The sequence below is a fragment of the Amblyraja radiata genome, chromosome 14 (assembly GCF_010909765.2).
Source record: "Amblyraja radiata isolate CabotCenter1 chromosome 14, sAmbRad1.1.pri, whole genome shotgun sequence".
NCBI lineage: Eukaryota > Metazoa > Chordata > Chondrichthyes > Rajiformes > Rajidae > Amblyraja > Amblyraja radiata.
This window is the reverse complement of record NC_045969.1, coordinates 3,745,692-3,817,780: the sequence shown is the minus strand read 5'-3', so window position 1 is coordinate 3,817,780 and position 72,089 is coordinate 3,745,692. Positions and strand designations below refer to the sequence as shown.

The following is a 72,089-nucleotide window of genomic DNA, read 5'->3' as shown; positions in this document are numbered from 1 at the left end:
AATACAACACCCGTGAGGTGGGACGCGACGTGAGGGATGGAAGAAGATGGGCGTCCGAGTATGGGATTTTTCAGATCAGCAGCAAATGGTGGTGTGATGATGGAGTGACTCCTGGTGCCGTCAATGGCTGTGGCAGGAGATGTACCGGTGAGTACATCAAGAAAATGTTATGCTCTTGTCAGGAATTGGCAAGTATGATGTTGTGGGAATTACAGAGACATGGCAGCAAGAGGGCCAGGGCTGGCAACTGAATATTCAAGGGTATACCTCCTATCGAAAAGACAGACAGGTGGCCAGAGGGGGTGGGGTTGCTCTGTTGACGAGGAATGAAATTCAGTCCCTTCCAAGGGGTGACATTGAAACAATAGACAATAGATAATCGGTGCAGGAGTAGGCCATTCGGCCCTTCGAGCTAGCATCGCCATTCAATGTGATCATCCCCAATCATTATCCTGCCTTCTCCCCATATCCCCTGACTCCACTATCTTTAAGTGCCCTATTTAGCTCTCTCTTGAAAGTATCCAGCGAACCAGCCTCCACCGCCCTCTGAGGTGGAGAATTCCACAGACTCACAATTCTCTGTGAAAAAATGTGTTTCCTCATCTCCGTTCTAAATGGCTTACCCTTTATTCTTAAACTGTGGCCCCTGGTTCTTGACTCCCCCTACATCGGGGACATGTTTCCTGCCTCTAGCGTGTCCAAACCCTTAATAATCTTATATGTTTCAATAAGATCCCCTCTCATCCATCTAAATTCCTGAGTATACAAGCCCAGCTCATAACAACCGTAGCATTACCTTTACGACATGCCAATTTTAACTCTTGATTCAACTTACACCCTATTTCCAGGCTACTGTTTTGCGGCTTATAGTTAAGGCAGAATTTGCAATCATTCCAATTCTCCTGTGCTACTTTATGGGACTCGTAGGTATTCGGGGCTCTCGTGGACATTTTTCAACATTTTTCAACATGTTGAAAAATCTTCACGAGTCTTCCCGAGTTTCCCGAGTACCTGCCGTTAGCGTTACGAGCCGCTAAGAGACGTCCCGAGCTCCGACGTACCCGCAACGTACATTCTACGTGCTTACCATGATTTTTTTTTTTTTAAACTCGGAAGAGCTCTTGAATTACCTCGTACAGTGGGACAGTCCCTTCAGTCTTTAAGTTCATAAATTCGCAAGTGATAGGAGCAGAATTAGGCCATTCGACCCATCAAGTCTACTCCGCCATTCAATCGTGGCTGATCTATCTTTCCCTCTCAACCCCATTCTCCTGCCTTCTCCCCATAACCCCTGACACCCGTACTAATCAAGAAACTGACAACCTCCACTTTAAAAGTATCTACTGATTTGGCCTCTACAGCCTTCTGTGCCAATGAATTCCAAAGATTCACCATCCTCTGACTAAATAAATTCCTCCTCATCTCCTTCCTAAAGGAGCGTCCTTTTATTCTGAGGCTGTGACCTCTGGGCCAAGACTCTCCCAGCAGTGGAAACATCCTCTCCACATCCACTCTATCCTGGCCTTTCACTATTATGTTCTATGTTCAATGTCTGTTTAATGCAATGTACATTTTTTATTTCTCACTACAGAATTCCTGGGGGATGACTTGGAACCTGACATTGAGTGTGCAGCCAAGATAGTGAGCGAACGAGGAATGGAGGCCTGGTGTGTACATCCTCGCTCTGGTTTATAATGGTCATGCCAACATATATTGTTTACAGAATACTATGTTTACTGTCTGTCCCGGGCCTCCTCCATTGTCAGCGTGAGGCCCAGCACAAATTGGAGGAACAGTACCTCATATTTCGCTTGGGTAGTCTACACCCCAGTGGTATGAACATTGATTTCTCTAACTTCAGATAGACCTGCTTTCCCTCCCTCTCCATCCCCTTCCCAGTTCTTCCACCAGTCTTACTGTCCCCGATTCATTCTATCTCTGTCCCGCCCCTCCACTGACATCAGTCTGAAGAAGGATCTCGACCCAAAACGTCACCCATTCCTTCTCTCCAGAGATGCTGCCTGCCCCGCTGAGTTACTCCAGCATTTTTCGTGTGCCATGTTTACATATCTGTGTACGAAGGAAATGCAGATGCTGGTTTAAACCGAAGATAGGCACGAAAAGCTGGAGTAACTCAGAGAGATATGCAGCACCTTTGGAGAAAAGGAACGGTTGACGTTTCGAGTTGAGACCCTTCGTCTGAGACCCTCTGACTCCACGATTGGTTCCCCTCTCTGATTCCTCCTGCTCTCCGACTCTAGGACCCCATTCCTTCTCTCCAGAGATGCTGCCTGTCCCGTTGAGTTACTCCAGCATGTTGTGTTCATCTTTGGTGTAAATCAGCATCTGCAGTTCTTGCCCACACATTTCGTCTGCTCCACTGCAAAATATGCTAAACCTATGTCTACTTTGAAGAAGTTCTCCTCCTCTCTCCGACGAAAGGTCTGCAACACCCTCTCTCTCTGCTCCCCCTCTCGGATTCCTCCCGCTCTCCATCATATGTTGATAGATTGGAACAGCTGGGCTTGTATGTTTCTATGTTTCTAATAAGTGGTAAGCCATTTAGAATGGAGATGGGGAAAATCTTTTTCACACAGAGAGTTGCGAGTCTGTGGAATTCTCTGCCTTAGAGGGCGGTGGAGGCTGGTTCTCTGGATGCTTTCAAGAGTTAGATAGAGCTCTTATGGATAGCGGAGTTAAGGGATATGGAGAGAAGGCAGGAACTGGTTATTGATTGCGTATGATCAGTCATGATCACCTTGTATGGCGCTGCTGGCTCGAAGGGCCGAATGGCCTACTCCTGCACCTGCCTATTGTCTACGAGGAAGAAGAGTCTCGACCCGAAACATCACCCATTCCTTCTCTCCAGAGATGCTGCCTGTCCCGCTGAGTTACTCCCACGTTTTGTGTCTATCTTATGTTTACTTGTTGTGCTGCTGCAATGTCAGAATTTCATTGTTCCGTTTCGGAACATATGACAATATGTTGGTAGTAAAGAAACCAAACGCAATACCAGCATTTATTTAGAGAAATAAATTGGGAAGAAGGTACAGGAGCCTGAAAACTGTAGTGTCCAGGTTCAGGGTCAGTTTCTTCCCTACAGCCATTAGGTTATTAAATACTACAGCCTCAAATAAGCACAAAAACCTGGCGTAACTCAGCGGGACAGGCAGCATCTCTGGAGAGATGGAATGGTGACATTTCAGATCGAGACCCTATTTCAGACAGGTTAGGGATAAGGGCAACAAGAGATTTCGATGGTGATGTGGAGAGATAAAGAACAATGAATGAAAGATATGAAAAAAATGTAACGATGATAAAGGCAACAGGCCATCGTAAACGGTTTGTTGGGTGAAAATGAGACTTGGGTGGGGGAGGGATAGAGAGAGAGGTAATGCCGGGGCTACCTGAAGTGGGATAAATCAATATTCATACCACTGGGCTGTAAGCTGCCCAAGCGAAATATGAGATGCTGTTCCTCCAATTTGCGTTTAGCCTCACTCAGACAATGGAGGAGGCCGAGGACAGAAAGGCCTGTGTAGGAATGGGAAGAAGAATTAAAGTGTCCAGCAACTGGGAGATCAGGTAGGTTCACGCGGGCTGAGCGAAGGTGTTCCACGAAACGATCGCCCAGTCTACGTTTGGTCTCGCCGATGTACAAGAGTCCACACCTTGAACAACGGATACAGTTGATGAGGTTGGAGGAGGTGCAAGTGAACCTCTGCCTGACCTGAAAGGACTGTTGGGGTCCCTGGACAGAGTCGAGGGAGGAGGTATAGCGAGGTATTGCTTCCTCTGTGGTTGCAGGGGAAGGTACCCGGGGAGGGGATGGTTTAGGTGGGAAGGGATGATTTAATCAGGCAGTTGTGGAGGGAACGGAGGATTATGTGTTGCATGCGACGGCTGATGAGGTGGAAGGTAAGGACCAGGGGGACTCTGTCTTTGTTGCGACTAGTGGGAGGGGGAGCAAGGGCAGGGCTGCGGGGTACCGAGGAGACACGAGTGAGGGCCTCATCAATGATGGAAGAGGGGAAACCCCGTTCTCTAAAGAATGAGGATATCTCGGATGTTCTAGTATGGAACACCTCATCTTGGGCGCAGAAGCGGCGTAGACGGAGGAATTGGGAGTAGGGGAGTCTTTGCAGGAAGCAGGGTGGGAAGAAGTGTAGTCGAGGTAGTTGTGGGAGTCAGTGGGTTTGTAATAGTCTATTTCTTATGTTGGAGACTGTGAGATCAAGAAAAAATAAGCTCTGAACTACATAGACTATTATTATTATTATTGCACTCTTATGTGTATGTATGCGTACGCGTGCGTGTGCGGGTGTATACACACACACTGAACTTTTTTTTCTCATTTATTATATTGTTTACAGTGTACTATGTTTACATATTCTGTTGTGCTGCAGCAAGTAAGAATTTCATTGTTCTATCTGGGACATAATGACAATAAAACACCCTTCACTCTTTCTTGACGTTCCTTTAGGAAGGAGATAGAAACATAGAAACATAGAAATTAGGTGCAGGAGTAGGCCATTCGGCCCTTCGAGGATGAGGAGGAATTTCTTTAGTCAGAGTGAATCTGTGGGATTCTTTGCCACAGAAGGCGGTGGAGGCCAAGTCAGTGGATGTTTTTAAGGCAGAGATAGATAGATTATTGATTAGTTCGGGTGTCAGGGGTTATGGGAGAAGGCAGGAGAACGGGGTTAGGAGGGAGAGATAGATCAGTCATGATTGAATGGCCGAGTAGACTTGATGGGCCGAATGACCTAATTTTACTATTCCTTAGAGGGAGGTGGAGGCCGGTTCTCTGCCTCAGAGGGCGGTGGAGGCCGGTTCGCTGGATACTTTCAAGAGAGAGCTAGATAGGGCTCTTGAAGATAGCAGAGTCAGGGGATATGGGGAGAAGGCAGGAACGAGGTACTGATTGGGGATGATCAGCCATGATCACATTGAATGGTGGTGCTGGTTCGATGGGCCGAATGGCCTACTCCTGCATCTATTGTCTATTGTTTTATGACCTTATAGAGTCATAAAGTCATAGAGTGTGGAAACAGGCCCTTCATCCCAACTTGCCCACACCGGCCAACATGTCCCATCTACACTAGTCCCACCTGCCTGCGTTTGGTCCATATCCCTCCAAACCTGTCCTATCCATGTACCTGTCTAACTGTTTCTTAAACGTTTAGATAGTCCCAGCCTCAACTACCTCCTCTGGCAGCTTGTTCCATAAACCCACCGCCCTTTGTGTGAAAAAGTTACTGCTCAGATTCCTATTAAATCTTTTCCCCTTCACCTTGAACCTATGTCCTCTGGTCCTCGATTCCCCTACTCTGGGCAAGAGCATCTGTGAGTCTGCCCGATCTATTCCTCTCATGACTTAGTGCACCTCCATAAGACCTTGATGTAGTCGGGATCGAACCCGGGTCTCTGGCTCCAGCTCCAGCTCCTGACTCTCGATGTATTCTCATACGTTGGATATTCTTTCTTTTTTTCAGGAGCTCCTGGGTGGAGAACTGCAAGGATAAATGGATTGGCTATTACACCTACTTTTGCTTCTGAGGCTGGAGGAAGTTCCTGCTGGTCAGAAGTGCTTGGTTGCAGATCCATTGTTGAACCCATGGCATTCTGCATCGGGCCCAGTAATTCTGTATGAAAGGGAAATTCCCTTGACCGCAATCCATTGAAATAAACTTCATTAAATGATGAACATCTGTGTCCATTTCTGTTCACATTGCCATGATCACATTGAATGGCGGTGCTGGCTCGAAGGGCTGAATGGTCTACTGCTGCACCACATGTCTATTGTTCTGATGTGAAGGATGAAATATTGACCATAGGAAGTGGAGGATATCGAGATAAAAACTTTCTAAACATTGCGAAGGGAATACAACAGGCATTATAGGCATTACAGGCATTTTACAACAGGCACGATAGGTCTGAATAAAAGTCTTGACCAGGAAACGTCACCCATTCCTTCTCTCCAGAGATGCTGCCTGCTCGTTGAGTTACTTACTCCAGCCTTCTGGGTCTATCTTCGGCTTAAACCAGCATCTGCAGTTCCTTCCCAGGCATTCTAGAGTGCAATAGATGCTGGTTCAAAACAAAGATTGACACAAAAAGCTGGAGTAACTCAACGGCGGCAGACAGCGTTTCTGGAGAAAAGGAGTGGGTGACATTTCGGGTCGAGACTCTTCTTCAGACATTATGGAGTCACAGAGTCGCACAGCATGGAAACACGCCCTTCGGTTCAACTTTCCCTCACCGACCAAGATGCCTCATCGACACTATTCCCACCTGCTTGCATTTGTTGCAAGACGGGCAGGAGGGCATGTTTCTGTGCTGGATGACTCCATGCCTTCCATTTCAAATATCTTCCATTATATCACCTGTCAAGGGGGCATGGTGGCGCAGCAGAAGTGTTGCTGCCTTACAGCGCCAGCGACTTCGGTTCGATCCTGACTGTGGGAGCTGTCTGCCCTGAGTTTGTACGTTCTCCCCGTTATCGAGTGGGTTTCCTCCGGGTGCTCCGGTTTCCTCCCACACTCCAAAGACTTGCAGGGTTGTAGGTTAATTGGCTTTGGTAAAAATTATAAATTGTCCCTGGTGTGTGCAGGATAGTGCCAGTGTACGGGGCGTGGTCTCGGTGGGCCGAAGGGTCTGTTTCTGCGCTGTATGTAACTCTAAACCAAACTCTAAACGCTCTGGCTGTGTTTCATTATATAATTACAAACTAGTTAGTAAGAGGCTGCATGCAACAACAATAAAAGATGGAGGGTTCAACGTACCAGGCTTTCAGTCCTTCCTGTGGCAATATAGTTCTTGCACAGTCTATGGACGCTTGCAGGTTATACAAATCTATGATAATAAACAAAAGGTTAGAATCGACATTCAACGCTCAGGTCGGCTTTAGTACAGAGTTGAAAAGATTCACCGTATTATGGTAAACTCCCCTATCTGACCACCCATCTTTTCTTGATCATCTTGCTTTTTAATCATCAAAGCTTCTATACCTTCTGTGGGCAAGTTGGGCCGAAGGGCATGTTTCCACACTGTATGACTCTAGGACTCAGTTAACTCATCTTTCATTCATTTGTCCTATTTTCCTTCTATATCTCTGTTTGGATTTCTCTAACATCAAATAACTCTTGCATCACCTCTCTCTCCATCCCACCCCCACCCAAAAACGTACCGAGGTCACGGTGGCGCAGCGGTAGAGTCGCTGCCTTACAGCAAATGCAGCGCCCAGGACCCGGGTTCGATCCCGACTACGGGTGCTGTCTGTACAGAGTTTGTTCGTACTCCCCGTGACTTGTGTGTGGGTTTTCTCCCAGATCTTCGGTTTCCTCCCACACTCCAAAGACATTGAGGTTTGTAGGCTAATTGGCTTGGTAAATGTAAAATTTGTCCCTAGTGGGTGTAGGATAGTGTTAATGGGCGGGGATTGCTGGGTCGGCGCGGACCCAATGGGCTGAAGGGCAGGTTTCCGCGCTGTATCTCTAAAACTAAAAACTAAAACTAAAAAAAGACCACTTCAACTCGTCTTGTTAAGTCTCACTATTGGTACTCATTCTCACCTCGTCCACAGCCAACAATGGCCTGTTTAGGCTGTGGTTCGAGGTGCTTTTTCGTTTAAATTCGTGACCCTAATCAAGTAACTACCTGAATTTTTAAAATATAGTGTAAAAATATTATAGAAATCATACCTGAAACTCGTCAAGAACAAAACCTGCACATTTTTTAAATATGATCAAAAAACTCAAATTTTCCGAATAGTAATTGTCCAATCAATGCACATTTGACATTGCATCGCACGCCACTTGACCAGTCATGCTCTTTGTTTCATGGTAGCTAGGCAGTGAGCACTCTGGGATCAAGGCTGACAAAAATGCTGGAGAAACACAGCAGGTGAGGCAGCATCTATGGAGCGAAAGAAATAGGCAACGTTTTGGGTCGAGCCCCTTCTTCAGACTGAAGAAGGGTCTCGACCCGAAATGTCACCTATTTCCTTCGCCCCATAGATGCTGCCTCACCCGCTGAGTTTCTCCAGCATTTATGTCTACCTATAATTTTCCAGCATCTGCAATTCCTTCTTAAACAACTGGGATCAAGGCTGCCTCCTCATTACATAGAAACATAGAAATTAGGTGCAGGACATCAAAACATTACTGAGGTTTCCAAGGAATAAAGGTAATGCTAACCTTGCTGATCATTTTGTTTTACAGCATGGCCGTCTGAAGGGAGAGGGGGTGCGATAGGTGCGGTCGCACCCCCCTTTTTTCCTCAAGAGTAAAAAAAAATCCAGAGTAAAAAAAAAATTGGGGTGCAATCAGTGTTTCCACTTTGAAGTAAATTCGGGATGGTTTGGGAGGGAGGAGGGGGGGAATATTTGCCGCCATCTGCGGGAGGCCGGTGGCGCAATAGGGACGCAAATTGGCGCCGTCTCCCCGCGCATGCGCAGTGGGTCCGGGCGGGATGAGGCCGCCGCCATTTTAACTACAGACATCGCCTCGACCTGAGCAAAGAAACATGCAGTCGTGGACCCTATTTTAAAACCAGGCAAAGAGGCATCTGTCCCTAGTTCATATCGCCCTATAGCGCTCACAGCAGTGCTCTGTAAAATTATGGAGAGGATGGTGACCAATAGACTAGTTTATTTTTTAGAAACCAGAGGACTATTTGTTGATGTACAGAATGGCTCTAGGAATGGAAGGTCTACAATGGAGTCTGTATCAGTTTTGGATCAGGATATTAAAAGGGCATTTAGAAGCAAGGAAACAGTAGTGAGTGTATTCCTTGATATTGAGAAGGCATATGATTCTTTGTGGAAGGAGGGATTAATGATTAAAATTTTTGACTTGGGAGTCAGGGGACGAATGTTCAACTGGATTAAGGATTTGTTATTGAATAGAACAATACAAGTAATGGTTGGTAGTGTCAGCTCAGAGACTGTAGAAATAGAGAATGGAACCCCGCAGGGAAGTGTTATCAGTCCAGTTTTATTTAATAAACGACATATTTTGTAAATTAGAGAGAGGATTTGGTCTGTCTTTGTTTGCAGATGACGGGGCCATCTGGAAAAGAGGTCGTAATGTAGAGTTTGTTTTAAAACAGATTCAAAGAGTGTTAATGTCTGTAGAGGAATGGGGGGACACATGGGGCTTTAAAATCTCTGCCTCTAAGACTAAATATATGGTATTTGGTTTTAAAAGAAAGTTACCTAAGTTAGGGCTGTATATGTATGGGTCTCTATTGGAGAAGGTAAAGGTTTTTAAGTTTTTGGGTGTTTGGTTTGAAGAGCGTATGACTTGGGCTGTGCATGTAGGTAAAATTGTGTTGAAGTGTGGAAAAGTTCTGAATGTTATGAGAAGTCTGGTTGGGTGTGAGTGGGGGGCCAACAGGGAGACAATGCTGCTAATTTATCAGGCCATGATCAGATCTTCTCTTGACTATGGGTGTTTTGTGTATGGGTCTGCGTTTAAAACTGTTCTGGCTAGGCTAGATGTGTTACAGGCAAAGGCTTTGAGGCTTTGCTGTGGAGCCTTCAGGACTTCCCCAGTCCCTGCCCTGATTGTTGAAATGGGAGAAATGCCCTTATGGTTAAGGCGCATTAAGCTAGGGTTACATTACTGGGCTAAACTTTGTGGGTGTAATGATACCTTCCCAGCCAGGTGTTTGTTGCAAGAGGTTGATGATGGTAACAAATATAACACATTTTTTGTCATTATAAATCAGTGGGCTAAGAAGCTGGGTTTGGAACAAGGGGGTACTATAGAGCATACAATAAGGCTACCTGTGCCCTTTTGGGTTCTTCCTGAACTGTTTATTGAGCTTGCTTTTCTTCAGGAAAAAGATAAGCGCGAGGTGACTCCAAGAATAGTGGAATATCTTAATTCAATCAGTGAGAGCACTTTGATTGTTTTTACAGATGGATCTAAAGATCCAGTTAGTGGGAGAGCTGGGTTTGGAGTGTATGTGGAGCAGCTTGGGTTGAAGATTGGCCGGCGCATTTCTGATGGAAGCTCTGTTCTCACGACTGAATTAATGGCAATTCAATGGGCTCTATGGTGGATTGAGGAAGCCAGTTTTAGAGAAGTCATTATCTGTTCTGATTCTGCAGCTGCTCTTGAAACTTTAAGAGTAGGGAAATCTAAAGCTCGTCCTGACATTCTAAATGAAATCTTGAGTGTGTTTTCTAGAATTGGGTTTGCGTGTAACATCACTTTTTGCTGGGTTCCCGGGCATGCTGGGGTGAGGGGGAATGAGCAGGTGGACCTCATAGCAAAGGAGAGTTTAAGAAGAGAAATAGATATCCATGTATTATTGGGGAGAGTGGAACTGAGAGAAATAATTAAAGAGGGCTTAACAAAAGAATGGCAGAGAGGATGGGAAATGGAAGTCAGGGGTAGACACTACTTTTCTATACAATCTGAAGTTAGGAAAATATGTTTCTGTACATCTCTGTCCCGTAGGGACTCAGTTAAACTGTGTAGATTGAGGTTGGGACACTGTGGGTTAAATTACTATTTGTGCATTGTAGGGAAACATGTTTCTGGCTTGTGTGAATGTGGGAGTAATGAGACAGTTAAGCATGTTTTCCTAGAGTGTAAAAAGTACAGGGTAGAAAGAGAAGTATTGTTTGTTAGACTGACAGGACTTGGAGTTGAGGCTTTTTCTGTTTCATCTTTGTTTGGACACAGTGAGAAACATCAACTGATATCCAGGGCTGTTCTTCAATTCCTGCAAGTTACAGGACTGTATGTAAGGATTTAGTTCAAACTTTGACCTGTGGAGGGCAGTAATACGCTTAGCAGCGTCTACACTGCCGGAATCCTACAAGAAGAAGAAGAAGAAGAAGACCTGAGCAAAGATCTTTGGACCTGAGTGGGGGAGGAGGGAGAGTCTGTTTGTTTTTATCGAACTACCCGCCAATGGGTCCATAACCGGTCCGCGGGATTATTTGGAAAAAAAAAAGAGTGCCCGCTTATCCCCTGGTTTGCCAAATAAAAAAGGCCATGTTTACATTCAACCAATTCTGAAGAAGGGTCTCGATCCGAAACGTCGCCTATTTCCTTTGCTCCATTTTTGTCTACCTTCGATTTTCCAGCATCTGCAGTTCCTTCTTAAACATGCTTACATTCAAGATGTCTGGTGTGGATTTTAATGGGAAATTGAAAAAATGTAATATGGCCACTTGTGTTGCATTTATAGGCGGGTTGCACGTAAGGTCACTGGGTCAAAGGGCGTGACGCACGGAGCAGCTCAATCCATGTGGAGGACATGGCAGCCTCGGCATACACTGTTAATACATGAAAAGCGTACTTTCTTACCTGTTAAAAAACGCTGAAATGTTCAGTTTTTGCACTGTAAATAATCGTGGAAATTGGGGTAACCGTGAGAGACATTTATCCTACTTCAGAATTCCAAACGTGAGGCGAAATAATGGTAGAGAGAATCGACAGCTGAAGGGACAACAACAGCTAAAGTGGTTGACGAACATTGGCAGTGCAGATATCAAGATTGAAAATATGGACAATTATCGTGTTTGCTCACTATTTCATCAACAGTAAGGCATTATTTGTGTTTTTTCTTGATTCCTTTGGTATCTAAAAAGTTTTAGAAGTGATAAATCGGGCTGTAAACTTTTAAAATCACCCATGGTTCTCAAGTGGGTTTTTACATGCAAAAAGAAAACACTTCTGAAGGTAAATTTATCATTAAAAAAATCTCCAGACTTACGAGTGGTGTGTGGAAAAGTAAGTTTTCTATCATTATGCTATTGGGATGTATATTTTGGCAAATAATAAAATGTCCTGACAGCTTAAACACCCACTCCCTTTCAAATATATTGTCAATTTGCTGAGGTTGATTATGTCCAATTAACAGCTAACAATTCCTTGGCTTCCATCTGAGTAAAATGTAATTCAAAACCCACATATGGTTTGCAATTAAAAAAAAAAAAATGATTTTCTTAACTGTCCCCAACTCTGGTGCAGCTTTTTTTGTCGGGTTTTTGTCCCTGTGTGTCCGCTGCCAGGAGCCGTGCCCCCACTCCACTCTTCCCCACTCCACTGTCGACCCACAGCCCGTGATAGTGCGGCCGCATAGTGACAGTGCTGACCCCAGGAGGAGTGTAGCGGTTGTTCCAAGGGATGCGCTCCTTCGGTTGCTTACACCTTGGTGCTCGGGTTCAGAGCAAAGATACTAGAGCATTTGGTTCAGAGCACTCGGGCATCCTTCACAATTATTTACAGCGCAAAAATTGACCATTTTTAACAGGTAAGAAAGTACACGTTTCCAGTGTTAACAGTGTATGCTGGAGGCTGCCATGTCCTCCAGACGGATTGAGCTGTTCCGAGCATCATGCCCTTTGACCCGATTACCTTACGTGCAACCCCCCTATTAAAACAAGGACATCTTCAATTTTTGATTTAAATAAATGTATACAACAATGACCCCAATCATTCCATTCCACCCACTCATTACTTTTGACTCAACTAAAATTATTTCTGAAATATTGGTCATAAATCTGGTGCAAAAATGCTCAGAATGTACCAGAGAGCATCTAAAATCCCAGATTTAGCGGCCCTGGACCCCGGCTGTGAGGGACTTCACACTTCATGCTCGTGATGTGCACTGTGCACTCATTATTTTTATACATAAAACTCTTGTAAAGGAATGATAGCTGACACACTGTAACCTTTACTAGGAGTTTATTATAGCACATGGCACACACGTCCCAGCACTGACTGCATCCAGCCTTCAGGCGTACCGGGACCTAGTGGGAGGAACAAAGGGAGGATACTACAGTTATACTAATATGATGGGGCGTGGTTAGTGGTGATGAGGTAGCTACATTATAGGTTGCATGCATAAACCATCTACATCCTTCCCCTTACAAATTAAACAAGTTACAGCAATGGCAGGTTGGTTATACAGTACCTGCAAAGCTAAGCAAACTCTCCGTATCGAGCCGGAGGTTTTACAATCCGACCCGAGCGAGTGCGCACAGCACCCTCACCCTCCCCACCCGAAAGAATAGGAGGAGGGACAGGAACAGAAACAGGATGGGGAGAGAAGGTGGGTGGAGAACCCAGCTTGGAAGGGGAACGGAGAGGCACAGGTGAGCCAGGTGAAACAGAAGGGGTATAATGAGCAGAAGTCGGAGAGAGAGAAGACCTGGCAGGGGACAGCAGGGCCGGAGGAGCGAACCCATGAAGAGCAGGGGGAGGTGCCCGAGGCAAACGGACCGACCGGGGCATGCAGGGAGCAGAGGGTAAGTTAGTTGAGGAAGGCTCGACACGCGATGGAGGGGTATACGGAATCGCAGGAGGTGGTTTGGGCTCGTTGACCGCCAACAGGTGCTGGCGGCTGCGTCGGTATACAGTCCCCTCAAAATCCACCAGGTAAGACCATGGCGCGCTGTCGAACCCGACCACTGTGGCAAGTCGGGAAAAACCGGTAGACGTCTGCAAACGGACGACCTGTCCAGGCAGCAGTGGGGATAGGGGGCGGCAGGATTTGTCGTGCGAGCGGCGCTGGATTTCGTGCTTCTGGGCAATTCGTTGCTGGACATCAGCTGGCTGCAGGACTTTGGGCATCAGGGACTGCTGGGCGATCAGCATCGGAGGGCGAATAACTCGGGACATGAGGCGTTGGGCAGGGGATCGCATTGTACTGTCTCTGGAAATATTCCGAAGGTTCAGGAGACCCTGATAGAAATCCCCGTTGGAGAGACGGGATTGTTCAAGCAAGTACTTTGCGCTGCGGACCGCCCGTTCAGCCAGTCCATTGCTCTGCGGGTACTCCGGGCTGCTGGTGAAATGATTGAAGTTCCACTTTGCAGCAAAAGCTTGAAATTCGGCGCTAGTGAACTGGTGGCCGTTGTCTGTCTGCAACCGAACAGGGGAACCAAACGTGGCAAAGTGACGGCGTAGCTTACTGATCACCATCTCGGAGGTGATGGCAGGGAGAAGGTCCACCTCGAACCAATTTGAGTAAGAGTCTACCAGCACAAGGTACTGCTTCCCACGCCAGTCGAAATTATCGGCAGCCAGTGAAGACCAGGGCATGTCAGGGGCAGGCTGCTGTAGAAGCGGCTGTCTCTGCTGATGCCGGGCAAGAGAGTTGTAGTCTGGACAGGAATCCACCCTGGCCTTGATGTACTTTGCCATGCCCGGCCAGTAATATTGTTCCTGGGCATGCGAGATAGTGGCATCTGCCCTGGGATGCCCCATGTGGGCGGCGTCGAAGTACAAACCATGCAGCGAGGCAGGGACGACCACTTTGTGTCCCTTGATAATAATACCGTCCCGGAGGACCAACTCATCGCGGACCAAAAAATAGGGGTGGACGCTAGCAGGCAATGAAGTCCGTTTGGTAGGCCACCCGCGCTTGATGACAGCGGCAAGCTGTTGCAGGTCGGGGTCGTTAGCGGTGTGCTCAACCAGGCACTGTAGTTGCTTGGAAGGAACGAAGTTAACATTCAGTACCTGTAGGTCTGACTGCTCGAAGGAGTGCTGGTCGCAGGTGGTCCGGGGAGCCCGGGACAGCGCGTCAGCCACATGCATCTCGGTGCCCCTCTTATACACGATTATACACATGAAGGTGTGGGTTCGTATCCCACTTCTGACACCATGTAAAGAAGTGATAGCTGACACACTGTAACCTTTACTAGGAGTTTATTATAGCACATGGCACACACGTCCCAGCACTGACTGCATCCAGCCTTCAGGCGTACCGGGACCTAGTGGGAGGAACAAAGGGAGGATACTACAGTTATACTAATATGATGAGGCGTGGTTAGTGGTGATGAGGTAGCTACATTATAGGTTGCATGCATAAACCATCTACAACTCTGATCTTGGATATGTATGTATTTGTGTGTGTTTAACATCTCCTTGAAACACACGTCGCGCTAGCGGTGAAATTTTTACATATTCCAATAGAGATTTATGCTGTGAAGTTAAAAAATCGCCTTATCTGAAAATTATTTCTCGAGTTATTTATGAAAATGTTCAAAAATTTCAAATAACTTAGAAAATAAACGAGCTGATGACATCACAACGGGCCTGCTTGCACAGCCTGCTGTGCACTGTTTTTCACGCACTGCGAGTTACATCACCCCCAACCCGCAGTCATTTGGTCACCGTGGGCCCAGCACCCAGCTCACCGAGGGACCCGCAGCCCGCTCGCCGTGGGCCCAGCAGTCCGCTCGACCTCCTGCTCTCCCCTCTCCTCCCCTTTTCCTCTCCTTCTCCCCTCCCCTCCCTCCCCCTCTTCTCTCCCCCCTCTTCTCTCTCCCTCCCTCTTCTCTCCCTCCCTCTTCTCTCCCTCCCTCTTCTCTCCCTCCCTCTTCTCTCCCTCCCTCTTCTCTCCCTCCCTCTTCTCTCCCCCCCCTCTTCTCTCCCCCCCCTTCTCTCCCTCCCCTCTTCTGTCCCCCCCCTCTTCTCTCCCCCCCCCTCTTCTCTCCCCCCCCTCTTCTCCCCCCCCCCCTTCTCACCCCCCCTCCTCTCCCCACTCCGCTCTCCCCCTCCTCTTTACTCTCTCCCCCCCTCCTCTCTTCTCCCCCATCCTCTCCCCCTTCCCCCCTCCTCCTGTCCCCTCCAACTTCCCCCTCCCTCTCCTCCTCTCTCCCCCCTCCCCCTCTCTCTCTCTCCCCCCTTCAGCCCTCTCTCCCCTTCTCGCTCCCTCTCCTCTACCTCTCTCACCCCCTCCCTCTCATCTCCCCCCCCCCCGTGTGTGTGGAGTGGTTAGTGTATGTGCTACCACGCGTTGAGGGGACTGGTCCCACTTGCTCTCATTTCACATAACATTTTTGTGATCCTTTCATGCCACTCCCCTTTTTGAAAAGCTTCGTACGGGCCTAAATAGATTTATCTTTGTAAAGTTATGATGTGAACTGTTAAATAAAAATGATAAATAACAAATGTAGAGTTAGGATTAGGGACGGTCAGTCAGTTGGTCGGTCAGAAGTCAGTCAGTCGGTCTGTCGGTCAGTGAGTAATCAGAAGTCAGCTGGTCAGACAAGTCAGTAGTCGGTTGGTCAGTCAGAGATAAGTCGGTCGGTCAGTCTGTCAGTCAGAATTCCGTCGGTCAGTTAGTCTTTCGATCAGTCAGTCGGTCAGAAGTCAGTCAGAGGTCGGGCTGTCGGTAGGTCAGTGGATGCTGTGAAGGATCGGTGGGCCTGTCGGTAGGCCGGTGGATGCGTGACGGGTCAGTCGGGCTGTCGGGCTGCCAGTGGGTGCTGAGAGTGGTCGGTCGGGCCGCTGGTGGATGCTGCGAGGGATCGGTCGGGCTGGGTGCTGCGAGTGAGCGGGCGGACTGATGGAAACGGGTGAAACGGCTGAAGTTCCCACAGCACATTTCCACAAACACTCTGAGGCCATATATCCTCCGGGTCTCAGAGGCAACCAAAGACGTCGTCTTGTTGGAACTGACAGTGCCGTGGGAGGACCGTCTAGAGGAGGCCCACGAGCGAAAGATGACCAAGTACGAAGAGCTGGTCATAGACTGCCGTAAGCAGGACTGGAAGGCAAGGTGTATGCCCATCGAGTTTGGCTGCGGAGATTTTGCAGGGCAATCGCTCTACAAAGCCTTGAGTGCACTGGGCATCAACAGAGTAGCGAGGAGAAGAGCCATCAAGAACACCACAGAGGCAGCGGAGAAAGCCTCGATATGGCTCTGGATCAGGAGAGGAGGTCCATGGGGAGGAGCGAATGCCAACTGAACACAAATCGTGGTCTGATCAACCACGGCTGGGTCGCCTGGGTGAGGGTGTCTGATGTTGAAAGACCCGAAACACCCAACGACCCCAGTTACATCACTGATGATGTGTTCAGGAGCATCAAGAGATGTATTTTTTATCAATAGTAGCAGAATTAGGCCATTCGGTCCATCAAGTCTATTCCGCCATTCAATCATGGCTGATCTGTCTCTCCCTCACAACCACACTCTCCTGCCTTCTCCCCATAACCCCTGACACCGTAATAATAAAAAAATCTGTCAATCTCTGCCTTAAAAATACCCATTGACCTGGCCTCCACAGCCATCAGGAGCAATGAATTCCAAGGATTCAGCACCTTCTGGGATGGGAGATTCTAACGTTTACGTGATCCACTCTGTTTCGACTAACGCAATCAACCCGACGTGCACAAACAAGATCAAATAGAACAAGTTGACCTGGAACTTTAGGCTGTGCACGCCATACACAAGAAGAAGAAGCACCTTCTGACTAAAGAAATTCCTCCTCATCTCTTTTCTAAAAGTACATCCTTTTATTCTGAGGCTATAGCCTCTGGTCCTGGACTCTCCCACTAGTGGAAACATCCTTTCAACATCAATCTCTCAATGGCTGATCAATCTCTCCTTCCTAACTCCATTCTCCTACCTTCTCCCCATAACCTTTGACACCTGTACCAATCAAAAATCTATCTATCCGCCTTAAATATATCCACTGACTTGGCCTCCACAGCCTTCTGTGGCAAAGAATTCCACAGATTCATCACCCTCTGACTAGATAAATTCTTCCTAAAAGAACATCCTTAAATTCTGAGTCTGTGACCTCTAGTCCTAGACTCTCCCACTAGTGGAAACATCCTCTCCACATCCACTCTATCCATGCATTTCACTATTCGGTCAGTTACAATGAGATCCCCCCTCATTCTTCTAAACTCCAGCGAGTACAGGCCCAGTGCCGACAAATTCTCATCACAGGTTAGCCCACTCATTCCGAATGAATCTACGACTGAATGAATGAATACGGCATTTCACAGTGAAATTCTTTGCTTGAGTAACCGAGGTATGCAATAGTCACCACATAAAGATTATTCTTGTATATCTTCTCTGGACACTGGTGTCAATGGGAGGAAGCCTGTTCTGTGTATTGGACAGCGCTACATCTACAACTCTCTGCAATTTTGTGTGATCTTCGGCAGAGGTGTTCCCATACCAAGCTGTGGCACTACCTGACAGTATGTTTCTCTGGTGAAAATGGACAGCACTCTGTATATTCCATGCAGCAAGGTGGGTAACATTTGTGTCAAAATTCACCACCCAAAGGCGGCACGGTGGCGCAAAGGTAGAGCTACTGCCTTATAGCGTCACTGACCCAGGTTCCATCTTGACTACCTGTGCTGACTACGGAATTTGTACGTTCTCCCCGTGACCTGCGTGCGTTTTCTCCGAGATCTCCAGTTTCCTCCCACACTCCAAAGACGTGCATGTTTGAAGGTTAATTGGCTTGGTATAAATGTAAATTGGCCCTAGTGTCCGTAGGATAGTGTTGATGTGCGGGGAACGCTGGTGGGGCGAAAGGCCTGTTTCCACACAGTATCTCTAAACTAAACTAAACCTCTAAATGTCTTTGTTCATTGCCCTTGCTCAAGTCACCTGGCACCTGGCCCAGGGTGTTGTCCCCACTTGCCTCAAGACATCAACCATCGTGCCAGTGCCCAAACAGTCAGCCACAGGGAGCCTCAACGATTTCCGCCCAGTGGCACTCACCCCTGTCATTGCTAAGTGCTTTGAGCGGCTGATCTTGGCTCACCTCAAAGCCAGCCTCCCCCCACACTGGACCCCCATCAGTTTGCCTACCGGGCCAACAGGTCTACAGAGGACGCCATATCGGCGGCCCTACACTCTGCCCTGACCCACCTGGACAACAACAACTCCTACATCAGGTTGCTGTTCATTGATTTCAGCTCCGCTTTCAACACTGTCATCCCGCCAGCTTGATCACCAAACTCAGCGGGCTTGGCATCTCCACCTCCCTCTGCAACTGGACACTGGATTTCCTTACCAACAGACCACAGTCTGTTAGGGTCAACAACCTCACCTCCACCACTATAACACTGAACACCGGCGTGCCACAGGGCTGTGTGCTCAGCCCTCTCCTCTACTCCCTCTTCACCCACGACTGCATCCCTAAGTACGGATCCAACGCCATCATTAAGTTTGCTGACGACACCACGGTGGTAGGACTGATCAGTGACAACGATGAGTCAGCCTACCGAGAGGAGGTCCAGCACCTGACAACCTGGTGTGCCAATAATAACCTCGTCCTCAACTCCAAGAAGACGAAGGAACTTATTGTCGACTTCAGGAAGGTCAGAGGGGGCAGACATACCCCCATCCACATAAACGGGACTGAGGTGGAGCGCGTCTCCAGCTACAAATTCCTCGGGGTACACATCTCGGAGGATTTGTCCTGGTCCCTCAACACCTCCAAGCTGATCAAAAAGACACAGCAGCGCCTTTACTTCCTGCGGAGGCTCAAGAAAGCCCACCTGTCCCCCCAGATCCTGACCAACTTCTACAGGTGTACCATCGAGAGCATCCTGACCGCCTGCTTCACGGTATGGTACAGCAGCTGTACTGTTGCGGACAGGAAGGCACTACAACGGGTGGTGAAAACCGCGCAGCACATCATCGGTGCCCCGCTCCTTGCCATGGATGCCCTCCACCGAAAACGGTGTCTGAAACGAGCTGGGAAGATCATTAAAGACCCCTCCCACCCCAACCATGGACTGTTTGCCCTCCTCCCATCAGGGAGGCGGTACAGGAGCCTCAGGTCTCGTACCAGTAGGATGAGGAACAGCTTCTACAATCATACCGTCGCATTGCTGAACTCGGAGTCCCGCCGATAGATTCCTCCGGTCCCTCCGTCCCCATTGTTTAATTATTCTGTCTTTTTTATTATTCTGTATCCTCTTTTTTTTTTTTTTTTTTTTTTAAATTTCTATATTGCACTACTACGGACTGACGCAAAACTGCATTTCGTTGTACCCATACTCAGTATTTGTGCAATGACATTAAAGTTGAATTGAATTGAATTGAATATCAAGAGACCAGCTCCGACTGTGCTGTTAGCACTGGCATGTAACAAGAGGAATACTTCCACAATAATAAGGAGAAAAACACAAAGTGCTGGAGTAACTCAACGGGCCGGGCAGCATCTGTGGAGGAAATGGACAGGTTACATTTTGGGTCAGGATCCCTCTTTCGGCTCTTATCTGTATCGGACTATACTGGACTCTATCTTGCACTAAACATGATTTCCTTTATCGCGTAGTTGTGCACTGTGGACGGCTTGATTGTAGTTATTTATAGTCTTTCTGCTGACTGGATAGCAGGCTGCAAAATAAAAAGCTTTTCACTGTATGCTGGAGCAGCAGTGGAGTTGCTGCCTTACAGCGCCAGAGACCATGGTTCGATCCCGACTATGGAGGCTGTCAGTACGGAGTTTGTACGTTCTCCCCGTGACCTCTGTGGGTTTTCTCCGAGATCTTCGGTTTTCTCCCACACTCCAAAGACGTACAGGTTTGTAGGTTACTTGGCTTGGTAAATGTAAAATTTGTCCCTAGTGTGTGTAGGCTAGTGTTAATGTGCGGGGATCGCTGGTCGGCTCGGACCCAGCGGGCCGAAGGGCCTGTTTCCGCACTGTATCTCTAAACTAAACTAAACTAAAAAGAGAGAAGGAATAGGTGACATTTCAGGTTGAGACCCTTCTTCAGACTGAGAGTCCGTCTTGGTTTGGTCTGATTTGGTTTACACCGAAGAGACCCGAAACATCACCCATTCCTACTCTCCAGACATGCTGCCTGTCCCACTGAGTTACTCCAGCATTTTGTGTTCTGCAACAAATTGATGAATTGAGCATTTGAGCCCATACAGAAATGTCTAACATTGTGTTGTATATTAACCTTGCCACGTGTGTCCCCAAGGTGATTTGGCTACATGTTGTGGTTTAGATATACTAATCGACAGTGTTTGTAGATGCCCAAGGTGGTGTGTGCTACACTCCCATGATTTGCCCCGTGATCACAAACCAAATACTGAATGTGTTTCCAGTCAAGTACGACTGGTGCAAGGGTTTATTTTTGGGAGTCTCGACCCAAAACGTCACCCATTTCTTTTCTTCTGAGATGCTGGCTGACCCAATGAGTTACTCCAGCTTTTTGTGTCTATCCTCTCCTACAACGTGGAGATCAATTAGAACTTAGAGTGTTAAGAAAAGTACAGCACAGGAACAGGCCCTTCAACCCATAAAGTCAAAGAAACATAGGTGCAGAGTAGCCCTTTCGGCCCTTCAAGCCACCACCGCCATTCAATATGATTATGGGCTGATCATTCAAAATCAGTACCCTGTTCCTGCTTTCTCCCCATATTACTTGATTCCATTAGCCCTAAGAGGTAACTCCAAGCCGAACATGATGCCAAATTAAACTAATCTCATCCACCGGCACATGTTCCATATCACTCCTCTCCCTGAATAGCCATGTGGGGGTGCCCTTCGCTATTCTCATTACTTTTCCTCAAGTAGGGAGACTCCCGTCTCTCAGGTACTCTTCGCTATCAGGTACTAATCAACAATCGACCAGAGGGTTACTACTCACTTGATCAGCCGCTATTCAGAATCGATCAAGGACATGCACCAACTTCGAAGTGCTAAATACAGGAATTTGAATACCATCTTACGCAGAATTTAAATATGAAATCCAGTATTTGGAAATTTCGCTGCAAATTTAGAACACCCGAACTCGAACTCCTAATTTTTAGTGCGTATTTTCTTACTACACGGGCTCTCGATCAGCTAAAATTGCCCAATTAAATTCTTGAACAAATTAGCATTCCGGCCAATCTATACCCAGTTTATCCAATGCTCGGTACATTCTCGAAGCTCCTCGTTCCAAACTTCAGGGAAAGACTCAGATACTTACATACAGACACACCCTCTGCTAAGTACCGAGGATCCAGCGCCTTGCCACTTCGCGCTGAGAATTACCGATGCCGTTTTTCGAAGCTCACCTTTTCAATTCACTCTCCCGGCAGCGATTCGTACGAAGACGTGACCTGTCTTTTAATATCCCCTCCGAATTCGGATACCAACTCTAACCCTGGGCCACACCTCGCCCGATGAAGCGTGCTAGGCTCTTGTTAAAGGCAGCTGCAGTCTGCCCAACTACTACCTGTTTAGGCCTCTAACCAAGGACCGGGCCTTTAACCAAACCACACCAGGGCCTCTAATCCTAGCCTGGTTTTATGGGCCTCCAACCCAAAGGCGTGCTAACCACTTCCCCATGCTTGCTAGACTCTGTTCTAATGATCTCGATTAGACCCTTTCCGAAGGATCCGATCATCCGAATGATCGATCCTCTCCGACCATCCGAATGATCGATCCTCTCCGACTCACGAAATGCCGAAAATCAATGCCGATTTCTGCACCCGCGATCGAAACAGCTCAACACTCTTGATCGCAAACTTTCGTTTGGGGGTCTTTTGAGATCCCGGATGAGCCCCCAATGATAATTGATAATTTCTAAGCTTCCCCCCCCCCCGTTTAGTTTCAGTAAAAACACTGAATCAAGCACTTGAAGCACCTAAATTTTATTTTACCAAAAGCGCTTTACAGATCACACACTGCACCTATCCCACCGTGGGTTCGATCCTTGCGTCTGCCTGCTCAAGCCCTCTAGGCCTCGCTCAGACAGAGGCACTCCAGAAGGGTACGCGGTCCTGAGCGCTCTTCCAGAAGATCGACCCTGAGCCTCGTGGCCGCGGACTTTTATATGTCCCGGGACCTCGAGGGGCCGAACCACACAGGGGTGGTCTCTTAATTACCCAATCACTGATATCGATTAACCCCATACATAACAAGCATTTCCCTCACCCAATAATACAACAGCTTATACATTGTATAAGAAAGTAAGCTCTTGAAGAAAGCTAACAAGAACAAACATTGAAACATGTGCCCTGGAAATCAAACAATTTCTCCAAGGCTCAACAGTTCGACCAATCATCAATTAACAGGATGACTGTCTAGCAACATTATATAAACTGTTTTACAATACTTTTGCAGCGGCCCAATAGATGCATTTAAGGTCAGTTTGCAAAACCATTGTATATGTTATCAATTATAGGGAAGCATGCAGAACACCTGGACCCCTTGCCATCCTACATATCAGTCGGAGCCTAGACTGGCTGGCGCCATTCAAAGCCTGTAACGTTCAGGTGACATGGGTTAAGCAATTCTGACAAGTGCAGGGATCCTCCATTTCATGGTGTCTTTAATTTAGCCAATATTAACAGAAAATAGCCCTGTCCCACGGTGCGAGTCCACCCACGATTGATCCCGAGTGAAAGAAAAAATCAAACTCGTGGTTGTCTACGAGATTCCAAGTTTATGTTCACGAGTTTCAACGAGTTCCCAAGTGTATGTCTAAGTTTGCCGTTTACTTCTCATTTCTGCGATATGCCAAGTTCCTCTCCCGAGTTACTCTTGAGCCAACAACGACTACCGACGTGTGGAAAAATTATCACACAGGGACTATCTCTCCAAGGGATGGGCATCCATGCACGATGGGCAAAGTCCCTGCAACCTCCAGACCCGGCAGCACCCGATGGCAATGCCAGTCCTGCAGCCTGGCATCAACTCGACCAGCGTCAGCCAGCCAGCGAGCGAACAGACCATGGGCCCCGTTGAAGCAAGATTCTCAAGCAGTAAGCTATGGAGGTGGAACGGCCAGGAGGCCCGTGGAGAGGACACATGGCTGATGAAGTTAGCCACACAGCGGGAGGAAGCCGGAGAAGAGGTTTGTGCAGGGGATGTTTTCCGGGAATGAACGAAAAGAAACCGGTGTGCGGTCAATTTGCAAGCGTTAAAGAGTAATTAAAAGGCAGGGTGACTTTCGTTCCTGTGACACTTTCATGGCCTCAGGAAATCCCAAAGTGGCTCCCTCCTAGAAATCTAATAAGGTGACCATCACTGTGCCCTTTATATTTATTACATTTGTAAACAAAGACCAAATTCAGTTGTTTGTTAGTCAATATTATTATCGATAATTCTTTGTTACCCTCAGTCTAATAACCTTCACATCTCCCTGATCAATGGCATTGGCCAGAAAACAATAGTATAATCCTGAAGATTGTATAATAGTATGAACAATATATCTGAAGAAGGGTCTTGACCCAAAATGTCACCTATCCATGTTCTCCAGAGATGCTGCCTGACCCGCTGAGTTACTCCAGCACTGTGTGAAATGTCACCTATCCATGTTCTCCACAGATGCTGCCTGACCCACTGAGTTACTCCAGCACTCTGTAAAACGTCACCTATCCATGTTCTCCAGAGATGCTGCCTGACCCGCTGAGTTACTCCAGCACTGTGTGAAACGTCACCCATCCATGTTCTCCAGAGATGCTGCCTGACCTGTTGAGTTACTCCAGCACTGTGTGAAACGTCACCTATCCATGTTCTCCAGAGATGCTGCCTGACCCGCTGAGTTACTCCAGCACTGTGTGTGCTCTTGAGTATAATCACAATTAAATAAAACTGAAAATTGTAAATGGAATTGCTGTGGAGTAAATGACCATTGCATCAAAGGATATCTGACCGCAGAATAATTGATGAGTATGTCAAAACTGTGTTTGTTATGGCGTCTGTCCGATATTTTATCAAAAGAACAGGGGTGGTGGGTGGGTGGCATGATGAGGGGCAGATGCACATATTGTTCACAATGCCCCTCTCCCCTGGTGCGTTGGGTGCCAAGGGTGAAGTGTGCCTCACATGCACTGCACCTGTTAAAGCTCTCAAACCTGCTGTCCCGGGCTATTGAAATTGCCTGACAGCTCCAACACAAGAGTGAAGAGGTCGTGGTCCAGCACGAGTCTCGCACGATATAACGGGGGTAGATAAAGAGTTCCCACGGTACTCGGCATTTCTGTTATTTGTGCGAGTGACTTGTCCGTTTCCCGAGCTTTCGCGTTAAATCTTGAATGAACATCGTGAACTACACGTGACAAATGATGTAACGTTTTTTTTCACACACTATATATATCCTCCCTTGGTTGAATTGGCTCATTTGGAGACATATTTTACTGTGTATGTGGGAGACACAGATGGACTGAGCACAGTACCTCGGCCTTACTGTGTGTGGGAGAGGGGGAGAAAGAGACGTACACTCACAGAGGCAGAGTCTCTCAGCCTGTGTAAGAGGGAGGGAGAGAGAGAGAGGCACACACAAGGTGGATGTGAAATCTCACCTGCCTGTTTCAGTGACAGACACCCGCCGCCAGTAAATGAAGACACCCCCATCTGTCTCCCCCTCCTCTCCCTCGACTCCCCCACCTTTTCCTCCCAACTCCAGTCCCGTCCCGACCCCCTGGGAAACTGAATAGAGCAACAATATAGATATAGAAACTGAAACAATATAGAAACTGAATAGCGCAACATGGCAAAAACATCTCTGACACGCTTTACCCCCTTTCTTTGAGATTTTCTGGGAGCCATCTCTGCAAGTGTTCCTGTTAAAAAGATTATCCAACAATGACAATTAGGTGGGACGTCCTCGAAGGACACATGTTCCCTTGTCGATATTTTTACTCACCTTCTGTCCCCTCTGTCCAGCTTCCGGGTTTACCGTTCGCAGGAGTTCCCACGCGCTATATCTCTAAAATCTGAAGTTAGGTAATGTCGAAAGGAACTGCAGACGCTGGTTAATGCTGGTTAATACGCACAGAAGGACACAAAATGTTGGTGTAACTCAGCAGGTAAGTCAGATCTGGGAAGAAAAACATAAAAAGCTGGAGTAAGTCAGCGGGTCAGGCAGCATCTCTGGAGAAAAAGAATAGGTGACGATTCGAATCGGAGCCCTTCTTCAGACAGCCTAATCGGAATTGAGTCTGAAGATGTGTCTCGTCCCGAAACATTAGCTTTTTTTCTCCAGAGATGCTGCTTGACTCGCTGAGTTACTCCAGCTTTTTGTGTCTATCTTCGGTTTAAACCAGCATGTGCAGTTCATTCCTTACACGGGTCTCTGTACAACATTGATTGGTACCGTTCCGGACCCCTGGACCCGAGGACTCCGACCTGTATCTCTCAAAGAAGTACATGTGAAAAATTTCTCACGGACCATAAAAATGCGTAACCTTTCAGTAAAGTCCCTTTTAAAGATTATAGTTATTTTCTTGAATCTCATTAACATAACTCATGAATAAGTTGATGTCCATATGCGGATGCAAATCTTTATTTTTATTTCTTTTTTAAATTCAATCCCACAGAAGATAATTTTTACTCACCTTCTGTCCCCTCTGTCCAGCTTCCGGGTTCACCGTTCGCAGGAGTTCCCACGGTACCCGCAAGAGTTATTACGGATATCGCACTGGCCACTACGTTCATATAATGTTGCAATACTCAACCACAAGTGTACAAGTCAATCTTGGAGAAATTCAAACTTTCTTGAATTTTCTCCCGAGTGACCAAGTTACACGACTACCTGCCGTTAGCGCTACGGTGGTCCACGGTGGTCCACGAATGCCGTACTGTTATCGCACGAGGTTCCCACGATGTTAAACTCCGGTTAACTCTTGCGTCAAGTCGCCCCGTGAAAAGGCCGCTTAACTCCGTGAACCAGAGATGAGAACAATTGCAGTGGAGCAAAAGAGACCATCTCTGCTCATACTACATTTCAATATTGGGCAGTGTGCCGTGGCTGGACAGCTGACTTTGAGGGACAGCCGACAACAGGTACACCACTGCATGAGGAGAGCCCACATGCAGACACATTCAGTAAATGTCATGTTCAGTTTAAATCCTGTTGACTTTGTTTGATTTAACTTTAAGTGTGGATTTATATTTTCATTTTAGTGTAAATAATCTCATTGCATCTGTCTGTTCTTGAAGCAGTGATTATCATGCATCTGCTTGTCTGATTAGTGTAGGTAGATCTCAAAACATAGCCATTGAGTGCATTGCATTGTCTGTTTTATTGCCAGAATATAGGCTTGTGCTCCATTTCTCAGCTGAAAGAGGAAATACTGGAAATACTTATTTGTGTTTTATTTGTTAATTGACATGTATGAGAAGCCCTTTTTCAAACCACTGTGCTATTTGCTGTGGTGCTCCTTTTCTCAAGATGTGCAAAAATGTGCTTTATTTATTGAACAAGTTGAATAAAGACTTTGTTTCACATTCACCGTGCTGTTTGTCTTATTTTCTGATCTACTGAGAGGTTAAACTGTTTTACATTTAAAAAGCATAGCATATGAGGCACCCGAGTCCTTCACTCTCACAAATGATTGTGAGAATCAAGATGTGAATAGATTGTATCAGTTCCTCTATTTTTGTGTTTTATGATGAAAGGAATATTACATTCAAGTCATGAAACTTTTGAACAATATTAAAATGAAGACTTGCAGACATCAATTTGATTTTGATAACAAAGAACTCTCTTTTATTGTGCACAGAAGTAAACAAACAGTGAGAATCAAACGGATTCGTAAAAAGCTTTTCAACACTGTAAGCCATTAGAAAATGTGGGAGTATCCAAAAAAAAGAAAACATGCTCAAACAGGCAAAAAACAACATAAACCTACAGATAGCACCCATGAGTTAATACGGTAAACTCACGAGCCACTACGGTAAGCTCACGGGCTACTACGGTATTGCAACGAGTTTACAAGTTTCAAATTTTTCCTTCAAGAGTAAATTTGACTCGTGGAAATCTTTCAACATGTTGAAAATTTTTTACGAGTTAACACGTTTCCCGAGTACCTGCCGTTAGCGTTACGAGTCGCTAAGTTACGTCCACAAGCTCCGATGTTAATTCTACGTGATTACCACGAGTTTGATTTGTTTTTAACTCGGGATCAATCGTGGGTGGACTCGCACCGTGGGACAGGGGGTTAAGGTGGTCAAAAAGGCTTTTGGCACTTTGGCCTTCTTCAGAGTATTGAGTATAGAGGTTAGGAGGTCATGTTGCAGTTGTATAAAACATTGGTGAGACCGCATTTAGAATATTGTGTTCAGTTCTGGGCACCATGTTGTAGGAAAGATATTGTCAATCTTGAAAGGGTTCAGGAAAGATTTACAAGACTGTGGCTTGGACCAGAGGGTGTGAGCTCTAGGGAGAGGTTGAGTAGGCTGGGTCTCTATTCCATGGAGCGTAGGAGGATGAGGGGAGATCTTATAGAGGTGTATAAAATCATGAGAGGAATAGATCGGGTAGATGTCTTTTACCTGGGAATCGAAGACCAGAGGACATAGGTTCAAGGTGAAGGGGAAAAGATTTAATAGGAATCCTGGGGGGTAACTTTTTCACACAGAAGGTGGTGGGTGTATGGAACAACTGCCAGAGGAGGTAGTTGAGGCTGGGACTATACCATAATTTAAGAAACAGTTGGACAGGTACATGGTCAGGTTTGTAGGGTTATGGACCAAGCGCAGGCAAGTGGGACTAGGGTAGATGGGACATTGTTGGCCGGTGTGGGTGAGTTGGGCTGAAGGGCCTGTTTCCACACTGTATTCCCTTATGATACCTGCATTAAGGAGTCAATTAAACACACCTGAGCAATTACAAACACCTGTGAAGCCATGTGTTCCAAACATTATGGCGCCCTGAAATGGGGGGACTGTATAAACACAGCTGTAATATCTACATGATGGCCTTTAATAAGATCTGATAATGTGATTTTTTTTCTATCGCACATCTCAAATTGTGGAGTACAGAGGCAAATAAATAAATGTTGGGTCATTGTCCCAAACATTATGGAGGCCACTGTAGGTGTAAATGGTGGGATACGGACTTTGTGTAGGTAGATAAGAATTAGTCATGGCATCATGTTCAGTACATATATTGTGGGCCGAAGGGCTTGTTCCTCTGCTGTGCTGTTCTATCTTCTATCCATAGACTTATCCAAATCTATACTGTTACTAAAACTCTCCTCTACCGGTTTGTGTTGTTTTTAAATTTGCGCAAAAATGGTACCCTATATCGCAAGGATTTTTCGCACAGTTCTCCTCTGCTCCAAGCGCACCAAAATTGAGTGAACTGTGAGTCCAGCAGCAGTGAGTGAGTGAACTGTGAGTTCAGCAGCCGTGAGTGAATGAACTGTGAGTCCAGAAGTCGTGGGTGAGTGAACTGTGAGTCCAGAAGCCGTGAGTGAGTGACCTGTGAGTCAAAACGGGAACCCGTCAGCCCCGCCTGTGCAGTTGGGGGCTATGAGTGGTGGAATATTGGAATTGGTAGAGAGGTGGAATATTGCAATGGGGGACCAGACATCCCGTGTGAGAATGGGACCCAACGGGTCCCACTTAGTCTTGTCATTTATTTATTTGTATCTGGAGTCCGATTTGAGATTTGTAATAGAAAAGATAACATGTGGTTAAAGTGCACATTGTCAGATTTTATTAATCCTGTTCTGTATATTTATTAATCCTGTTGTGCTGTATATTTATTTTAGAAAAAACGCTGCCACTTACGGCTGTGATTTTTTGCCATCTTACTCAGAGACCCCCTCCGCTGCACAGGACAAGAGGATTTTTCCCATTGATGAAAAATAGAAGAGTTATTAGTGTTTAAAAAATGTTGAGATTCTCACTCCTGAAGGCCACGCCCCTTCCGGAGGGACTATAAAATCATTGAGTGTTGAGTGCCTCAGTCAGTCTCTGCAAGATGGGGGAGCAAGAGGGTCATGTCTCTCAGTCTGAGCTGTGAATAACACTGAACACAGGTCTACCAAACTGTGAGTGTGGTTTTACTGACCTTGAGTGCCCTTAATGTGATTTGAAAATGAAAATGTGGTTGGTTTGAAAAAGCAAAGCAAATAGATGGTGGTGGTTGGTTAGAAAAAAAGCACAGCAAATGGTTGGTGGTGGTTGGTTTGAAATAAAGCACATCAAATGGTTGGTGGTGGTTGGTTTGAAATAAAGCACAGCAAATGGTTGGTGGTGGTTGGTTTGAAATGGCAAATAATTAAAAGTCTAAACTTGACAACTTCCTGTTTGCTACCACTTACGGCTGTGATTTTTGGCCATCTTACTCAGTCCCCCTCCGCTCATCAGGTGCAGAGGATTCTTCCCATCAATGAAAAATAAAAGTATTATTAGTGTTTAAAAAACGTTGAGAATCTCTATCCTGTCAATCACGCCATGAAGGCCACGCCCCTTCCGGTGGGAGGGGGGAGGGATTATGAAACCCGGAAGTGTGGGTGTGGCTCAGTCTCTTCAAGATGGGGGAGGGAGAGGTCACGATTCTGTCTGAGCTGTGAACACACTGAATGTCTACTGAACTGTGAGTGTGGTGTTTACGTGGTTTCATGGTGGTTTCACCCTGCTTGAAATGGTATGAAACTGCATTTGAATGTGGTGGCTTTGCACCCTGCATGAAATGGTATGAAACTGCATTTGAAATTGGTGGCCTTGCACCCTGCTTGAAGTGGTATGAAACTGCACTTGAATTTGGTGGCATTGCACCCTGCTTGAAGTGGCATGAAACTGCACTTGAATTTGGTGGCATTGCACCCTGCTTGAAGTGGCATGAAACTGCACTTACACTCTGCTTGAAGTGGTAGGAAATTGCACTTGAATTCTGTGGCCTTTCACCCTGCTTGAAGTGGTATGAAACTGCACCTGAATTTGGTGGCCTTGCACCCTTGCTTGAAATGGTATGAAACTGCACTTGAATTTTGGTGGCCTTGCACCCTGCTTGAAATGGAATTTCAAGGAATAGCCGTGAGTCAACTGCCAGCTCACCAGCCGTGAGTGAGCTGCCAGCACATCAGGCTTGAGTAACTGAGCCGTCACCCCAATAATCCATTTGGCCCACAATGTCCATACTAGCCCTCTGGAAACCAGTCCCTTCAGCCCACAACACCCATACTAGCGCTCCAGAAAGCCCCCCCCCCACCCCACTGGCCACTAATATTGGAATTGGTGGAGAGGTGGAATATTGCGTTGGGGGACCAGCCCTCCCGTGTGAACATGGGACCCAACGGGTCCCACTTAGTCTAGTATTTTTATGCATTTTGATTTCACCATGTAGAAATTACAGCAGTGTTTATACATAGTCCCCCTATTTCAGGGCACCATATTGTTTGGGACACATGGCTTCAAAGGTGCTTGTAATTGCTCAGGTGTATTTAATTGCCTCCGTAATGCAGGTATAAAAGAGCTCTCAGCACCTAGTCTCTCTTCCAGTCTTTCCATCACATTTGGAAACTTTTATTGCTGTTTATCAACATGAGGACCAAAGTTGTGCCAATGAAAGTCAAAAAAGCCATTATGAGACTGAGAAACAAAAGTAAATCTGTTAGAGACATCAGGCAAACCTTAGGCTTAGCAAAATTAACTGTTTGGAACATCAGTAAGAAGAAATGGAGCACTGGTGAGCTTACTAATCGCAAAGGGACTGGCAGGCCAAGGAAGACCTCCACAGCTGAAGACAGAAGAATTCTCTATAATAAAGAAAAATCCCCTAACACCTGTCCGACAGATCAGAAACACTCTTCAGGAGTCAGGTGTGGATTTGTCAATGACCACTGTCTGCAGAAGACTTCATGAACAGAATACAGAGGCTACACTGCAAGATGCAAACCACTGGTTAGCTGCAAAAATAGGATGGTCAGGTTACAGTTTGCCAAGAAATACTTAAAAGAGCAACCACAGTTCTGGAAAAAGGTCTTGTGGACAGATGAGACGAAGATTGACTTATATCAGAGTGATGGCAAGAGCAAAGTGTGGAGGAGAGAAGGAACTGCCCAAGATCCAAAGCATTCCACCTCATCTGTGAAACATGGTGGTGGGGGTGTTATGGCCTGGGCATGTATGGCTGCTGAAGGTACTGGCTCACTTATCTTCATTGATGATACAACTGCTGATGGTAGTAGCATAATGAATTCTGAAGTGTATAGACACATCCTATCTGCTCAAGTTCAAACAAATGCCTCAAAACTCATTGGCCGGCAGTTCATTCTACAGCAAGACAATGATCCCAAACATACTTCTAAAGCAACAAAATAGTTTTTCAAAGCTAAAAAATGGTCAATTCTTGAGTGGCCAAATCAGTCACCCGATCTGAACCCAATTGAGCTTGCCTTTTATATGCTGAAGAGAAAACTGAAGGGGACTAGTCCCCAAAATAAGCATAAGCTAAAGACGGCTGCAATACAGGCCTGGCAGAGCATCACCTGAGAAGACACCCAGCAACTGGTGATATGCATGAATCGCAGACTTCAAGCGGTCATTGCATGCAAAGGATATGCAACAAAATACTAAACATGACTACTTTCATTTACATGACATTGCTGTGTCCCAAACATTATGGTGCCCTGAAATGGGGGGGCTGTGTATAAACACTGCTGTAATTTCTACATGGTGAAACCAAAATGTGTAAAAATGGCCTTTATTAAAATCTGACAATGTGCACTTTAACCACATGTGATTTTTATCTATTACAAATCTCAAATTGTGGAGTACAGAGGCAACTAAATAAATGATGGGTCTTTATCCCAAACATTATGGAGGGCACTGTAGGTGAATCGCTTTAGTCTTTAGAGATACAGCGCGGAAACAGGCCCTTCGGACCAAGTCCGCACCGACCATCGATCCCCACACATCAACACTATCCTACACACACTAGGGACAATTTACCTAAAAGCCTGTACGTTTTGGAGTGTGGGAGGAAACTGAAGATCTCGGAGAAAACCCACACAGGTCACGGGGAGAACGTACAAACTGCACCGGTAGTCAGGATCGAACCTGGGTCTCTGGAGCTGTAAGGTGGCAACTCTACCGCTGCGCCACCGTGCTGCCCAAGAGCTTATGGAAGGAATGTTCAGAAGCCTGATAACAGACGGAGAGAAGTATCTTCCTCTTTGCTCTACCTATTGTATTTGTGTTGGACTTTATTTATGTATTTATTTTTGGTATTACGTGTCTGATCTGATTGGATAGCACGCAAAACAAAGCTTGTCACCTTACCTCGGTACTCGGGTGCTATCTGTGTGGAGTTTGCATGTTCTTCCTGTGACCACTTGGGTTTTCTCCGGGTGTTCCGGTTTCCTTCCTTACAGGTTAATTGGCCCTCTGTAAAATTGTCCCAGGTGTGTCGGGAGTGGATGACAAAGTGGAATAACATTGGCCTAATATTGACAGGTATCGATGGTCAGCATGGACTCAGTGGGCCGAATGGCCTGTTTCCATGCTGTATCTCTAAACTAACCAAGTGCTGGTATACAGGATGCAAGGAAGGAGTTTCCACTGGTGGCAGAGTCTAGGACCAGATGTCGTAACCTCGGAATTAAAGGGCATTTTTTTGGAAAGGAGGTGAGGAGAAACTTCTTTAGTCAGAGGGTAGTTAATCTCTGGAACTCATTGCCACAGAGGGCTGAGGAGGCCAAGTCAGTGGATATTTCTAAGGCAGAGACAGCCAAATTCTTGATTAGAACGGGTATCAAGGGTTATGGGGAGAAGGCAGGAAAATGGGATTAGGAGGCAGAGATCAGACAATAAATCAGCTTTGTTGAATCACTCTTTCTTGGGGAAAAAGACTTATCTGCGGTGCTGGCTCAAAGGGCCGAATGGCCTACTCCTGCACCTATTGTCTATGTTTCTCCTGATTCAACGTTTAAAAGGTATTTGGACAAGTCTATGGATAGAAGATAGAACAGTACCAGCACAGGAACAAGCCCTTTGGCCCACGATATATGGGCTGAACATGATGCCAAGACTAACTCTTATCTACCTACACAAAGTCTGTATCCCTCCATTTACATTGTGCCTAACCTAAAGTCTCCGAAAGGTTGAGAGGGACACAGGCCAAATGGAGGCAAATAGGATTAGCGTTGATGCTAATGGTGTGGGTGTCATGAAAGGGCTTGTGTCTGTGCGCTCTGACTGAGATTCTAAATCGCCCTTCAAAAGAGAAAACCATCTGCACATGAGTACAGGAGAAAGATTGCCCCAAGTTGAAACACAATTCACACATAAATCGAGGCACGTAAATTGAGTTTATTCTCCGTTCCAGAGAGGCACACAATCAATGACAGCAGGTTCACATCCTGTACAATAAGTTATACACCACAATGTTTTCTCATACAGATACTGTATAACAGCTTTCACAGCACTGTCCGCACCTCAGATACCAAATCAATAATTCAATCTTTAGTTTCCTACAAGGAACTTTAATATGCACTGTTCCAAGGGACTCTGAGCACTGGGCCTGTACTCGTGGAGTTTAGAAGAATGAGGGGAGACCTCATTGAAACTTACCGAATAGTGAAAGGCCTGGATAGAGTGGATGTGGAGAGGATGTTTCCACCAGTGGGAGAGTCTGGGACCAGAGATCACATCCTCAGAATTAAAGGACGTTCCTTTAGGAAGGAGATGAGGAGGAATTTCTTCAGAGGGTGGTGAATCTGGAATTCTTTGCCACAGACAGCTGTGGAGGTCAAGTCAATGGATATTTTTAAAGCAGAGATAGATTCTTGATTAGTACGGGTGTCAGGGGTTAGGGGGAGAAGGCAGGAGAATGGTGAACAGTGCAGTAAACCAGCTCGCAATCCCTGAGATTTGGAAGAACAAGCGGTAAGTATTGCCTACCTCATCCTAATGGATCGGAGATTCTCATTTCACATGTGATGTGATCGCCAATATCGCAAGCTATCTGGCTTCGATACGCCATGTTAACATCAGGGCTGAGGGAGAGGCTGCAGGCAGGAACTGGCAAGAGATACTCAGCTTCTTAGTAATAATGTCTAGTTTAATTTAGAGATACAGCGCGGAAACGCTGAGTCCCACCGAGTCAATAGTCAATAGGTGCAGGAGCAGGCCATTTGGCCCTTCGAGCCAGCACCGCCATTCAATTTGATCATGGCTGATCATCCACGCTGACCAGCACACTAACGCTATCCTGCACACACTGGGGACAATTTGCAATTATACCAAGCTGATTAGCCTACAGAGCTGTACGTCTTTGAAGTGTGGGAGGAAACCAGAGATTCCCGGAGGTCACGGGGAGAACGTACAAACTCCGTACAGACAGCACCCGTGGTCAGGATCGAACCCTGGGTCTCTGGGGCTGCGAGGCAGCAACTCTGCCGCTGCGCCACCGTGCTACCCCTGCTTCTGGCCGGGAGGTTATTATTCTTGGAGGAGATGCATGGTTTTTCTCTCACCCTTACCTTCAGCATCCTCTCAACACAGCACTCTTTGCACACCGTGGGCGTGCGCAACAAAGAATTTCACCGTGACTTGCTACACGTGGTAATAAAGTATTCACTCATTAGAAAGACAGGGCTGCACACACTGAGAACCATGCAGAGGCTGATTGGGCCATTGTGAAGAACACATTCAAGGGGGTGCCCATGTTAAACTGATGGGCAATACCGCCAACAGAAAGCTCTGCAGTAATTAGCAGTATTGCTTGGAGTGAGACACTGGGAACTGGAATGTTGAGCTGAACCATAAAGTGCTGGAGGAACTGAGCAGGTCAGGCAGCATCTGTGGAGGGAATGGACAGGTGACGTCTCGAGTCTGGCATCCTTCTTCAGGCTGATGAAACGTCACCTCTCCATTTCCTCCACAGATGCTGCCTGGACTGCTGAGTTTCTCCAACACTTTGTCTAATACACGGGGGGAATGGATCAGAAGTTGAGAGCATTTAAAAAGAAAACATACAGGGCATTATTTCACGGTTTAACACTCAACTGGGAAAGAATGTCTTATTTATGATAATTATAATTTTTGAGTATGTAAAGCAGATTATTTAAGATAAATTGCAACTCATTCCCTCCACCAGGTGTACAAAATCGCGAGAGGAACAGATCAGGTTTACGCACAAGTCTCTTGCCCGGAGTAGGGGAATCAAGAACCCGAGGACATAGGTTTAAGGTGAGGGGGGGGGAGGATTTAATAGGAACTGGAAGGGTAACTTTTTTTTTCTCAACGCAAAGGGTGGTAGGTGTATGGAATGAGCTGCCAGAGGAGGTAATTGAGCAGGTACTATTGCACGTTTAAGAAATACTTGGACAGGTACATCTTGGCAGGACAAATCAAAATAGGACATACATGGTAAATGGTAGCGAATTGAGGATTGCAGTTGAACAGAGAGATCTAGGAATAACTGTGCATAGTTCCCTGAAGGTGGAATCTCATGTAGATAGGGTGGTAAAGAAAGCTTCTGGTGTGCTGGCCTTTATAAATCAGAGCATTGAGTATAGAAGTTGGGATGTGATGTATATAAAATTGTACAAGGCATTGGTGAGGACAATTCTGGAATATGGTGTACAATTCTGGTCGCCAAATTATAGGAAAGATGTCAATGAAATAGAGAGAGTGCAGAGGAGATTTACTAGAATGTTGCCTGGGTTTCAACAACTAAGTTACAGAGAAAGTTTGTACAAGATAGGTCTTTATTCTTTGGCGCGCAGAAGGTTAAGGGGGGGGGGGGGGGGGGATAGAGGTCTTTAAAATGATGAGAGGGATAGACAGAGTTGACGTGGGTAAGCATTTTCCATTGAGAGTAGGGAAGATTCAAACAAGAGGACATGATTTGAGAATTAAGGGACAGAAGTTTAGGGGTAACATGAGGGGGAACTTCTTTACTCAGAGAGTGGTAGCTGTGTGGAATGAGCTTCCAGTGGAAGTGGTGAAGGCAGGTTCGTTTTTATCATTTTAAAATAAATTGGATGGGTATATGGACGGGAAAGGAATGGAGGGTTTTGGTCTGAGTGCAGGTAGATGGGACTAGGTGAGAGTAAGTGTTCAGCATGGACTAGAAGGGCCGAGATGGCCTGTTTCCGTGCTGTAATTGTTATATGGTTACATGGATAGGACAGGTGTAGAGGGATATGGGCCAAGCGTAGACAGGTGGGGCATGTGGACAAGTTGGGCCGAAGAGCCCATATCTGTAGCATGTGCCTCCTTCGGGTGCCACCATTGCAGCAACTCACCAAGGCACAAGAGGAGTGCCGCCACAGACCACCCTCAGAGTCACACGCTATCCAGACTCGTAAATAAATCAACCGTTCCTTCACAGAATTAATCAAAACTTTGGAACATCCCGCTCCACACAGTGGCTTAAGAGAGCAATTCATTGCCAGATTATCAAGGGTTAATAACACTGACCACACCAGTAACTGAAGAAGGGTCTCGACCCGGAACGTCACCTATTCCTTCGCTCCATAGATGCTGCCTCACCCGCTGAGTTTCTCCAGCATTTGTGTCTAACACCAGTAACTCTTACCTTTTTGAGATTTAAGTTTTAAATAAAAGTCAGAGTTTAATTGCCCAGAAGAAAGTCCCCGGGTCAGGACAAGAAAATGTTTAATCAAGCATTTCATCATTTTCATCTAACATATGTTGCAACAAGGATAGAAGGGATCTGGTTCATAAAGAAGTCTCTTTATGTATAAAATTTCATATAAATATATATTTAATAAATTTATACGTTCACTTTTTTTCTGCCTTATGGCACCATTTAAATAAACAAAAGTCACTTTAAATAAACTAACGTCGTGGGTCAAAGCACTGATTTCATTTCTGTCGCACATTTAACTGAAGTTTCTGAAGGAGAAAATGCTCAGTCCTTTCAGGATAAAGTCAGTTCCTTTATCATCCATATTGTAAGACTACTTAGAGGGCACTTTTTTTTCTCCTGAAATCCAAAAGATTTTTTCCACCATTAATATCTTGCCCAAAGTCCACTCTGGTTATTCAACGGCAAGAACTTGGTGACATCTCCCATACATTCCACGTGGCCAACTTAAGATAAGCAAGTGGTGTCAATGTAAAGCACATATCATCTTCACCTGACAGACACCTCCTGCCCTTTGCAAAGGAGAGTCAAGAGAGCCAGGAACTCAGCCCCTGCTACCTGTACTTGTGACTATCTTGTAGGCCAAATCGACCAAGAGTTGAAACTCTTAAGAGGGTGGTCCCAAAACCATAGACTTGCCATAATCGGCTTGGTGAGACTGAATGCGGCGAGTTGGCTCAGAAAATTTATTGTGGAACAGGGAGGTGAAAATTAAAAACGGTACCTAAGAAACAACAGAACCTGTGATGAATGATGTCCTTCTCTGGTGACCTGTCCAAAATAACAAACAACATGGCTCCCATATTAGTCAGTGCCACTGCTTCAGAGAGGAAGGTAGAACGCCAGAGAGCTAATAAAGCAAAGCTTTCAAAATTAGTGACTGACCTCCCCAAATGATTTGCCGGAAGCTAAGGAGGTCACTCTGAAGACTGAAGGTAAGAGCGTTAGCAATACGTTGTGTTTTCCATCTCCGATCCACGGAATTAAGTTGACTTCTGAGCCTTTGTAAACAAGTTCAATGCGAGGGAGTCCGTTAGTTGAAGTTCGTTTTACGTAGATGCCTGTTGGGGATTTCCAAGGCACTGACCTGCAGTGGCCACGAGCCACCCACTATCCCCGCCTGTATGGCAACGCCAATAACCACAGCCAGGTCGGGGTCCACCGAGGTATTGGGCTCTTTGCCGAAGAACTCGCGGATGACTTGTCGTATCCGCGGGATGCGGGTGGACCCGCCGACCAGGACGATCTCATCCACCTCGTAGCGATCCAGGTGGCCGCGGGACAGCACCTCTCTCACCGGTTCCAGGATCTTCTCAAACAGGTCTCGGTTCAACTCCTCAAAGAGGTCCCTGCTCACCGTTTCTTCCAGCAGGACCTGGATGCTGCTATCAGCTTGTCCCCCCTTGCCGTCCGTTGGCTCCTCAGCGGGCTGCCTGGGGTCTGGCAGTGAGATCGGGACCTTGATCAGTGCCGTGTCCGACAGGGTCAGGTTCAGCTTGGCTGCTTCCACCGCTTGGCGCAGGTGATGTATGTCTCTCTTGTTTGACGGCAGAGTCCCAAACCGTTGGTATATCCGATTGTACAGATGCTTCAGCAGCCGCTGGTTGAAGTCCTGGCCTCCCAGCTGGTTATTCCCTGTCATAATAAAGCACATCAAGTTAGAATCACGCAACATAGGGTAGGCCATGTAGTTTTGCTGTTAGTCCCATTAGAGAGGTTGCACCGTTTCTGTATCTCACCCCTGCTTAGTTTAGTTTGGAGATACTGTGCAGAAACAGGCCCATCGCCCCACCAACGATCCCTGCACATTAATACAATCCCACACACTAGGGACAATTTACAATTTCACTATTTTACATTTACACCAAGCCAATTAATCTACAAACCTGCACTTCTTTGGAGCGTGAGAGGAAATCGGAGCTCTCGGGGAAAACACACGCAGGTCGCGGGGAGAACGTTCAAACTCCGCATAGACAGAACCCGTAGTCAGGATCGAACCCGGGTCACTGACGCTGTATTGCAGCAACTCTACCGCTGCGCCACCTGCCTTGGAGTGTTAGCACATAGCACATAGAACAGTGAACAGTGCAGCACAGGAACAGGCCCTTCGGCCCACAATGTGCTGAACTAACTCTTATCTGTCCGCACATCATTAATAACCCAAAGAGGACAAGCCAGAGGCAGCTTTACTGTTTGCAGAATGGGCATCTTAGATAGACTGTGTTCTCTTCGACCCTCACTGCAACTTCCCAACAGAGGGTGGCATAGTGGCTCCTCCAGTTTTACCCCCCCACCACCACCACCTCTATCTTTCAGTCTGAAGAAGGATCCTGACCTGAAACATCACCTATTCCTTTTCTCCGGAGATGCTGCCTGGCCCACCGAGACACTCCAGCATGTTGTGCTCTTGACAAAGACTGCCTTATCTTCCCGTGTTTCAAACTCCCTGTTATTGGCTAAAGCCACTTTAAGCGGTCTGGTTTACCTCACACCTCTTTATAATTTCATTCTCGGAGCCATGTTAACATCCCACAAGATTTGGGCAATTCTTCTTAGGATCTTGAAGAACCCTTAATAATAAAAAATAAGTTTGCCGACTTATGTTTTGAAAGCTTAAAAAGAAACAAGAGGACGGAACAACTGCTTTTACCTGCCATTGCTCTGGTCAGGAACATCCCCCCCTGTTTGTTCAACAGGGAGACATCCAAGGTGCCACCACCCAGGTCCACCACTAGCACGTTGAATACGTCCACCTTGTGCAGTCCGTAGGCCATGGCTGCTGCAGTCGGCTCGTTAATGACCCGAAGGATATCCAGCCCTGCAAAAGAAAAATGGCCAGACTCGCTACACCGGTCTACAGCCCTACGATACGATAGAACTTTATTTATCCCAGGAGGGAAATTGATCTGCCAACAGTCATAAAAACACACAAAATATATGAAACATGAAATTAAAGTGACACTTTAATTTCTCACACAGAGAGTTGTGAGTCTGTGGAATTCTTTGTCTCAGAGGGCGGTGGAGGCCGGTTCTCTGGATGCTTTCAAGAGAGAGTTAAATAGAGCTCTTAAAGATAGCGGAGTCAAGGGATTTTGGGAGAAGGCAGGAACGGGGTATTGATTGGGGATGATCAGCCATGATCACATTGAATGGTGGTGCTGGCTCGAAGGGCCGAATGGCCTACTCCTGCACCTATTGTCTATTGAGTGGAAAGGATTGGGGACGTGCAAAGATTGGGGATGGGGCGGGGGGGGAGTCAGTGCCAGTCTACCCCACGACAGAAGGGGGAGGAGTTGTACAATTTGATAGCCACAGGTACCTATGCCACCGACACCAGGTGTGTGGGTGCAAAAAACAGTCAACTTGCTATGAGTGGATGGAAAAACAAAATGAAATGCTTCAATGTACGTATGTTTCGGGTCATGACCCTTCTTCAGACTCCGACCCTATCTTCTATATCTTGTGTCTCGCTCTTGTGACTGGTGACTGATTTCTATCCCTGGATATCTTAGCAAAGATTCTGGGGCTCAAGTTGTTGACCTCCCCGTGGTGAGCCCGTCAACTGATCTCAACCACGACAAACAGAGACAGCGGCAGAGCCGCAGCTCGGCGCCAACTCGGAGCATGCGCCATTTTTAGGGCGGGCAACGAACCGGATGGCATCACCCTGCTGCAGACTTCTGCGGCTTCAAACGCAAGAAGAAGAAGAAGCAAAGATTCTTCGATCGGCACACAATTCCTCGTCTTGCTCACTCACACATGGATTTCCAAGTACAGCAAGCTGTTACTATAAAAATTACAAGTAGAGTTCCTGGACAGCTTGCAGCCATGATGAATGGTGAACGCATTCCTCCACCATAAAACTCGGGCCATTATAGGTTTATGAGATCAAGACCTATCTGTCTGTTTGAGCAATGCTGCTTTTCGTTCACGAGTACTGTCCTCATTTCTCTGGAGCAGCTGTCACATGTTAATAACAAGCAGTTGAAGCAGTCATGGTGAAATCATACAGTACACAAGATCTACTTTCCATTTTATCTTTTAGTATCTAGCCTATTGTTCACTTTCCTGCATCCCATTTGGCTGCAGATTTGGGTTACTGCGTATTACTTAAGAGCTTAAATTCCACAAACCTGGTAACAATAATGGATGGCACAGCGGCACAGCTGGTAGAGCCACTGTCTCACAGCGCCAGAGACCCAGGTTCAATCTTATCTTTGGGTGGTTCTCCCTGCGTCCGCGTGGGTTTCCTCCGGTGCTGTTGCTCCCTCCCACATCCCAAAGACGTGCGGGTTTGTAGGTTAAATAGCCTTTGTAAATTGCCCCTGGTGTGCGTGTGTGATGGCATAGAATTAGTGTGAACGGGTGATCAATGGTCTCGGTGGGCAGAAGGGCCTGTAACCACGTTGTACCTCTAAACTAAACTAGCCATAGATAGAGTCATAGACTCATAGAGTCACAGAGTGATACAGTGTGGAAACAGGCCCTTCGGCCCAACTTGACCACACCAGCCAACATGTCCCAGCTACACTAGTCCCACTTGCCTGCGCTTGGTCCATAACCCTCCAAACCTGTCCTATCCATGTATCTGTCCAAGTGTTCCTTAAACGATGGGATAGTCCCAGCCTCAACTACTTCCTCTGGCAGCTTGTCCCATACACCCACCACCCTTTGTGTGGAAAAGGTTACCCCTCAGATTCCTATTAAATATTTTCCCCTTCACCATGAACCTATGTCCTCTGGTCCTCGATTCCTCTACTCTGGGTAAAAGAATTTGTGCATCTACCCAATCTATCCCCCTCATGATTTTGTACACCTCTATAAGATCTCCCCTCATCCTTTGCGCCCCATGGAATTGAGACCCAACTAAATAACAAGCAACTCAGTCAGTTGCTAGGCGACAGTGGGGTGAGGATGTCGCTGCTGAGGGAAGGAAGAAAGGAGGATCCAGCGTTGGATGGGGGGGGGGGGGGGGGGGGGGGGGACCACCATGATGGACGGGGAAGAGCAATGGGGACCTGGTGTGCGGGGTTTCACCCAGTGAATGAAAAGAATTCCACTGTGACTTGCCACATGTGACAATAATGTCTTCATTCATCATTCATTCATTCATTCATTCATTCATTCAGTCATTCAGTCATTCAGTCATTCAGTCATTCATTCATTCATTCAAGAGGGTTCCACTTACCTGCGAGCTGAGCTGCTTTCACTGTGTGGTTTCTCTGCCTCTCGTCAAAATCTGCTGGTACTGAAATGACAGCCTTGCTCACGGGCATCCCCAGGTAGTCCTCCGCCATCTTCTTCAACTCCAACAGCAACAGCGAGCCAACGTACTCGGGCGTGACGTGGAACGATTCATTCACAGAAACGGAGAACTGCGCATCCCCCTTATGATACAACACCTGTAAACAGACGATAGCACAGTGTGGATATAAAATGCATGCAAAACTACTCTGGGATGGACACAAGAGATGGCTGAATGGCTTCCTGAGCGCAGTTGAAAGACTTCACACTCAAGAAGGGTCCAAATCCAAAACATCGCCTGTCCATTCCCTCCATTCTCAGCAACATCCTTGCAAATCTTTTCCGTGCCTTTTCCAGTTCGACGGCATCCGTCCCATAGCTGGGTGACCAGACTTGCGCACAATACACCAAGTGTGGTCACAGAGCGTGGCTAGACCTTTAAGACTTTACAGATACAGATCGTCAGTTAATTGGGATTTAGCGGCCTCAGTCTCACCAATGTTTCTTTTTAGGAACAGCTGCCACCTGGTCACAGGTGTGACTGGAAGACCTGGATGTCCCTCCATAGGCTTCGTACCAGGATGGGCCGATGCAAGGCCAATATGAGCAAATGGGGCCGTGCAGATGCAGCAGACACAGAATGTGAATGTGAAACATCTGTACAGTCGGTGCCACACCTACTAAGATGCCCACTTCTTGGTGAAGAATGCTGCCTGGAAGATCCAGCGGTGGCAAACGAGAAGTCTGTCCATATGCAGGAGCCTGCCCGAACATTTGAAACATAGATGATGGACACGAAAGAAGAAAGAATAATATAAATTTCCTTCAGTTCCTCATTCTCACTACTAACCGCCGTTTCTCCTTATAATTGAAGCCCGCCAATCCCAGTAATATCTTTACGATACCATTCTGCTGGACCTTGATTGCCTGGTATTTATGGCGGGTTTGCTTGTATCTTCTTCTGTGAAGATGACAATTAAGAATTTTAAAGTTTCCCATCTGCAAGGAACCTACATATGCCAACTTCAACGTCCTCTGCTCTGAAGTGAACCAATGCAGTTTGTCAACACTGTAGATACCTTTTGCCCTCAGTAATATTCTGATAAATCGTTCCCACCTCTTTCAAAAGTGTGGACATTTCTTTTCAGCTTCAGAATAGTATAGTTTAGAGATACAGCGTAGAAACGGGCCCTTCAGCCCACCTAGTACACACTGACCAGCGATCCCTGCACATTAACACTATCCTACACACACTAGGGACAATTTGCACATATACCAAGCCAAATTACCTGCAAACTTGTACGTCTTTGGAACGTGGGAGGAAACTGAATCTCTCGGAGAAAACCCACGCAGATCACGGGAAGAGCATGCAAACTCCGTTCAGACTGCACCCGTGGTCAGGGTCGAACCCGGGTCTCTGACGCCGTAAGGCAGCAACTCTACTGCTGCGCCACCGTGCTGCTCTACCTGCCTTGGGGTGTTAGCACATAGAACAGTGCAGCACAGGAACAGGCCCTTCGGCCCACAATGTCTGTGCTCAACTAACTCTTATCTGTCCGCACATAATTAATAACCCAAAGAGGACAAACCAGAGGCAGCTTTACGGTTTGATAGAACTCTAGGGGCTAGTAGAGTCAAGAGATGTGGGGAGAAGGCAGGCACGGGTTATTGATAGGGGACGATCAGCCATGATCACAATGAATGGCAGTGCTGCCTCGAAGGGCCGAATGGCCTCCTCCTGCACCTATTTTCTATGATTCTATGACCGCGGCTTCAGGATGTTATAGGCCGCAGGCCGGCAGTCGGAGCTCTTCTTCGGCGATCCCCAGCAAGGGATCCCAGGCTCCAGACCTCTTTGCTCCTATACTCAACTCCTCTGGTTATGAAGGCCAACATGCCATTCGCTTTCTTCACTGCCTGCTGTACGTGCATGCTTGCTTTCAGTGACTGATGAACAAGGATCCCCAGATCTCGTTGTACTTCCCTTTTTCCCAACTTGACACCATTCAGAAAATAATCTGCATTCCTGTTTTTGCCACAAAAGTGGATAACCTCACATTCATCCACATTAAATTGCATCTGCCATGCATCTGCCCACTCACTCAACCTGTCCAAGTCACCCTGCATCCTCATAGCATCCTATGAGGATGCAGGTTCACACTGCCACCTAGCTTTGTGTCATCTGCAATTTTGCTAATGTTACTTTTAATCCCTTCATCTTAATCATGAATGTATATTGTAAATAGCTGCGGTCCCAACACCGAGCCTTGCGGTACCCCACTAGTCACTGCCTGCCATTCTGAAAGGGACCCGTTAATCCCTACTCTTTGGTTCCTGTCTGCCAACCAATTTTCTATCCATGTCGGCACCCTACCCCCAATACCATGTGCTCTAATTGTGCCTGCTAATCTTCTATGTGGGACCTTATCAAATGCTCTCTGAAAGTCCAGGTACACTACATCCACTGACTCCCCCTTGTCCATTTTCCAAGTTACATTCGCAAAAAATTCCAGATGATTAGTCAAGCATGATTTCCCCTTCGTAAATCCATGCTGACTCGGACCGATCCTGAACGTACAAACTCCGTACAGACAGCACTCGTAGTTGGAATCGAACCCGGGTCTCCGGCGCCTCAAGCGCTGTAAGGCAGCAACTCTACCGCTGTTGCCACTGTGCCGCAAATGTATAAATCGAACGGTGAACAGAACCGCTTGTGTCTTTACCTTGAACTGGTAGCGGCTACTTTCATCGCTCAGCTGCTCGGGCGTGAAACGCTTCCCTATAAAGCGCTTGGCATCATACACAGTGTTCAGCGGGTTGGCGTCACCCACTTCCTGAGCACCGTACCCCACCAATATCTCTCGGTCAGTAAACGACACCACGCTTGGCAACGTCTTTCGCCCGGCTTGGTCGGCAATCACTTCCACCTTCCCAGTGCCAGGCTGGAACACTCCGACCGAGCAGTACGTGGTGCCCAGGTCCACACCAATCACCTTTGGCTTTGGAGGGGGAAGATACTGCTGTGCCAAGTACCCAGCTAACAACAGGGCCAGGATGGAGGAGCCTGGGGAAAAATAACAGTGTAGCAGCATGGTCGTTAAATTAAGATTACAACAAAAGCTTTTCACTGTACCTCAGTACATGTGACAATAAACTAAACTAGAGCGGCACTGTGGCGCAGCGGTAGAGTTGCTGCCTTGCAGTGCCGGAGACCCCAGTTCGATCCCGACGGGCGCTGTCTGCACCCATGGGTTTACTCCAAGATCTTCGGTTTCCTCCCACACTCCAAAGACGTACCGTTATGTAGGTAAATTGGCTTGGTAAATGTAAAAGTTGTCCCTAGTGTGTGTAGGATAGTGTTAATATGCGGGGATCGATGGTCGGCACGGACCCAGTGGGTGGAAGGGCCTGTTCTCGTGCTGCATCTCTAAACTAAACTAAACGGTTTGGAATAATCACCTGCAAATGAAATAATTAAAGAAAGTGATCACGGAATTATCAGATTGTCATCTTAAGTCCCTCGGTGTCCTTCACCAGCATGACCCAAATGCAACTCTAAATTCACTGTGTATACAGGAAGGAGTGTACAGGAGACCCTTCTTCAGACTACAGGACTCGTTTGCTTGGTCACAGACACCTTGTGAAATATATAGCAGCTGCCATTGAACTGTTCAAGCTCACTGGTGTTCCCAAATGGTGTAGAAACAAGGATCAGCAGATGGTGATTTACAGAAGACGACACAAAGTAGCGATGTTATAAAACCTACCTTCAGCGGCGCTGCAGATCTGCCACTGGCTGTGTGTACGACTACAGAGCCTTTGGGGGACAGGGGGACGGGATTAAAATGCAGGTTTGTATCGCTTGTTGGAGAGGGATTTCCTCGGGCTGCTAGTCGGTGAAGAAAAATCGATCGTACTTCCGTTCCCCCCTTTTTTTTAAATATATAAATCGCTGGACAATTTAATCGCTGAATTAAAGTAAAAGACTTCTAACGGCCTGAACGCCTTCAACGTGACGGATCGCAATAACAGGACAACAAAAGGCGTTTATGTCAAATAGAATCTTGCTTCTTGGGGTGCTTTAGTCTAATTTTACAATGCGAAAATGTTATTTAGTCCCCATACAAATTGGCCATGTCTTTTCTGCCAATATTCACGGCTACGGCAACATTCCAATCGGTCGCATTCCAGAAACACCCATGCGCAAGATGATTAAAATTCTTTTTTTTTGGACATTCGTGTCATAAGAGTATCTAAATCGGCTATATTTTGTGTTATTGTCTATCCATAATCAATATTTTTATACTAAATATCCACAACAGTTTTAGTCACATGTATTGTGCAAAAAATAATAATTTTGATTATATTGAGAGTGGATGTTTCTAGATTAATTTATGGGAATTAAACATTAAATTCCTTCCATTTTTGCATATGTTCATGACCGTGAGATTTAAAAATCATGTTATATTGTGAATTCTTGTGTGAATGGGATTAGTTTGTTATTTGGATACTTAGGCTATTTTAAAAATTTAGCCTTTTTTTAAGAAATGGATAGGTGTTTAGATCTAGTAATTGAATTTAGATGAATTCAATTGCTTTGATGAAACTGATGAATATGAATTTTTTGTTGGGTATTTACTATTTGTTTTAGCGTTTAACTTTATAATTTCTACCTTTTTTCTAAAGCTGAAATTAATAACTTGTTTCTGTTAATGCTGTTCAGTGTTTTTTTCTTCTTTTACATTTTAAACATATGTCTCCGAAGAAGAAATGCAAAATTGTCAATCCAAATGCCCAGCAAAAGAGACTGATTTAGACAGCATTCGCAGAGATTATCCGAATTTGGACTACTCCAAATGTGATGATCTACAGGACATTCTTAATGGGAAAGTAATGGGCAGAAAGGCATGTCATGCGTGGTTTGAAGAGCAAAAACTTGTAGTTTACAATGACAAAATTGAAAAGTTGAGGAAAAACAAGGTGGACAGAGTTGCTTATTGGTTACAATCTGAGGAATATGATGATGCTACTGATTATGATATACCAATGTACCAGCTAGCAACTGATCCTCTCCATAAAGACTTGGTCCATTGCTAGAAATTGTAATTTATTTACCTATCTGTGACGGACGTACAGCGTATAATACAATAATATTAAAGTTCTGATCTTGAGAATATCACATTTTTTAATTTTCAAGGCAGTCTGGGTGTTTATTACTATTTCCGTCACAACGGTTAATTTTATAATTAGCTACAATTAGGTAATTAACTAATTATATGCTTTAATTTCATGTCATCCAAGTAAGAAGTTTTATAGAATGCTTCAATCAATAATAACTGAACATTTCATTCAGTTCTCTTAATTTTTAAGAAAGTTATGGGCTTTTGACTGTCCTCGATCACAGCTTTTGTGTTAAGTCAATGAAAAAGCAATAGGGAACAAGATGCTAATTTCCGAGTATGAAAATGGCCATAACTTTTTTAATACTGAAGGTATGAAAGTTAATTAGGTGTCAAATTAAAGTTCTTTTTATGCTTTATCTGGTGGGATAAATTACAGGCTTGATTTTTTAAATCTCAAAATTTTGTAACATTCCTACACAAAGTGTTGGAGCAACTCAGCAGGTCAGGCTGCATATCTAGAGAATATGAACAGGTAACATTTCAGGTCGGGACCTTTCTTCAGACTCCATGGATAGGTGAAATTTCGGGTCAGGACCCTTGTTCAGACGTTGTGGAGGAAATCCCTTCACCTAAAACATCACCTGTTCATATTATCCAAATGCTGCCTGACCTACTAAGTTACACCAACACTTAGTGTCTTCTCTCCCAAATGATGTGACGTCTACAACTAAATGCATCAAACTGGCACACTCTAAGAGTCAACACTATATCCTAAGAGAAATGTTCAAGCTGAGTGCAGTCACAGCAAGTGCTGAGTACAGTCACAACAAGTACCGAGTGCAGTTACATCAAGTACTCTTATAGAGTAGGACCACAGTTTAAGGGCTTGCCATTACACACATATTGAACACTAATTATATGAATATTGCGTTAAAACGCTTTGAACTATTTGCTTTGAGATTGTAAATGAACATAAACTGGTGATATGCTGATATTATGCAAAATGGGAATAATATGACCTGTTATGAAAATATTGGCATGAATGGTCAGCATTACGGGCGGCATGGTGGCGCAGCGGTTGAGTTGCCTCATGGCGCCAGAGATCCAGACAACGGGTGCTGTCTGTACGGAGTTTGGACGTTTTACCCGTGGCCTGCGTGGGTTTTCCCCCGTTTCCTCCCATCGTCCAACGATGTACGGGTTTGGAGGCTAATTGGCTTGGTCTAATTGTAAATTGTTCCAAGTGTGTGTATGTTAATGTGCGGGGATCGCTGTTCGGCACGGACTAGGTGGGCCGAAGTGCTTGCATCCGAGCTGTATCAATAAAGTAAACTAACATTTATTGATTCGAGTCTCACTCGTGGGAGAAAAACTTACAACAGCCTCAGAGCAGTGCCGACTGTGAAGAGCTGCCATCTTGTGGGACCACATGTTAAAATGAAGACCGATGTTAAAATGAAGTGGAAAAAATAGGCAAGAATGCTTCTTTGAAACCTGGACAGGGCGAAGGAGGCCATTTTTCCCCCAGGTTGAAAATGTCAAAGACTAGAAGGCATAGCTTTAAGGTCAGATGGACCTGATTTAAGGTCAATGGGGATGTGCCAGTTTTTGTTATACACAGAGAGGTGGGTGCCTGGAACACACAGCCAGGGATGGTGGTGGAAACACATTTTAGTTTATTGTCTCGTCTACCAAGGTACAGTGAAAAGCTTTTGTTGCTTGCCAACCAGTCAGCGGAAAGGCAATATGGGATTACAATCCAGCCATTTATACTGTAGATACATGATAAGGGGATAACGTTTAGTGCAAGGTAAACTCAGCAAATTTCAATCAAGGATAGTCCAAAGGTCACCAACGAGGTAAATAGTAGCTCAAGTCTGCTCTCTGGTTGTGGTAGCAGATACGATAGTGGCATTTAATAGGCTTTCAGATGGGCACCTGGAGGGACATGGATTCAATTCATGGAGAGGTTAGATTAACTTGGCATCATGTTTGGCACAGATATTGTGGGTCGAAAGGCCTTTGCCTGTGCTGTACTGTTCAATGGCCTTCACCACTGAGTATAGGAGTGGTACGTTATGTTGTCGTTCTATGTGTCCTCTACCTTGGATGGCCACTGTCTGGACACTGATTGTCTCAGCTGATCCAGATCCTGCCATTACTTGAAGTAAACACAGCCGAAGAGGCCAAGCCATGGGATATCCAAGGTAAAGAGGACGCTTCGCCAAGGAACAGAACGTACAACAATAATGTACAATGTACAAAAACAATCCAGTAATCCAGCATGCTTGGGACTTGTTAGTGCTACACTGGCAATTTTCCAAACTATTGGACATACTCCTGTTAATACCTCAACACAAGCACCATTTTTTTTCTTGATATTACACACTAGCATAAGAAATTTTACAGCGGCTGGATTTCATGGGAATGCAGGGACCGGGGCCCCCATTTAATGCCAAGAAGTGTGGGAACTTGGGTCCCATGAGTTTCAAGTGATTGCAGGAAACATCGCCAGGGCGATGACTGACAGGGTGTTCAATAATCTGACATTTTTACTAACAATACATTCATATACATACATCTTATATCAAAACAAACTAAATTCAGAGCTCAAAGACTTGACGGGGCCAATATAGAAACATAGAAAAATAGGTGCAGGAGTAGGCCATTCGGCCCTTCGATCCAGCCCCACCATTCAATATGATCATGGCAGATCATCTATAATCAGTACCTCATTCCTGCTTTTTCCCCAATATTCCTTGATTCCTTTAGCCCCAAGATCTAAATCCAATGATCTCTTGAAAATATAGGACACTATTTGGACAGGTACATGGATAGGAAAAGTTTCAAGGGATATGGGCCAAACCCGGGTAAGTGTGACTAGCGTAGGTGGGGTATCTGGGAGAACATGGTCTAGTTGGGCTGAAGGGACTGTTTCCAGTCTGTATGACTCAATGACTGGTCGGGGCCCGAAACATCAACTATCCACGTACTGCAGAGATGTAGCATGACCCGCAGAGTTATTCAAGCACCTCATGTCCTCTTATAGTAAAACCAATCATGTCCTTAAGTAAGATGATACTTTACTGTGTCAGACATTTTTGTTTAACTCAGATGAGTGTCAATGTACATGTCATTTATTGTATTAACTCGCCCACTATCAAAAAGTGCCTTTGCACCAAACACACTGTACGGTGGATGGACAAAAATAAACCTTGTTTGCCTTGTTATGAGGAGCAGTTAGAGTGAACGCCCCACTGGAAAAGATTTCAGGTACATTAGCTCAGTATCTAGATCAAACATTACCTGGGTCAGGGATATTTAAACAGACTTTGAGAGTTATTATTTTAATGAAGGTCACCAACTATTAAACCTGGCTTGGACAAAACTCTGATTATTAATAACCCATTATCAGTTATTTGCACTTTATCAGTTTATTTATTCATGTGTGTATATATTCATATTATGGTATATGGACACACTGATCTGTTTTGTAGTAAATGCCTACTATGTTCTGTGTGCTGAAGCATAGCATGAAATTTCATTGACCTATCAGGGACACATGACAATAAACTCACTTGAACGAACTTGAACATTCTTTTCTATTTTCTCCCTCTTCTCCCGTGGGACTGATTCAACTATAGCAATGACTGCCCCCCTCTTTATGGTGTCACCTTCAGCACTCGCTTGATAAGCATACTGTTTGATTATTTCGTTTAGTTTAGAGATACAGCGCGGAAACAGGCCCTTCGGCCCACCGGGTCCGCGCCGACCAGCGATCCCCGCACATTAACACTATCCTACACCCACTAGGGACAATTTTTACATTTACCAAGCCAATTAACCTACAAACCTGTACGTCTTTGGAGTGTGGAAGGAAACCGAAAATCTCGGAGAAATCCCACGCAGGTCACGGGGAGAACGTACAAACACCGCGCAGACAGCACCCGTAGTCGGGATCGAACCCGGGTCTCTGGCGCTGCATTCGCTGAAAGGCAGCAACGTGACCGCCTAAAATTATGAAAGGATGACAGCTGACCTGGATCCTGCACTCACCCTCAGACACAAGCTGGATACACGTTTAAAATAACATGCTAAATGTACATCTACATATTTACTCCTCCTCATGCAAGTGAACTTAAAGATATCAAAGAACTCTTTTATGTACAGATATTTAGATCATGCTTCTTCAGACAGAAAAACTAACATTTCAATATAACATAACAGTTGGAGAACTGGTTTAGAGTCATAGAGTGATACAGTGTGGAAACAGGCCCTTCGGCCCAACTTGCCGACATGTTGCCCACACCGGCCAACATGTCCCAGCTATCCTCGTCCCACCTGCCTGCCTGTGGTTCATGTCATAAACAGGAGCCTCAGGTCTCGAACTAGCAGGATGAGGAACAGCTTTTTCAACAACACACTTACATTGCTGAACTCGGAGTCCCGTCGCTAGATATCTTTGGTCTCTCCATCCACATTGTTAACCAGTACTCTTCTTACTCTAATGTATGCTTGTTCTGGTTTTTTTTTATAATTCCCATCTTGCACTATGACTATGACCAGACGCTAAACTGCATTTTGTTGTACCTATACTTGTATCTGTGCAATGACAATAAAGTTGAATTGAATTGAATTGATATCCCCCTCCCAAAATTGTCCTACCCATGTACCCTTTTTGTATTCTTTACATTTGTAAATTCATGGTCTAAATATCTATGCATAAAATAGTGGTGTTTGATAACTTTCAAAATATATATCTCAAATGCAGTACTCTGTAGGACATAAATACATGTCCAGAAACTTGGATAGTTTTCTTTGGAAAAACAAAGGTTGTGGGAGACAACCCAGGTACACAAAATTATGACAGGCATGGATAAGATAGACATTCAGAACCTTTTCCCCAGGATGGAAACATCAAATACTAGAGGGTGTAAGTTTCGGGTGCGAGGGGCAAAGTTTAAAGGAGATGAATGAAATCACAATGAATGGCGGTGCTGGCTCGAAGGGCCGAACGGCCTCCTCCTGCACCTATTTTCTATGTTTCTATGTATGTGTGGGGCAAGTTTTTTCTTCTACGAAATGGGTGTTGAGTGCGTGGAATGCTCTGTCAGTGGTGATAGTTGAAGCAGATGCAATAGTGGCATTTAAGAGACTATTGGAAGGCTTATGGATATGCAGGGATGGAGTTCGCATGTTCACCCGCAAAAACATTTTCTCCGGGTGCTCCTGCAACCGGCTGCACCCCAAAGATGCGAGAGTTGGTGGGTTAATTGGCTGAGGTAAGTGACAGGTGGATACAGCAGCAAAGGTTTTCCAGATAAGGAAGGAAGAGTGAAATGTAAAGCCATAGGGAGGGAGATGGGTGAAGGGGGGAGAAGGGAAAAAGGGAGACGCAAGATGAGCAGGAGGAGTAAGGTAGACAAAAATGCTGGAGAAACTCAGCGAGTGAGGCAGCATCTATAGAGCGTAGGAAGCAGGCAACGTTTCGGGCAGGAGGAGTAGGAAAGGGACATGGCAAGAGGAACTAGTGGGAGATATTTGGCAGGGTGGGGGGTGTCTAGTGGTTTACTTGAAATTGGAGACATCAATGTCCATACCGTTGTGTTGTAGGCTACACTAACACAGATGCTGCCGAACTCATGGAGTTCCTCCAGTACTGAAGAAGTCTTAAGAAGGTTCTGGACCTGAAACGTCGCCCATTCCTTTTCTCCATAGATGCTGCCTCACCCGCTGAGTTACTCCAGCATTTTGTGTCATCCTCCAGAACTAAGTTTCCATTTTTGTAGTTACATTATGGAGTCATACAGCATAGGAATATGGGCATATGGATATGCATAGGAATAGTTTCTTCAGTTCAACTCATCCACGTTGACCAGAAGGACACGTCTAATCCAGTCCCATTTACCTATGTATGATCCATGTCCCACTAACCCTTTCCTATCCATGTACAAGTCCACACTGAGCCCTGTCCTTTCTTCTAAAATTCATTTGTTTATATAGCTTATGTTAATAATTATGGCGGTGTGGCGATGAGATAACACGGTGGGGATGGGCAGAAGGGCCTGTTTCTGCATTGTCTGGCTCTGTGTCTATGACTCTATGACCCACTTAACTCAAATGGGACAAGATTGGAGGGGGAGGGAGGGAGGGAGGGGTTAGCACAGTGGAGACGGGCCGAAGATTCTGGTTTCCACTGTACGACCGGACCAAATGGGAGATTATATGAGGATAGCACGGCGGGGACGGGCCGAATGGGACAGATTCAACACTGTACGACTCTGGGCCAAATGGGAGGGAGATTAGATGGGGATAGCACAGTGGGGACGGGCCGAGTGGGCCAGTTACCACACTGTACGACTCTATGGGCCAAATGGGAGGGAGATTAGATGGGGATAGCACGGTAGGCACGGGCCGAATGGGCCAATTTACACACTGTGCGACTCTATGGGCCAAATGGGAGGGAGATTAGATGGGGATAGCACGGTAGGCACGGGCCGAATGGGCCAATTTACACACTGTGCGACTCTATGGGCCAAATGGGAGGGAGATTAGATGGGGATAGCACGGTGGGGACGGGCCGAGTGGGCCAGTTTCATCGCTGTCCGGCTCGGTGACGGGGGTGGGGGGGTCTCCGGCCCCCGCTTTCCTCGGTCCACCCTGTTGAGCCGCCCGCCGGTGAGGAGAGAGGGAGATAGTGGTGAGCACTCACCCAGGACAGCCATCGCCGCGGCCATGGCGTCTCCTCACCGTCTCCGTCTCCGCCGCCGCTTCTTCTCCCTCACACACAAGCGCTGACGATGCTTAGGCGGCGCGCGCGCGGGGCACGCCGGGAGCTGTAGTCCCACACCTGACGTCACCCGCCGCGTTCCCTGTGACCTCATCCCCACTATTGGACTACAGACACCGGCATGCACCGCGCGGCCGGGTGACGCGGTCCGCCCTCCGCTGGCCGCCGGCGGCAGCGACACCGTCAGGCGGGCACAGCGCAGCGCAGGGCAGCGCCTGCCTCGCCAGTGCCCGCTCCGCTTCAATGCGAGGGGAAGGGGAAGGGGAGCCCCCGGGTTACGAATGACCCGAGTTACGGAAATCCGGACTTGCGGGGAACCCGAGTTACGGAAATCCGAATTTCCGAGATACGGGAATCCGGACTTGCGGGGTACCCGAGTTACGGAAATCCGAATTTCCGAGATATGGGAATCCGGACTTGCGGGATACCCGAGTTACGGAAAACCAAATGACCGAGATATACGGGAATCCGGATTTGCGGGGAACCCGAGTTACGGATATCCGAATGTCCGAGATACGGGAATCCGGATTTGCGGGGAACCCGAGTTACGGAAAACCGAATTTCCGAGATACGGGAATCCGGACTTGCGGGCTACCCGAACTTCAAACTTTTCGGAAATTCGAACTTGAACAATTTTTTGTATTTATTAACTAGTATAAGCACAAGAAGCGTGAGACAGATACCATTGAGACAGATACCTATCCTTAGCCCCACGTCCCCGTCCCTTTTCATCTGTGCATTAATTGCCTCATACTGTGTTTTATATTGAATTCTGTCTTTCCTTTGTGTACTAGTCATGTCTCTACTATTTATTTAATTCCCCTTACATGTTTTTCCTCTACATGCTCAATTTTTGTAAGGTGTCCTTGAGACTCTTAAAAGGCGCCCATAAATAAAATTTATTATTATTATTATTATTACATGCAGATGACGAGAAGCGTGCTCAGCTCTGGCTGAACAACTTCTAATCGTGTGTGTGGACTCGACAGGAAGAAGATTAACTAGTATAACAATAAAATGATAAGTAAGACAGTCCGCACCCCACCCTCCCTTCAGCCAGGCAGGCACACTGCAAGGCATCGCCAACACTGGAAACATAGAAAGCGTAGAGGCAAACACAGAAACATAGAAAAATAGGTGCAGGAGTAGGCCATTCGGCCCTTCGAGCCATTTGAATGAATGAATAAGTTTATTGGCCAAGTATATTCACATACAAGGAATTTGCCTTGGTGCTCGGCTTGCAAGTTAACAAATGACATATAATGACAATTAAGAATGACACATAAAACATTAAACATTAATAATAAAACATTATCAAATAAACATGTGAATTAAATGAAATTCCAGAGCAAAAGGATATGATCATGGCTGATCATCTAAAATCAGAACCCCGTTTTTTCTCCATATGCCGTGATTCCTTTATCCCTAAGAGCTAAGTCTAACTCTCGCAGCGGCCCGAGAAATCCGAATATCCGAGATACAGAAATCCAAATTTGCGAGATACTCGAGATAGTACGGGGTTAGTACGGGTGTCAGGGGTTTATGGGGAGAAGGCAGGATAATGTGGTAAGGAGGGAAAGATAGATCAGCCATGATTGAATGGTGGAGTAGACTTGATGGGCCGAACGGCCTAATTCTACTCCTAGAACTTATCGCATTAACGGGATTCGGATTTGCAAGGTACCCGAGTTACGGAAATCTGAACTCGAGCAATTTCTGGTATTTTTCAAGTAGTATAACAATAAAATGATAAGTAAGACACAAAATGCTGGAGTAACTCAGCGGGACAGGCAGCATCTCTGGAGAGAAGGAATAGGTGACGTTTCGTGTCGAGACTCTTTTTTGGACAGATTCAGGGGAGAGGGTAAGAGACATCAAAGGGGACGACGATCGAGGAAAAATGTAGAATAGATTATCGTTAGCTCGGAGAAGTTGACAACAAAGCATAAAAAGATAAAATTTAATCAGGGGACAGTCAGACTGGTCGGAGAATTAGGATGGGGGAGGGATAGAGAGAGACAGAAAGCAAGGGTAACTCGAGGTTAGACATGTCAATATTCATACCGCTGGACATTTAGAACGGAGACGAGGAAACACTTTTTCACACAGAGAGTTGTGACTGTGGAATTCTCTGCCTCAGAGGGCGGTGGAGGTCGGTTCTCTGGATACTTTCAAGAGAGAGCTAGATAGGGCTCTAAAAGATAGCGGAGTCAGGGGATATGGGGAGAAGGCAGGAACGGGGTACTGATTGGGGATGATCAGCCATGATCACATTGAATGGCGGTGCTGGTTCGAAGGGCCGAATGGCAAAAAAATAGACAAAAGTGCTGGAGAAACTCAGCAGGTGCGGCAGCATCTATGGAGCGAAGGAAATAGGCAATCTTTCGGGCCGAAACCCTTCTTCAGACTTAAAAAATAAGCAAATGTGGCTGTGGTATCGGGTCTGGGTTAGGATGTGGTCGTAGAGTTGGAGGGAAGGGGGAATCACAGAGGGAGGACAGTCAGAGAGGAGGTTGTAAAACTGTCTTCGGAGCGAGGAGGAGAACTTCTTCAAAGTAGGCATACCTTGAGGAGATTTCGCAGTGAAGTAGACAAAGTGTTTAAGAAGGAACTGCAGATACTGAAAAAATCGAAGGTAGACAAAAATGCTGGAGAAACTCAGCGGGTGCGGCAGCATCTATGGAGCGAAGGAAATAGACAACGTTTCGGGCTGAAACACTTCTTCAGACTCAGAATATTTTCCCAGAGTTGCAACTAGGAGGAGCAAATGAGCAAGCATTGAAATTCCATCTTCGCTGTGAAGATCGACCTGACTCGTGGCTGCATCTAAATGGAAACTTGTCTGTGAACCGCACTCGTTCAAACTCAACCTACTTGTGGTTGTTTTTCTTCAGCCTGAACCCGTAGACGCAGAGTTGGGGCATGGTGTCACACATTGAGACACGTGTGTCAGCTGGGAGTCTGAGCTTGACTGATTCTTAATCAGTACGGGTGTCAGGGGTTATGGGGAGAAGGCAGGAGAATGGGGCTAGGAGGGAGAGGTAGATCAGCCATGATTGAATGGCGGAGAAGACTTGATGGGCCGAATGGCCTAATCTGCTCCTATCCCTTATGACCTTTTGAGCTTGGAACAGATTCCTAGGCCCAGTGCAAATTGGAGGAACAGCACCTCATATTTCACTTGGGTAGTTTACACCCCAGCGGCGTGAAGATTGACCTCTAATTTCAGATAGTCAATAGACAATAGGTGCAGGAGTAGGCCATTCAGCCCTTCGAGCCAGCATCGCCATTCAATGTGATCATGGCTGACCATCCACAATCAGTACCCCGTTCCTGCCTTCTCCCCATATCCCCTGACTCCGCTATTTTTAAGAGCCCTATCTAGCTCTCTCTTGAAAGCATCCAGAGAACCGGCCTCCACCGCCCTCTGAGGCCTTGCTTTCTCCCTCTTTCCCAGCTCTCCCACAAGCCCACTGTCTCCGCCAAAGATTATAGAGCAGAGCAAGATGCGCCACTCTGCGAAAAAAAAGCGTAGTATGACATGGGTATGACACGACGCCATTTTATTGAGCGCAATTTCCAATAATATTAATAAAATTTACAATTATATTAACTAAATATGTGAAGTGGTCGATGCTGTATAAAACACTGTTCCCTACAACACTGATTACACCAAAGATGATTGACCGGATCTATCTTTGGAACGGATTACACCAAAGATACTAGAGGAGCATTGCCCGCTGCCTCGGGAGCGCCGACCGCGGGCAGACGCTTGAGGCTCTCCCGCCGGCCGCCTTCATCTGGTATCGGGGGGGGACCGACAATCAGTCCTGGATCAACTAAGGAGTGGAGGAAACGTCATCTTCCCCCAAAGATAGTAGAGGAGTCTCTCGTATCTTTGCTTTTGCTGTACCTCTGATCTAAACGAGACTAAGCCAAACAAAACTAAACTAAACTGGCAATATCTGTGCCGAACTCAATGCCAAGACCAACTCTTATCTGCCTGCATATAAGCCTGCATTCCTCCATTCCCTACATGTCCATTTGCCTATCTAAACCACCACTACTATATCTGCCTCCACCACCACCCCCTAGGCAGCGCGTTACATGATTAGAACGGGTGTCAAGGGTTATGAGGAGAAGGCAGGAAAATGGGATTAGGAGGCAGATATCAACCATAATTGAATGGCGGAGTAGACTGGATGGGCCGTATGGCCTAATTCTATCCCTATAACATGTGAACATTCACTCGCCAATCTGTATGTAAAAAAAATTTGCTCTGGAGAGATGGGCACTAAACATTATTCCCTTATTATATATCTATACACTGTAAATGGCTCAATTCTAAACACGTAATGTCATTCTGCTGACTGGTTAGCACGCAACAAAAGCTTTTCACTGTACCTCGGTACACGTGACAATAAACTAAACTGAACTAGACTGCATTTTGATCGCTTGTGATCTCTGCTGCCCTCCTCCTCAACTACCATGTTATCTGCCGGGCTTTGACCTGTTCATTCACTCTTCCAACTTTCCCCTTCCCCGCCCCTTACAATCAGTCTGAAGAAGGGTCCCGATACAAAATGTCTTCTATCCATATTCCCCTGAGATGCTGCCTGACCCCCTAAGCTACTCCAGCTCTCTATATCTTGTTTAGTTCCTCGTTTCTACATGTGACCAGTGTTTTTATTTAGTCTAGTTTTGTTAAGCTGACTAGTTTAGTTTATTCTTGCTTTTTTTTAATGTTGCCTGCTAACCAGTCAGCAGAAAGATTATACATGATTACAATTGTACGTGATACATGATACGAATAAAACTGATATTGATATCCGGGAGGCGCTACAGGTCTCTCCGTTGCCGGACCAGCAGGTCCAGGAACAGCTTCTTCCCTGCGGCTGTTACATTACTTAACTCTGTACCTCGGTGATTGCCAGTTGCCCAGAGCGATGTTGGGGAAGTCCAGAACCAGGGGCCACAGTTTAAGAATAAGGAGTAAGCCATTTAGAACGGAGACGAGGAAACACTTTTTCTCACAGAGAGTGGTGAGTCTGTGGAATTCTCTGCCGCAGGGGGCGGTGGAGGCCGGTTCTCTGGATGCTTTCAAGAGAGAGATTGATAGGGCTCTTAAAGATAGCGGAGTCAGGGGATATGGGGAGAAGGCAGGAACGGGGTACTGATTGGGGATGATCAGCCATGATCACATTGAATGGCGGTGCTGGCTCAAAGGGCCGAATGGCCTCCTCCTGCACCTATTGTCTATTGTCTATTGTTTAATGCTCATGGTTCTGGCATCTGCAGTCCATTGTGTTTCCACAAATGTATTTATCTGTCTCATTCCCTCTCTCTCTTTGACCCTCCCTCTTATATTTTGTACTTTTTTCTGCTCCCTCTTATTTTGCCTTTTCTTTTTCTGAAACACTTTAACAAGGGGGTGCTGATTGTGGATGATCAGCAATGATCATATTGAACGGCGGTGCTGGCTCGAAGGGCCGAATGGCCTACTCTCGCGCCTATTTTCCATGTTTCTATGTTTCTAACAAAGCAAGGAAAAAGGGTCCCGACCCGAAACGTCACCTATCCATGTTCTCCAGAGATGGCGCTTGACCTGCTGAGTTACTGCAGCACTCTGTGTCTTTTTTTTGTCAACCAGCATCTGCAGTTCCTTGTGTCTGCAGGGACCCTTCAAGGATAGCTTTCCCCTTTGTTTTTTGAATTGAAATATGTTACTGTCATATTGAGTTAGATTTTTTGTTTTTCTGAAATGTCTTCGAATTAACCCAACTACCGGATGTGAGAAGATGAGAGGAAGCTGATGACAGCTTCTGAAACTCAGACATCTTGTGGTTTATACCACAAACAGAGCATATGTTCAAAAAACACCTTTAAAGTTTTTATGAGTAGATTTAGCTTTGAGATAGCGAAAAGTTCAAAAAAAATAGCATGTAGTTTTATTTCAATAATAACATATTTAGTCTTCTGGAATGCTTGAATCGTGCATGCCTGAATGGTTCATTAGTTCTAGGAGCAGAATTAGGCCATTCGGCCCATCGAGTCTACTCCGCCATTCAATCATGGCTGATCTATCTTTCCCTCTCAACCCCATTCTCCTGCCTTCTCCCAATAACCCCTGACACCCGTCCTAATCAAGAATCTGTCAGCTTGCACCTTAAATGGGTGGCAAGAACAGATTCTAAAGAGAATTGGATAAATATTGCACACATTAGGGCTGCACGGTGGTGCAGCGGAAGAGTTGCTGCCTCACAGCACCAGAGACCCGGGTTCGTTCCTGACTACGGGTGCTGTCTGTGGGGAGTTTGCACGTTCTCCCTGTGACCACTTGGGTTTTCTCCAGATGCTCCAGTTTCATCCCACACTTTGAAGACGTATGGTGTGAAGAAGGTTACCAGACCCAAATTGTCGATCGTACCCAGATGTCTGGCACTGTAAGGCAGCAACTCTACTGATGTGGCAATGTGCCCGACCAGAAATTCTAAGTTAACCTAACTCAGCGGGTCAGGCAGCATCTCTGGAGAACATGGGTAGGCAGGGCCGGATTTACGTATAAGCCTCACAAACTTAAGCTTAGGGCCTCAAAATCTAGAGGGCGTCCGGCCAAGGTGTTTTTTTCCCAGAGTAAAAAAAAACAGAGAAAAAAAAAGGGGGGGGGGGAGGGGGGCTGCGGTGTCTGTGGCGCGGAATCGGAGCCTAGCTGCGTGGGAGGGAGAGAGAGGGGTAAAGGGGGTTTGAGACAGAGGAGGGAGAGAGAGGGAGGGGAGGGGGGGTAGGGGGGAGAGAGAGATGGGGAGAGAGAGAGAGGTGGAGGGAGAGGCAGGGGGAAGGAGGAGGGGGGAGAGGGGAAAGGGGATTATCTTTAGTGAGATTGCAAAATTAAGGTAGGTTTTAGAGCAATTATATTTCCTCCTCCATATGAATAATATCAAACAATTGGAACTGTTTTCTTTTCCTTGATAACAATATTGAAAAATATGTATTCCATAGTTTGTGACTTTCATTTTGCATCATATTTTTAATGTGCACACACTAACACAGTCGAACAGTAACAGGCAATCAAGTCAACACAAAAAACATTTTCTAACAAAAGGTTTTATTTACTGCAAAAACTCACAGTATTTTATTTGCAGTGTTTGCATGCTGCTTTATAACATTTTACAGTACAACATGATTACAACATGAAACAAGGACAGCTTCAATTCTTGATGAAAAAAAAATGTATACGACAATGACTCCAATCATCCCATTCCAACCACTCATTAATCTTGACTCAACCAAAATTATTTCTGAAATATTGGTCATAAATGTAGTGCAAAAATGCTCCAAAGTAAGGCTCAGAATGCACCAGAGAGCATCTAAAACCCCAGTTTCCAGGGGCCGCTTAAGGGTCTTTGAGCTTCGTGCTTCTGAAATGCGCTGCGTGCACTTATTACACATAAAATATTTGTAATCCTGCCATGCCACCCCCCCTTTTGAAAAGCTTCGTACGGGCCTGGTGTATAATATTTTTGACACTGTCATAGGCCTTTCTTACATATGCTGGCACAACGCACTGTAGTCTCTAAACAACATTTCAGTAATTTTCCTTGCCCTCCATTTCAGAATAATAGTGTATTAAGCCGATAACTCGACACTAGCACTGGCAATAAATAAAAAGCGCAGCTTTCCAGCCCTTTATCTCATTGGCCACGCTCAGCTGCACATCGATGTCAATCTGGTGGACTCTTACATTTTCCTCTCATAGTGGGAGTGGGGGATTGGGAGGGGCCTCACAAGTGGAATAGCCTAGGGCCTCTCTTCATCTAAATCCGGCCCTGTGGATAGATGACGTTTCACAGAGTGCTGGAGTAACTCAGCGGGTCAGGAAGCATCTCTGGAGAGCATGGATAGGTGACGTTTCACAGAGTGCTGGAGTAACTCAGCGGGGCAGGAAGCATCTCTGGAGAGCATGGATAGGTGACGTTTCACAGAGTGCTGGAGTAACTCAGCGGGTCAGGCAGCATCTGTGGAGAACATGGATAGGTGATGTTTCACAGAGTGCTGGAGTAACTCAGCGGGTCAGGCTGCATCTCTGGAGAACATGGATAGGTGACGTTTCACAGGGTGCTGGAGTAACTCAGCGGGACAGGCAGCATCTCTGGAGCAGGGCCAGCCTTAGGGCATGCGGGGCCCAATTGGGATCAATTTTGGTGAGTCCCAGGTTACCAGCCAAGGTCTGTCAGCCCAGTTATTTAGTATATATGATGAAATTGTACACTAAGGTGCTATGGATTATATACTGTGTGAATCTCTCCTGCTCCCTCCCGGGTGTCGAATGGGATAGTGGAGGATGGAGTTAAAGGGAAAGGGTTTCTTAAATGTGTGAGCGTAGAGACAGAGGGGTGTAAAATGAGGGTAGAAGCAATAGGTAGCAAGGTGAAAAGTAAAAGTGGCAGGCAGACAAAACCAGGGCAAAAATCAAAAAGGGCCACTTTTCAACATAATTGTATAAGGGGTAAGAGTGTTGTAAAAACAAGCCTGAAGGCTTTGTGTCTCAATGCTAGGAGCATTCGTAATAAGGTGGATGAGTTGAATGTGCAGATAGCTATTAATGACTATGATATAGTTGGGATCACGGAGACATGGCTCCAGGGTGACCAAGGCTGGGAGCTGAACATCCAGGGATATTCATTATTCAGGAGGGATAGACAGAAAGGGAAATGAGGTGGGGTAGCGTTGCTGGTTAGAGAGCAGATTAACGCAATAGAAAGGAAGGACATTAGCTTTGAGGATGTGGAATCGATATGGGTAGAGCTGCGAAACACTAAGGGGCAGAAAACGCTAGTGGGAGTTGTGTACAGGCCACCTAACAGTAGTAGTGAAGTTGGAGATGGTATCAAACAGGAAATTAGAAATGCGCGCGACAAAGGCAAAACCGTTATAATGGGTGACTTCAATCTACATATAGATTGGGTGAATCAAATTGGCAGGGGTGCTGAGGAAGAGGATTTCTTGGAATGTATGCGGGATAGTTATCTAAATCAATATGTAGAGGAACCAACGAGAGAGCAGGCTATGTTAGACTGGGTATTGAGTAATGAGGAAGGGTTAGTTAGCAGTCTTGTTGTACGTGCCCCCTTGGGCAAGAGTGACCATAATATGGTTGAGTTCTTCATTAGGATGGAGAGTGACATTGTTAATTCAGAAACAATGGTTCTGAACTTAAAGAAAGGTAACTTTGAGGGTATGAGACGTGAATTGGCCAAGATTGACTGGCAATTAATTCTAAAATGGTTGACGGTGGATATGCAATGGAAGACATTTAAAGACTGCATGGATGAACTACAAAAATTGTTCATCCCAGTTTGGCAAAAGAATAAATCAGGGAAGGTAGTACATCCGTGTATAACAAGGGATATCAGGGATAGTATCAAAGCGAAGGATGATGCGTACAAATTAGCCAGAAAAAGCAGCATACCGGAGGACTGGGAGAAATTCAGAGACCAGCAGAGGAGGACAAAGGGCTTAATTAGGAAAGGGAAAATAGATTATGAAAGAAAACTGGCAGGGAACATAAAAACTGACTGCAAAAGTTTTTATAGATATGTGAAAAGAAAGAGATTAGTTAAAACAAATGTAGATCCAGTGCAGTCAGAAACAGGTGAGTTGATCATGGGGAACAAGGATATGGCGGACCAATTGAATAACTACTTTGGTTCCGTCTTCACTAAGGAAGACATAAATAATCTGCCGGAAATAGCAGGGGACCGCGGGTCAAAGGAGTTGGAGGAATTGAGTGAAATCCAGGTTAGCCGGGAAGTGGTGTTGGGTAAATTGAATGGATTAAAGGCCGATAAATCCCCAGGGCCAGATAGGCTGCATCCCAGAGTACTTAAGGAAGTAGCTCCACAAATAGTGGATGCATTAGTAATAATCTTTCAAAACTCTTTAGATTCTGGAGTAGTTCCTGAGGATTGGCGGGTAGCAAACGTAACCCCACTTTTTAAGAAGGGAGGGAGAGAGAAAACGGGGAATTACAGACCAGTTAGTCTAACATCGGTAGTGGGGAAACTGCTAGAGTCAGTTATTAAAGATGGGATAGCAGCACATTTGGAAAGTGGTGAAATCATTGGACAAAGTCAGCATGGATTTACTAAAGGTAAATCATGTCTGACGAATCTTATAGAATTTTTCGAGGATGTAACTAAAGGTTCAAAGGTTCAAAGGTTCAAAGGTTGGTTTATTGTCACATACACCTAGATGTAGTGAAATTCTTTTTGCCAATGCAGCACATAAAAAAGAATACAAACATAACAATAATAAATAGCTTTAACATAAAAACATCCCCCCACAATGGTTCCCATTATGGGGGAAGGCACAAAGTCCAGTCCCATCCCCAATGTCCACCCATAGTCGGGCCTATTGAGGCCTCCACAGTTGCCTCTACGGAGGCCCGATGTTCCAGGCCGTCCTCGCCGGGTGATGATGTTCCGGCGTCGGGAGAGTCCTCACAGCGGCTTGGGATCCCTGGAACGGCCGCCTCCCTACTCGAGACCGTGGCTTCCAGAGCCGACAAGGCCGCGCCGAATGGAGCTCAACTGGCGATCTCGTCGCGAGATCCCAGGCTCCCGATGTAAAGTTTCAGCGCCGCCGCCTGCAGCTCCGCGATGTTTTTAACGCCGGTCCCAGCTCACCGGAGTTCCAGCGCGGCGACCCAGGCAAGGCACCGCCCGCCCCGCAATGGCGCTCCAGCGCTGCACCGCCGTCCTCAGACCCGCAGCTCCGCCGCCGCCGATGCCGGTGCCGCCGATGCCGAGGCTCCGGAAGCCTCGAGTAGCGTGGATAGGGGAGAACCAGTGGATGTGGTGTATCTGGACTTCCAGAAGGCTTTCGACAAGGTCCCACATAAGAGATTAGTATACAAACTTAAAGCACACGGCATTGGGGGTTCAGTATTGATGTGGATAGAGAACTGGCTGGCAAACAGGAAGCAAAGAGTAGGAGTAAACGGGTCCTTTTCACAATGGCAGGCAGTGACTAGTGGGGTACCGCAAGGCTCAGTGCTGGGACCCCAGCTATTTACAATATATATTAATGATCTGGATGAGGGAATTGAAGACAATATCTCCAAGTTTGCGGATGACACTAAGCTGGGGGGCAGTGTTAGCTGTGAGGAGGATGCTAGGAGACTGCAAGGTGACTTGGATAGGCTGGGTGAGTGGGCAAATGTTTGGCAGATGCAGTATAATGTGGATAAATGTGAGGTTATCCATTTTGGTGGCAAAACAGGAAAGCAGACTATTATCTAAATGGTGGCCGACTAGGAAAAGGGGAGATGCAGCGAGACCTGGGTTTCATGGTACACCAGTCATTGAAAGTAGGCATGCAGGTGCAGCAGGCAGTGAAGAAAGCGAATGGTATGTTAGCTTTCATAGCAAAAGGATTTGAGTATAGGAGCAGGGAGGTTCTACTGTAGTTGTACAGGGTCTTGGTGAGACCACACCTGGAGTATTGCGTACAGTTTTGGTCTCCAAATCTGAGGAAGGACATTATTGCCATAGAGGGAGTGCAGAAAAGGTTCACCAGACTGATTCCTGGGATGTCAGGATTGTCTTATGAAGAAAGACTGGATAGACTTGGTTTATACTCTCTAGAATTTAGGAGATTGAGAGGGGATCTTATAGAAACTTATAAAATTCTTAAGGGGTTGGACAGGCTAGATGCAGGAAGATTGGTCCCGATGTTGGGGAAGTCCAGGACAAGGGGTCACAGCTTAAGGATAAGGGGGAAATCCTTTAAAACCGAGATGAGAAGAACTCTTTTCACACAGAGTGTGGTGAATCTCTGGAACTCTCTGCCACAGAGGGTAGTCGAGGCCAGTTCATTGGCTATATTTAAGAGGGAGTTAGATGTGGCCCTTGTGGCTAAGGGGATCAGAGGGTATGGAGAGAAGGCAGGTACGGGATACTGAGTTGGATGATCAGCCATGATCATATTGAATGGCGGTGCAGGCTCGAAGGGCCGAATGGCCTACTCCTGCACCTAATTTCTATGTTTCTATGTTTCTATGACTGTCAGGACCTCCCCTGGCTACCAACCTTTACCGTAGCAGCTAATTACCATTAAACTGCATTATGTGATTGGACACAATGCCCTTGGAGACAGCGGCTGATTGGATGGGAGGCGACCTATTTGTTGATTGGACGGGAATTTTAAGGTAAGCTGGTTGGTGATTGGACGCAACCCCCTTAGAGACAGCGATTGATCGGCCGCCAAATAATCAGGCACAAAATAATTGACAAATAGGAAAACATAAATCGCTGGTCAGTGCGAACTCTGGCTGTATCTCCAAACTAAACAGTATAACATGCAGGTACATCCATTTAAAATAAAATCCAGTGATTATTCCACATGATTTCTCACTGCGTAAAGCTCAGTATCTGACCAATTTCCGTTTAACACGTTTGGTCTGCCGTGAGCATTTTTCTCTCCCAAAATAGTTCAAATCTAGCAACACGATCAATGAACCAGACAGCAGTTCGACACAGTCATGCAATTAGCAAGCGGTTGATAAGATTTGATGGGGCACCCGGAGCTTTTTTGCACTAGTATTAGGGTTAAGTTATTGAATTTATTCGTTTCTCATTCGTTCTCATACAATCTATGAGTATTGTGTTTACGCGCCTGTTATGCTGCTGCAAATAAGAATTTCATTTTTCTGTTGTGGGTATACATGACAATTATACATTCTTGACTCGACTCTTCACACGTATTTGTGCAATAGAAAACGGGTAACCATAGCACTCTGCACCAAGTTAAAAAGAGTCCGCAGTTAGTCAGGAAGTGACTATTCACCTCCAAAGAGCAACCTTTTGTTAGGTGGCTTCACTAAATGGTGTGAACTGCTCAAATGCTCAAAAACTGCAGCATCTGCAGTCGCTTGCGATTTAATACTATGTTCCGCTGCGATCTAACTAATGGATGGCCCATGCTGAAACACATCCAGCATTGAAATGCTAATAGGGTGGTTGCACGAAAGGTCACTGGGTCATAGGTCTTCATGCACGGAGCCGCAAAATCCAACTGGGGTACATACGTCACTTTCGGTACATGTTATTAATGCTAGAAACGCGTACTTTCAAACCTGTTAAAAAACGCTAAAAAGGTTAATTTTTGCGCCGTAAATAACTGTGCCAGTCGGGGTGACCGTGAGACACAGCTATCCTACTTTAGAGTTCCAAAGATTAAGAAAAACGAAGGAAAAGAGAAGAGAGAGCTGAAGGGGCAACAACAGCGGAAGTGGTTAGCGGACATTCGCCGTGCAGATATATAGATAGAAAATATCGGGAATTATCGCGTTTGCTCACTGCATTTCATCAAAAGTAAAGCATTATTGATGTTTTTTCTTTATTCATTTGTTATATGAAAAGTTTTAAAAGTGAAAAATCCATCAGTAAAATTGCAAAATCGCCCATGGTTCTCAGGTGGGTTTTAACATGCAAAAAGAAAACGCTTCTGAAGCTAAGGAATGGGATAATTGTCAGCTGTTAATTGGACATAATCAACTTCAGCAAATTTTCAATCATTCCATGCTGCAGGCTTGTCTGTTATTAGATGATAAATAAATAAGTAGTTTGGGTGATTGTGCAGGCTTTAAACACGAAACATTGAGAAATATTTTTTGGCAAATAATAAAATGGCCTGACAGCTTAAACACCCACTCCCTTTCAAAGATATTGTAAATTTGCTGAAGTTGATTATGTCCAATTAACAGCTGACAATTATCTCATTCCTTAGCTTGTATCTGAGTAAAATTTATTTCAAAACGCATTTATGGTTTACAATTTTACTGATGGAGTTTTCACTTTTAAAACTTTTTATATAACAAATGAATAAAGAAAAAACATCAATAATGCCTTACTTTTGATGAAATGCAGCGAGCAAACGCGATAATTCCCGATATTTTCTATCTTTATATCTGCACGGCGAATGTCCGCTAACCACTTCCGCTGTTGTTGCCCCTTCAGCTCTCTCTTCTCTTTACCTTCGTTTTTCTTAATCTTTGGAACTCTAAAGTAGGATAGCTGTGTCTCACGGTCACCCCGACTGGCACAGTTATTTACAGCGCAAAAATTAACCGTTTTAGCGGTTTTAACAGGTTTGAAAGTACGCGTTTCTAACATTAATAACATGTACCGAAAGTGACGTATGTACCCCAGTTGGATTTTGCGGCTCCGTTCGTGAAGACCTATGACCCAGTGACCTTTCGTGCAATCACCCTATACGCCAATTAGCAAGAATAATGAACAGTGCAGTAACATGTAGCTCAGAGGACACTGGGGTTTAATTTTACAAATGCCCGTTTTCACGAAGCAAGTCACTTTTGGCAACGATACCAGTTTTTAAGAAGGCAGACTTTGCACTGACCACTTGAGAATAAATTAGTGGTTAACTGGCAATGTAAACATGATGGTGTACCTGCCACCAAAGCAGCAGGCACCGTGGGAGGAAGGTGGGGGAAGAGGGAGATGAATGTGGACGGACAGGGGGCGAAACAAAAAGATAATGAGCTGGTTTCAGTCCAACAGCAGTACAAAACTTGAAACTGCTGGTCACAGGGCTAAGAGGCTGAAGTGCTTCAGGCTGCTGTTGGACTGAAACCAGTTCTTTATCTTTTTGTTTCACAGAATCACTTCAAGCCCGGTCTCTGCATTATAAGTGCAACATGAACAGTGATGGAAATGGGTTTTAGGAACTCGGGGTACGGTGAGGTCCGTGAGGCTGAGGTTGAGAAGGGGGGGGAGGGGGGGGGGGTAGACGCGATAAGCCCCCCGTGAGAAATTTTATTTCTCTGAAATTGAAGATAGACATAAAGCTGGAGTAACTCAGCAGGACAGGCAGCGCAGCGACTCTGGAGAGAAGACCCTTCTTCAGACTGAACTGAACTCTCGTCGGTGAGAGTACTTGTGATTGTCTGAAGAAGGGTCTCGACCAGAAACGCAACCCTCTCCCCAGAGCCCATGCCCATCCCGCTGAACCACCTTCAACTTCAGAGCCAAACAAAAAACACAAAGTGCTGGAGGAACTCAGCGGGCAAGGCAGTTACCTCACCCGCTGTGTTTCTCCAGCATTTTTGTCTAACACAAAACGTCAATGATTCCGGGAATGCCGAGGCGACAGGGTGAGAGAGAGGGAGTGAGAGAGCTAGAGAGAGACGAGATGGGGAGCGGGAGCGGGAGAGAGAGAGCGCGAGAGAGAGAGGGAGGGAGAGAGCGAAAGACAGAGAGACATAACGTGGGTCGGTAGGTGAATGACTAAACTGCACACCAAGAAGAAACCCCTTCTCGCGGTCCAGAACCCTCAATCATGAAGGTGAGTTATAAGAAATTCTCAATGTGTCATCAATGCATCGATCTACATTCCTCAGTAAATGTAATTGTGTTTTGAACAAGTATTAATGACGCCGCGTGAATTTTATTCAAAGGAACGCGCGTGTCATTAATACTTGTTCAAAACACAATTACATTTACTGAGGAATGTGGATCGATGCATTGATGACACATTGTATAACGACTTGTTAACTACTGGCTGTTAACAAGTGCTAACAGTAGTAGTTAACAAATCGTTTGTGTCTGATGCCCGTGCAGTGCTTGTTATCCATGTTCGTTTTAAAAAAAAATCCGCATGGCGAATGTTTTTTTAAAACTCTTTATTTAACAAAGCGAATTCGTATATTCCGTATGAAATACGGAACATTAGTGCGGGGCCCCCCCTTAGGCGCGGAGCCCAATTGGGAGCAATCGGTCCAATCGGCTTAAGGCCGGCCCTGCTCTGGAGAACGTGGATAGGTGACGTTTCGGCTCAGTGCCCTTCCTTGATCCTGACACATAATGCTGCCTGTCCACTCCCTCCACTGAAGAAAATCCTGACCCAATTAGTCACCAACTGGTATGAATATTGATTTCTCTAACTTCAAGTAACCTTTGCATTTCCATTCTCTCCATCCCTCCCTCACCCGTCAAATCAGCATTAAAGGTCATCTTGTTCAGTCTCATTGTCTGTCCTGGTTTTCACCGAGCCCACAGGTGACCATGGCCCTGATTCCTTTATCATCGATACTTTTTTGCGCATCTTTCATTCATTTGTTCTACATCTCTCCATCTTTATCTTACCGTCTTTATATCTCATTTCATTTTCCCCTGACTCTCAGTCTGAAGAACGGTCTTGACCCGAAACGTCACCAATTGCTTTTCTCCAGAGGTGCTTGACTTAGTTTAGTCAATCTTCTTCTTCTTCTTCTTCTTCTTCTTCTTCTTCTTCTTCTTCTTCTTCTTCTTCTTCTTCTTCTTCTTCTTCTTCTTCTTCTTCTTCTTCTTCTTCTTCTTCTTCTTCTTCTTCTTCTTCTTCTTCTGCTCATTAGTTAGTTTCTGTCCGGTTTAAACCAGCATCTTCAGTTCCTCCCTACACCTACTGCCCTTTATTGGGTTCACCGGGGCAAAGAAGGCCCTGGCGGGTCGCTGCCTGCAGGGGGGAAGCTCGGAAGCCACCAAACTCGGCCCCGAAGACCGGAGAGCCGAGGAGGAGGGAGCCGCTGGTGACGGCTGGTGGACGCGAGGAGTGGGCCGGCAGGAGAGGGACCGGGGTGTTACTTCCAGCGCCTTGAAGGTCGGCTGCAGGATCAAATTCAGATTCAGATTCAATTTTAATTGTCATTGTCAGTGTACAGTACAGAGACAACGAAATGCATTTAGCATCTCCCTGGAAGAGCGACATAGCAAATGATTTGAATAAATAATAATAAGTGATAATAAGTGTCCGGGGGGTGGGGGGGGTGATTGGCAGTCACCGAGGTACGTTGTTGAGTAGAGTGACAGCCGCCGGGAAGAAGCTGTTCCTGGACCTGCTGGTTCGGCAACGGAGAGACCTGTAGTGCCTCCCGGATGGTAGGAGGGTAAACAGTCCATGGTTGGGGTGAGAGCAGTCCTTGGCGATGCTGAGCGCCCTCCGCAGACAACGCTTGCTTTGGACTTGCTTTGAATGCAGCCCCGGGACACAGATGGACATTGGGTCGCGGGCCTGCAGTAACCTGAACGTACCTGGGCTTACCTGGCCTTACCTGGGTTTACCTGGCCTTACCTGGGCTTACCTGGATCAGGGGAGCTCCAGTACTTCCAGCGGGCAGACTTTGGACTTCGGAATTTGGACCTTGTGTAAATGGCGTAAAACAACATGGTGACTGTGCATTTGTGAGCAGTGTAAAAAGAATTTCACTGTGCAGGTGCGTATGTGACAATAAAGAACCATCGGGCTGCATGGAGTGCTCGGATTGGGATAAGACTTGTGGTTGGGGCATAGGGGATTTGTCCAGACACTTTGACGCACCAGTCATAGAGTCATACAGCACGGAAACAGGCCCTTCGGCCCAAAATCTCCATGCCGACCAAGTTGCCCCATCTAAGCTAGGCCTATATCCCTTAAAACCTTCCATACACATGTACCTGCCAAAGTACTGCTATAGTACATGCCACAACTACCCCCTCTGACAGCTCGTTCCATGCACCCACCACCCCCTGATTGAACATAAACAAGTACAATAGGAAGAGCAAAAGGGAAGATACAGAGTTTGGGGAACAGAATATAGTTCTCGTCATTGTAGCGCATCAGTTCCACAGACTAAGTCCAATGTCCGCAATGGGGTAGAGGCGAATCGGTCAGCACCCCAGCTTATGGAAGAACCGTTCAGAAGCCTGATAACAGAGGGAAGGAAGCTGTTCCTGAGTCTGGTGGTGCGCGCTTTCAAGCTTCTGTACCTTCTGCCGGATGGGAGCAGGGAAAAGAAGGAATGACCGGGGC

At 46.1% G+C, this 72,089-nt stretch overlaps 2 protein-coding genes across 2 annotated transcripts in view; one reads left to right on the top strand and one right to left on the bottom strand.

Annotated features, from left to right (window-relative positions):
- LOC116980873 (lysozyme C-1-like) overlaps window positions 1-5,559 on the top strand; it is a 7,743-nt gene extending 2,184 nt beyond the window's left edge. Inside the window, exons 2-4 of the mRNA XM_033033489.1 lie at window positions 1-147; window positions 1,592-1,667; window positions 5,496-5,559. The exon at window positions 1-147 is cut by the window's left edge and continues 27 nt beyond it. Coding sequence (XP_032889380.1) covers window positions 1-147; window positions 1,592-1,667; window positions 5,496-5,559 — 287 coding nt within the window. The remainder of the gene's footprint in view (window positions 148-1,591; window positions 1,668-5,495) is intronic.
- A 31,126-nt stretch (window positions 5,560-36,685) lies between these two features.
- hspa13 (heat shock protein family A (Hsp70) member 13) lies at window positions 36,686-54,259 on the bottom strand. Its single transcript, XM_033032373.1, has 5 exons — window positions 54,168-54,259; window positions 45,056-45,396; window positions 42,277-42,490; window positions 39,739-39,906; window positions 36,686-38,723 (listed from the first exon to the last, which is right to left on the bottom strand). Exons 1-5 carry the CDS (start codon window positions 54,190-54,192, stop codon window positions 38,122-38,124), a joined length of 1,350 nt encoding a protein of 449 aa, XP_032888264.1. The 5' UTR covers window positions 54,193-54,259; the 3' UTR covers window positions 36,686-38,121.
- Between the last annotated feature and the right edge of the window lie 17,830 nt (window positions 54,260-72,089).

Bases quoted from the DNA above. Each gene is read 5' to 3' on its own strand.
- hspa13 (XM_033032373.1), bottom strand. From the start codon at position 54,192: ATGGCCGCGGCGATGGCTGTCCTGG. The intron at 45,397-54,167 runs GTGAGTGCTCAC...ATTTTTCCCCAG, and splicing joins CGCGGCGATGGCTGTCCTGG to GCTCCTCCATCCTGGCCCTG. The intron at 38,724-39,738 runs GTAAAAGCAGTT...TTATTATGACAG, and splicing joins CCTGACCAGAGCAATGGCAG to GGAATAACCAGCTGGGAGGC.